Below are 72,089 nucleotides of genomic sequence, written 5' to 3' on the forward strand. Positions count from 1 at the left end.
AAATGGGATTATATGGAATTAACAGATATGTACAACCATTATTTGTAAATTTGTTCACATCCCGGGTGCCCCAGGTGACACTGAGGCCCCAGGAGAGGATCTTCTGTGTACAGGTGGAAAACCAAGCCTTACTAGACTCAATGGATGAGCTTTGGGTGGAAAACTCTGCCCTTTGGGAACAGATCACAGAACTTCAAATGGACATGCCTTCCCAGGTCCTGTGTCCCACATCACCTTATGAGCCCAAACCCATGGTACTTCTACTAGAGCACTATGAAGGGACCTGTAGCAAGCTTCAAGGTTTCATGAACCAGTGCAGGCTTTATTTCCTGCTATGGCCCAATGGCTATAGGCCAGCAAAACATGACCTGCATATCTTGGGGGTGGCAGGACAATGTGACATTTTAACTCTGATTTCTGCCAGGACATCTGCCTCCAGACTTCCAAACTCAAATCCCTGGAAACTCAGGTTGGACGCCTTGCCTGGGGTCCAGAAACAGGGAGAGGTGCTCAAGCAATAAGGGGGCTTTTCTGATGCTAGGTTTGACATCGCTGTCCCTGAAAAGTATCAAGAATTTTCAGAGGTATTCAGAGAACAAAATGTATTCACATGTCCCCTCCCCCCACCCCCCCTTCCCTCCCCCACTCCCTTCGCCACCAGGAATATGACTGCCCAATCGATTTAAAACCTGGAGCTGAGATTCTGTTTGGGTGAATATACTCCATGTCATAGCCCAAATTATCCTGCCTTAATGTGCACCCTGTATTCCATGTCTCCCTCCTTAAACCTTTCTCTGACAATCCCTTTTCCAAGTGAAAACAACTTCCCCCTCTGCCAGTCCAAGTCCAAGAAGAGAGTACCTTGTCCATGAAAACCTAGACTCCCAGACATGAAGTGGGAAGATATTGGGCAGAGGAGTGGTCCTGGGAACCAGTCCATTACATGCACATTCCCCAAAAGATCAGGGCCTTTCACAGAGCCCATCCAGATAAGCCTGGTTCCTGGGTATCCCAGGAGTGCTGGGTGATGTCAGGACCACAGTATTGAACCCAGGCTTGGTGAGTCCCTAGACAGTATTCCTAGCTTTCACACCACTGTAATGCACTGAGCCATCACTACTGACCACTGGCCTTAGTGCTAAAGACCTACAGCCCCACAGCATTAAATGTCTGGTGATGTTATGCATTTTATCAATACTGCCAATGTATTTCAACTCTCAGTTTATAGATTGCTCTGATGACAGTTTGTAAATGTTTATTATGACAGTTATTCAGAATGGGCATATAACATTCATAACTGTTTGTGCCACTTTTAACATTACAGATAATAAAACTTCCTACTGTAGCATTATGTCCAGATTCAACACTTTATTTTACACAGTATTTACATGCCAGTGTAAGAAGCAGAAAGGCAGACCAACTATCATCAAAACATACAGCACAGTAAACAAACTCAGTGACAAAACAGTGAAAGATGAATGTTCCTAAATTACATGCCCAGCTATTCTTGGGTTTCCCTGTCCTTCTGTTCTCCTTGGCCTTTCTGGTGCATTTTGCATGTGTGGGCCTTGATTGGATTGGAGCGGATGAATGCACAGGGTACATTTGTCAGTTCCATGTGCTACTGTTCATTGCCCGGGACATGGTCCAGCCAACCTCTGAAATGTGCAAAGGATGTATAGTCTGCAGGGCATGATAGCATAGAGGGGAGTCGGGGTAGGAGCAGGAGCTGGAGGCTGCAGTCTGGTAGCCATGAGTGCAAGTAATAGCTCAAACATCAACTTGTGCTGCGCTGTCTTCGTCCCTCAACCTGTGGATATGCTCCATTAATCTGTCCTCCAATCTCTCGTCATGCTGTGCAACCTCTGTCTCTTTCCACATTGCAGAAATACTTATCCTTTTGGTACTCAATTTGGTCTTTCTGAAACTCCATCTGCTGATTTGTTTTATCTAAAAGCTCTCCCATTAGCTCTTCTCAGACTCTCATTATCCTTGCCTGCTGGAGGTGGGTCTTCCTACCTCCCCCCTTGCTTCTGATTACATGCATTTCCCCTGCAGATGTGCAAGTGCCTTGAAAGGAGAAAGAAAGAGCACATTATGATCTGACCTTGTAAAAAAAAAATTCTGCTTTATCAGAGGGCTTCTTTAATTCAAAATCAGAAAAAACACTGGCCACTTCAGACGTCCTTTGGAGCAGTGCTGAAAGCCATCACCCATCGTTGTAAGATAAACATACAAAATTCAATTGAAATGATTTCTGCCTTATCAGTGGTCTAGTCACTACTTGTGGTTTTTCAGTACTGTCAGGCAGTGCAAGTTCTGGAGAACATTAATATTCTAGAGATCCCGAGTAAGAAGCATGAACTTCTGTTCCAGACCAGCAGAGGACTGCCATCTGTGTGTGGGTTCAACCCTGACCAGTGAGAGATTGTGTCACCACTTGTCCTGTAACCCTGATTGTCTTAAAATGCTTTGATGCTGTAGCTCTCTCTGGATGCTCTCAGCCTGTAGACAAGCATGCCCTGAGTGTCTCTGTGTTGAGCAGCTCTGGTTCAGCAACTCCAGAAGTCTGCTTGTTACATAACAACCACACTCTGGTCTCTAGTCATGGTTATTACTAGCCAAGTGACTCCAAATTCCCACAAACTGTCTGCCCTGAAATGTCTAGCCATCTCCTGGACCATTTGGGGGAGTAATAAGGTCATTGCTCCTTTAAAGATACTAAAGCACAGCTTATTACTGTAACTGGAGTTAACAATCACTTCAGTTCAAACACAGCACTGGCTTGGGTTCCCTAGAACAACAGTGGGATCAATGGCTCCATTTATAGCAGTATAATTCAGTGGGAATAATGTCCAGCTTGTCCTTGAAGGTAAAGTTACAATCTCTGGAACACCCTAGCATCATTCATCCTGTCAGTGCATTCCATGTTTGTGTCTATGAATCTGCCCCTGTGGTCAACCAGGGACTGCATAACAATGGAGTAGTACACTTTGTGGTTCACATACTCATGTGATCCTTGCAGCAGGCAACAATCCCATCAATGTAGTTTGCAAAGCCCATTCCCTCAAAGCCAGCAATTGTTTCAGGAACATTTCTAGTGCCCGTCACCTTTGGGTACCTCACAGTCCTAATTGCCTCACAATCCTCCACCACAACAACCTCAACAATTGATTTACCAACTCCAAATTGCCTAGCTACAGACCTGTAGCAATCTGGGGTAGCCAGGTTCCAGATGTCTGTAGCGACCCATTTCTGGACTAGCATAGCCTCCCTCACGTAGGTGGCCTGAGGCAGGAGGGTAGGAGCAAGCTGATCACAAACCTCCAGGAATGTCTGCTGCTTCATGAGAAAGATTTAGATTCTCTGTTGGTCATCCCAGGTCCACATGATGATGTGGTCCCAGCAGTCTGTGCTTGTGGCCCTGCTCCAGAAGTGCTAGCCTACATAGGGAGGGGGAGGAGCCTGAGGCTAAGCCATCAAGCAAGAGCAACATCAACTTGGTCACAGCTGGCACATCAGTATGCCCCTCTTAGAGGTTCCTTTTGCAGCTCAAAAACTGCTTCAGAAATATCCACTAGCATCTTGCAGATGCTCTGCTTATGTCCCAAAATAGGACTGAGAGCATAAGGTGAAGAAATTATTCCACTTGTTGGGATCCATGTTGATGGTGCCAAGTGTTGGGAGTGTGCAGACACAAAATGACTCAGCTGGATGTGGTATTGGACTAAAACCACCCAAAGCCTTTCTGATCAATTCCTGCAGCATGGACGGACAAGTTCGCCCACAACCCACCACGAGCCAAACCCTACAGTGGTTTCAGCTGGTGAGGGTGCTAGGAATCCTGGGATACAATGGTGCATGCCCACAGAGGTTGATGTGCTGTCTCAGATCTGCACAGTGCAGTATTGCTGTGCCCACACAGTTATGAGGCCTGGGTTCTCATGCAGTGTGGATGCTCAACAGCAGGCCTGCAAACACCTAGTCTGCAAACACTTGTCACACAGAGCTGGGCTTAGTGTATTGTGTAGACATACTCTTAGAGCTTTCCCCCTTCCTCCTACCCTCTTCCGCACAGTTTAACACAGCTCAACCATAGCTGGGGAGCTGGCTTTCTGTACTTTACTTTTTCCTCACTGCATTAAACCTTTCTGGAATCATTATTTCTAATTAAAAAGCAGATCTTTCAAAATACAGTGATATAGAAGACAGTTGGTTAACATACTCACTCATGTACCCTCTTTTCTTAAAGAAAGAATGCATTTCTGAAGTTTATCTAAAAGTAAACCTAACTGCATCATGCTTTCTGCCAGCTGGCACTGCACTTTATCTTCACAATGATGGTACTTTGGATGATGTAGTTAATGTAACACATTATCAAAGTACTGTCTCCCTGGTGACAGATTGCTGTAATGTATCATCAAAACCCCATCACTTTGATGATGTAGTATACCACCAATGTGTTTTTGCTAACAAAAGAACAATGAACATTCATTAGAGTAGATATAACTGCTGTTTATGAACCACTCACAAATGCAGATGATGAACAGTTATTGCTTATCTAGTTTTTATTTGGAAAGCTCACCAAAATACATTGGATCATCTACAGCTTTTTAAATTTACTATTCTATTTACTATTCAATGTACTATTCAAGCTTGATCACATGATAATTCAAATACCTTCTCCTCCCACACCTTTTAAAATGGAATAGGCCTCTGTAAATTTTTCTTAGTCCTAGAGCCAGCCTAAACATACTGTATCTTACAGCATCATTCAGCCTTTTCAATACCATGGTCTGTTTTGTATGCTAATGAGAAAGTTGTCTCTCTCACCTTTACTTTCCTTTAAAGTTAATATATTTCATCTTTTATATTTTCTCCTGGGTTCTTATAGGAGTTATGGCTGGATAATTGCTGCTTTTTAGGGATAATGTGGTAGAAGATGTAATCAGATGAATGAGTTATGTTTCATTTATTGTCTACACTGAGGCACAGTATGAATATGGATAGTTTCACTTTCCTTGATGAGCAGTTTGACCAATGTTGTTTTGTAGTCAATAGTTAAAATAAGAAGAATTAGGGTATTTGTAAAACACAATGGACCATGTGTTCTTCTCTTGGACACTAATATTTCTGTAGGGAAGAAAAGGAAAACAGTTTTGAAAAATTTTAACGAGTGGCTAGACCATGCAGCATAATGATTAAATAAAGTGTTGTGTGGGCGGGAAACTATAGAACAAACCTGCCAACTTATGACTAGGGATCATGATATGCTCTGTGAAAAAGCTACCTGCATATTGGGTGTGCACTGTTACCTGAGCATTACAGCTGCAAAACCCACTGAAATAATCCAGAAGCGGAAGAAGCTGTCCTACAGCATAACAAATCTGCCTATGGGTTTCTGAGTGAGGTTTAAGGGATTGGTTTTGAGCTAAAAAGCTCTAAATGGCTCATAATTTACCAGATAAGAGAGTGCTTCTCGCCTCATGCTACACTATGAAGTCATTCAAGATGAAGGTGGGATGTTCTCTTTGAGGGTCCCATGGCTTTAGAATTTTTTCTCCATATGGTTTCAAATACTCCATTTCTGATGGTCTTCAGGTCACACTACAAAGCTTGTTTTTTCACCAAGGAATTTGAAAATGGAGAGAGAGAGGCAGGGGACAAGTGTAAGGATGGGGAATTGTTGGAGAAGGAAAAGTTCTTAAATTGCCTGGCTTATTTGGTGGTAGGTTAAAATTAAGTGTACTGCCATGCTTAGATTATTATTTGTGATGCTTTAAAAAGTTATATCAAGGGTGCTTAAACAATATGGGTAGGCGCTGTTTATTAGCATGTATATAATTCTAAATAATCAGGAAATAAAATAAAAGGATACCTATCCATCTTCACATTGAAGCATCAGAAAATTTCTTTTTTTCCCCTCATACAGGTCACACAAAAGTCAATATTTTCCTTTTCTAGCAAGGTTCTTCCATATATTCACTTAATTTAGAAAAGTTTCCTATTTTGCTTTAGATTTTTAGAGTGTAGCTTGAGCAGTTATGGTATATGTGAGTTACTCCAAGCATATGCTTTTAGAGCCAAATCCTTATTCCAGCTATGGGCTGGGACAAGATGAAGCCTGAGGATTTCTACAGAGCTGATAGGGCAAAAAGAATGATCCATCTAGCCCTGGAATGGCAGCAAAGAATGTGCGCTCCTTTCCTGGATAGTTTGTCTAACAACATTAAAGTGATTGTGACTGGTTCTGAAAACCTCATCCATCATCCCTCTGTGATCTATATAAAATTTTCAACAAATAAATTGTGAAACAACTGCCACACTCAGAACTCTGTTTACCTTGAAACATTTGGCTCTGTAGTACTATTATTGGACATTAGACTTTCCGATTTAAGAACCATAGTTAAGTTATATAAGGACCTGGCCTGAGTAATTCTTTGGCTCTGAACTATACACTGTCCCAGATAGTGAGATTATGACCTGTAACTAATTTCTCTATATCTGCTCTCTCCCACCAAGGACTTGTTAAATCTTTTTTATTAGAGCTATTAAATTCTCTGACACCTGAACGATTTAATCTACCCTGAGACCGTGTCAGCCTGTTGTGGTAATAGCAACAGAAAGGTTCCTACTGCTGGTGACTGGTGCTCTCTGTTTTTCAGTCTTTGAAAACTGTGTTCCATTCTTACATTTCACTTGTAATTTTCCTGGTGAATACTGAGGACAAGCACTAAATTAGAAACAAAGACACAAGAAAAACTGTAATTTCACCATCTCTTCATGGTCCCTCAGTGATCTCTTCCACTTTGAGTATTAAAATAATCCTTTAATTGCTTCTATTCACTTCCAGAAGAATCCTCTACTTATTTTCAGTATAACTTTCCCCATGAGATTTTAGAGCATTTGTGATTGGCTTCATCATCTTCTTTGTCTTTTTAATGTTTTGTACTATCATTTCTGTCATAGTTTCTTTTTTGTACTATAAGCATATTCTGAGTCTCAATAGGATTGCAGTAATTCCTATATCTAAGTAGTCGTACATATTTTATTGCTTTTTTAAATAGTACAAAATAGTACATGAATCAGAGCATGTATTTTCCTCTAACTCCTTTAGTTCTCTTCCAGATCCATACCTGTTACTTCATTATCTTAATCAAACCCTTTCTTCAATATCTTGTCCATATTTTCTCTCCCAAACTCTGATGGATCTCAACTTTCCCTTGCAAAAATTGACACAGATATAGTCTATATGCTTGCATATTTCCTCCAACTTACAATTGCTAGAAAATTAAAGATAGTTAATAGACAATATAAATGCACAACTTCAAGTAGTACCACAACAGAGAACATCTCATGGAACAGTAATCTGCAAGCCAGTGAAATACTTGGTTTATGTGTAATAATTAACCAGAATTACATTTGAGAAAATAGTCAATCCTTACAGCTTCTGAGAGGATTATACAATTTAACCTAGACCTCTGGAATAGGAAAACAAATGGTCACTTTGTTTGATCACTATTGTTCTAAGATAGATGCTATGAGGTAGTAGAAGATGAAACATGAATTACTGCAAATAGCTTCATAATAGTGCTGATGGAGTTGAGAAGCGTGTTGAATTTTGAGGGTAAACCTCAAAATTTTATAGGGTCATTTTGGCAAGCATTCAAAAGTTAAGATGCACCCTCAAACCTCAGCAGGCTATTAATTTCATATCAGGATTTATGGTGAAACCTCCAGAATGTGGACAGGATATACTGCAAGAAATGCCTCTGGCAGATAAAGTAGAGTTCCTCTTTTTGATGAAGCCAGGAAGGTCAAGGGAAAAAGCTTGTTGAAACTACACAAAAAGTTTGTGTACAATATTACTTTTTAAGGGCAGATTTTCATTTCACATGAACTTTGTTCACATTCCTCATTTTTGATGCACTATGTTAAATGGAAGGGCCCAATTTTTAAATCAAGATTGGATGTTTTTCTAAAAGATCTGCTCTAGGAATTATTTTGGGGACGTTCTATGGCCTGTGTTATACAGGAGGTCGGACTAGATCATCATAATGGACCCTGCTGGCCTTGGAATCTATGAATTTGAATAGCTGCTTCAACTATATGTCGAGTACCTTCAGAATCAGGGCCCAGGAGAGCAAAGTAGTGACTCTGAATCCACAATGAATTTATCCCTAGTGGGACAAATTGCAAAGATTTTTGCAGCATCCCAAATAGGAAAAAAAAAAAAAAAACGCGGGGGAGGGGGCACAAAGCCATCTTTAAGGTTTTGCTTTCACTTGGGAAAAGTTTGTGAATCGCACTACATAGGAGGATCATTGCTTACACTTAATTAAATCGGCATAATGAGTAATAATTTTTCCCCTCATAATCATCACAATGATGCAACTTCCATTGGCTCTACTCACCAGATACAACTCAATTGTCCAGTTACAGCAAAGTATTAATCCAACAGAACACACAGTTATAGAAAGGCTACCTTAAACAGATAGAACTTCTGAATGATTAAAATTCATCATATCTTTTATCATCGTGCTCTTTCTCCAAAATATAGCAATTGCACTGGAAAAATGCAAGAATTGTAATACTTGTTACAGCTGGTAAGTTATCAATCAAATTAAAAATTAATGCACCTCAGCCATGTTTGCATCAATTTTGTGTTTGATTTCCAAGAACAACTGAATGATTCAGCTTGACAAGGAGCTTGTGGAAAGCAAATTTTAAGGTTGTGTATTTTAGCAAACTTTAAACAGATTCAAGGCCAGAAGAGAACATCGTGATCATCTAGTTTGACCTCCTGTGTAATACAGACCACATAACTTCCCCTAATAATTCCTTTTGAACTAGAGCATATATTTAAAAAAAAATCCAATCTTGATTTAAAAATTGCCAGTGATGGAAAATCCAGCAGGAGCCTCAATAAGTTGTACCAATGATTAATTACCATCACTGTTATTAATGTATGTCTTATGCACATGATTATTCTCCCTAGATGTGGGATGGGAGTTGGGACACAGCTTGACAGAGCAGGGAGGCAGAGATCCCAAATGCCTTGCTAGCACTCTGGCACAGAAGAAATTGACTCAAATAAGTATGTGAGTTCATCCTTCACAAGTAGGACGTATAAGAACAGCACACGATTACTATGAAGAGCAACCTTCTTATTGCAACAGTGGCCTCCCCTAAAGTTGGCAGCAGGCACCCCCGTTTCCCAAAAGAACACCCCAACAGATTTCCATTTCTTTTCCCTCAACCTCTCTCTCTAACCCAATCCACCTGGAACCCAGCTATTGGGGTTGGGGAAGCCCATTACATAATTAATTGCAAATTGAAATATAGTTGGGGATATTGATTGTCCAAAGCTGAACTCTTGACTGGCTCTTTTGGATGATGACCCAACTCTGCACCACCTTGCAGTGGTGCACAGTTGGGACCTCAAACAAATAGTAGACAAATAAGGTATTGGTTTGCACCCTACACAAAATAATGTATTTCACTGAAGAACTGCAGTCCTACACACACCATGTTTAATGGGCAAAGGGATGCAAATTATTAAACCTACTGTGGAATCTAGCTAGGTGGTGAAAGCTACGCCAGTTTGCATTTGTAAATTTGTTTTTAGGTGGTTCCTGTAGTCTTGGATCCGGGATGCTCAGGGGGTGGGGAGAGAGAAGAAAAGGAAGAATCTGAGCTCTGTGAAAAAGTGAATAAATCTCATCTTTGCTTTTATTAAGCTTTCCAAATGTTCCCCAGAGGGGTTCGGGTACAAGACAAACTGGCATTGAGCATAAAAGAACCATAGAGAAACACAAATCTAACTTATCCAAGTGCCTCATGATTCCTGCTACTGTGACCTGCTGTTGCTGCTCCCAGGGAAACTCTGGAGGCCTAGAGCCTCCTGTTATTTGCAACTGCAGCTAGCGGAGACGAGAAATTTAAAGGGGCAGTGTCTATTTTTTCATACTGCTCCTTTTTTCCCCCCCCAATAGGTACATTCCTCTGCAGTTCTGAGTATCTGAACAGTACCACAAACTTAGTTTGACAGGGCCAGTTAGCCATTTCTGTGACCAGCATTTCTTACAGGGTGATTGTTTTCCACCATTCTTGCTTTATTCACCGGATGTCTCCAGCTTGCTTTCATGTTCAAAAGATCTATCTGGCTTTAAGATTAAACTCAATAAGTTTATGGAGGAGATGGTATAACATGGTTTTGGTAATTAAATATTCATGGTAAATAGGCCCAATGGCCTGTGATGGGATATTAGATGGGGTGGGATCTGAGTTACCCAGGAAAGAATTTTCTGTAGTATCTGGCTGATGAATCTTGCCCATATGCTCAGGGTTTAGCTGATCGCCTTATCAGAGGTTAGTAGGTCAGTGGGTGGCAGGTTGGGACTACCTAGTTCTTAAAAGCCCTGTAGACCAGTTTTCAAGATCTGTGGTCCCTGAGAAGGAGAGTATGGCCCACAGCATCTTCCTTATGTAGAGGTTATGGAGCTTGTGTGATAACACAGCTGTTCTCTGAATATCTTTGATCCTCTTTTTTAGTCATATCTTACAAAGACTGGTAAAGTGCCCATTTCCTTTTTATCTAATCAACTAAAGAGAAACATTTGTACCATTTATACATAAAATTAATTTATTGTGACAATGAATTATTGTACTTTAGTCTGGCATCTTGCTGCTAGCAGTACTATCATCAAAGTAGGAGATACTAAAGACATTGATCAACACATTCACATGAGGTCAGACAGACAGATTTTTTCCAAACAATGGAGCTTAACAGAAATTTAGAACTTTATGTTCAAAGGCACCTGGATCTGTTTGGTGGTACAAACATATTTCAGATAGTAACGGGGGGGGGGGGGGGGCTGCCCCAGAGGCCTAAAGACAGCCAGCCATGTTCTCTAATCAGTTGCCGCTGAGATGTTCCCTATAAAGAGCTGCAGGAAAAGGGGGGAGGACCGTCTCCTGCAGCAGTCCCTGGAATAGTGAGATTCCTAGTGAGAAGCCGTGGCAGTTGTGGCTGGATAGAAAGCCCCAGATGGAAGTTTTGTTTTGTTTTCTTTTTGTGAGTTTGTGATCATTTGGACAATAAATGGAACCTAGAGGGAAGGGCTATAACTCATTTAGGTGTGGCTGATAATTCCTCAGGCTGGTGAGGAAGGTTGCCAGCTTACACAGGTAGTCTGACTGCCTAAACTGCCTCCAAACAAGTGCTTTCCACTATCTTGAATTATGTTATTTTAAGTAACCATACACTAAGCTCTCTTTGGGGTGCACAACCCCAACCGTACGGTTTGCAACCATATATACATTTGAGAATTCCACTCTTAATGGCTTGACTTCAGGAGATGGATGCTACTCACAGCAGTGTAACTACTAAAACTTTGTTCTCTCTGTGCAAGCTTCTTGTGCCAGGTCCAGCGCAAAGCAATTAGAAAGCTGCTGTACGAGGCAGCCAGGAATTACTGTGACATAAGGGAAGCCATGGGTAATGTAAAAGCCAGTGTAGCTGACTGTACATTACCTATTCTTCCCCTTCCATGTAGAGGTTTTCTGTGAAATAGATTGTTAGGAGTGGCCCATAGGAAGATCCACTATTTCTCATTACTCCATATACATGTGAGCCAGGTTTGGGGGGAAAAATAAATAGTTTATAACAGCACTGACTCATAATAGTGGTGTGAGAATACTGGAAATGGGAGTTTTCACACACTATCAACTTGAAATTGAGCTCCTCTGAACAAAAATGGGAATGTGACGGGTTTGAAAATTGACCATTTGAAAACTAAACTTTATATGTGAAAAATAAAAATTTAATTGAATTTGCAGAAAAATTAAGTTGGAGGGAGACATGAAATTGTATTTAGTGGTAAAAATGTATTGTGAAATTTCATGGAAACACTTTTCTCACTTTCAGCTTATTCTGTCAAAACACTATGTTAAGGTACAAAGTCAAAATTGTCCAACTCCTAAAGTTTGCAGGGAAAGGGTTCTCTTCTGCAAAAAGAGAGGAGAGTAGCTATCTTATAAGGTGCAGGAAATAGAGAGTAAAAGGGAGTAGACTATCGGTTTTGCAAACATACAGACAGAGCATGGTTTTTCCTAGCTGTACACTTGACATGGTTAGCACGAGAACTTTGCACAAAAATGTGTTAGGATGCAGTTTTCAAATCAAAAATAATTTTCACCAGAGTCGTCCTCAGCAAGACCACATTTCAGTTTTTTACCCACAACCATTTTGGCATTAAGCTGGTCAAAAGAAGCTGCTCAGTTGTTTTTATACAGAGAAAATTTTTTTTTTTTTAAATTCATGTTCCTCATATTAAAAAATGATGGAACCTGTTTTGATTAAACTTTGTTTTGTTTTTTTTTAAAAAAACAAAAACAAACAAACCCTCAGAAATAATTACCTTTGGGCAGAGACTAACCATGGAAAATTTCAGCCTGAAAGGTGTATACATTTCAGAGAATTCTTTACAACTGAAAATACGTTTTACAGTATTGTTTAAATCAAACACTTTCTCATTGTGTATTATAAGGCATGATGGCTACATAAACTTCCTGTTTATGTTTACTATGGAAGTTTAGCATTTTATTTTTAGCTCTGAGCTACTTTGAATTGTTTGTAGTATCTGGATTTTTGTCTAATATATGTCTGATATATTGATTAGATTTAAAAGGTTGCAAGCATATTAGTTTGCGGAAGCAAATAACTAGAGATATGAAATTCATTATAATGTAGCAGTCACTGGTATTAATCAGATCTTCATATTTTAGTCTAGAGTTTCATATAAAGACACCACAAGACAAGATTGCTATCAAGAGCAGCTTTTATCAAAAGCAACTGTACAATCATCTTCAAAATGTTAATGCTTTTTCCTTTATGTTATCTATACTTTTCATTAATGCATTATTGTACTGCTTATTATTCACCTTTGCATTGTTCATATACTTGATAATTTCTTATCTTATTTCTCATAGATTTTCTCCTTATGTTTTCCAGATACCTGGGACTTTTAATATCTGGGATTATTGAAATGCACTGGTGAGCAGTTTTCCCATATTACATATTCAAGTATGTGTGAAACAGTTTTTAGTGATAATCTGTGCACTGTATCTAATTAGTTTTTCCCCCTTATGTCCCTACCAATCCCTTTATCATCTTTTTGCACTATTTCTGTATAGTTTTAATTCTAATATTTTTGTTTCTTTTCAACTTTACTTGTCTAAACTATACTAATTTATATTGGTTTTTCAAAGGTTTTCTATAAACTTTGTGCACTCAACACTTTTGTATAGATTTCCTCACTCCAACATAAAATGAGTGCATCACCCTTTGTAGAAAGAGAGCTTCACTTTGCTTCTAATTTATTTTGAAAAGAAGTGAAAATCACTTTCTCATAGACTTTAAGGCCAGAAGGAACCATCATGATCATCTGGTCTGACCTCTTAGGCCATAAAACCTCCCTCACCCACTCCTGTAGAGATCCATAATCTCTGGCTGAGTTACTGTAGTTTTCAAATCTTGATTTAAAGACTTCAAGTTACGGAGAATCTACCTTTTACTCTCATTCAAATCAGCAGATGACCCATGCCCCATGCTGCTGAGGAAGGCAAAGCCACCCCCGAACCTCTGCCAATCTGACCTGGGCAGAAATTCCTTCCTGGTCCTGAATATGGTGATCAGTTAGACACTTAGCATGTGGGTGAGACTACCAGCCAGACATCTGTGAAAAAAAATTCTCTGTAGTAACTCTGAGCCCTCCCCATCTAGTGTCCCATCTCTGGCTGCTAGAGATATTTGCAAATAGCAGCAGTGGATGGGTTATATGCCATTGTAGATAAGCTCGTCATACCATCCCCTCCATAAATTTATCAAGATCAGTCTTGAAACAAGTTAAGTTTTTTGCTTCCACTGTTCTGCTTGGAAGACTGCTCCAGAACTTTATTCCTCTGCTGGTTAAAAACCTTCATCTAATTTCAAGCCAAAATTTGTTGGACGATTTACATCCATTTGTTCTTGTATCAGCATTGGCCCTTAATTTAAAGAACTCTTCTCCCTCCCTTGTGTTTACCCTATCTTGGGTTTCTAAACTGTTACTGTGTGAATATCAACCTATCTGTCTGAGTTGGGACCACATATGTCCTCCTTTGTGTGCTGTTGGGTCAGCCATGAGCAGGTGTGTAGTGTGGTGGCCAGAGAGGTGCTTTCTATTTGCGCCTTCTGATTTAGTCATTCATGAAGCACACCTATTTCAGAGTGACCTTGTTGTGATGTCCCTCTGAAATCACCCTGAACGCTTTTTAAAAAATCCTGGAAGAGACCCAGCTCCTAATCAAAACCTAGCCCTTTTTTGAGTAGTATACAGCACTCAGGGGCAAGATGAAGGGCTTGTCTACATCACAAGTTGCTGCGCTGCAAGCCAGTGAGTGAATCTACGGCACATCAGCTTGCTGCAAAGTAATGATACTGCTACAGCACAGTGCAAGTCCCAGAGTATGGTTTATTGTACTATTACTTGAAGGCACAGTAAGCCAAGTTGCACATCAGGACTTTCACTGTACCATAGCAGTGTCCATGTGAAATGTTACAACAGAGCAAGCTGGTGTGCGGTAGATTCACACCCTGGCTTTCCATGGACTAACTTGGCATATGGACAACCCCCCCACAGTATTGAAAATGCCTTTAATGCCCAGACAGGCCACCCTACAAACCAACCCTTTTACTCAGACTGTGAATTTAAACACATATACATATCAGAATTTGGCCTGAGTTCCTCTGTGTTGCTATGTTTACTGAATAAGGGATTCCTTTAAAAATGCTTTCTGTAACAATTTCATTTAATCTGCCTAAAGAAAATCTCAACACAAGACCAAACAAAGAGTAAAGTATTAATTAAGGTTTGCAAAAGGCAGCCTTTCAATGCTGCAGTGTTTCCACTAGGTTGGTCCGCATTAATGCAGAGTCGATATGCTCTGCTGATTCAGTGCTATGTCAGAGCACTCCTGTATGTTCTCCCTGGGATCTAATCTGAAGTGAAATTTACAACTATTTTGTGTCTACTAATTTTAGACAGCACGTACATTCCAAAGACCTATAGTAAAATCAGTCTGTTGATGTTTAAATATAACCATCCAGAGTACATGTAGGTGAGGAGAGTTTGGGGGTGAGAAAAAGAAGGGAAAATGAAATAGGAGGGAGGAATGAAGGAAGGAATTAAGAAACAAAAAAACCAAAACACTTAGCCACTATCCAAGAGCAGAAAGTGCAGGCAGGGAGAAGAAGCTACTGGCATTCCAGGGATATAAAAATCAGTGGCTAAAATGGCAATGAGAGACTGTAAGTGAAAAGAAGAACAAATGAACATTCAAAATAATGCAAAACAGCATCCGTAGACATTGACCATTAATTCAAAATTGTAATTAGTGACCAGTCACCACAACTGAATTATTTGAGCATAAGCTTTTGTGAGCTACAGTACACTTCTCCTGTCTAACACAGGTCATAGAACTTCCTCCAAATAAATTCCTAGAACAGATCTTGTAGAAAAACCATTTACTTTTGATTTAAAAATTGTCAGTGATAGAGAATCCACCATTAACATTGGTAAATTGTTCCAATGGTTAATTATTCTGTTAAAAAAGTATGACTTATTCAGCCTGAATTTGTGTAGCTTCAACTTCCAGTAATTGGACTGAGTTATACCTTTTTCTGCTAAACTGAAGAGCTTATTATTAAGTATCTGTTCCCCACATAGATGCTTATAGACTATAGTTAACCTTCTCTTAACCTTCTCTTTGTTAAATTAAATATATTGAGCCCCTTGAGCCTATTGTTACAATGCATGCTTATGGCTCTTCTCTGAATGCTCTCCAATTGACCAACATACTTCTTGAAGTGTGGACACCAGGAATGGGACATAATATCCCAGAAGCAGTTACATCAATGCCAAATACAGGGGTAAAATAACCTTTCCACTTCTACTTGACTCTGTTTATACATCCGAGTATTGTATTTGTATTTTTGGGAATTTATGTCCAGCAGATTATCTACTACAATCCGCTAATCTTTTTCAGAGTCACTGCTTCCAAGTCCCATCCTGTAAGTATGGCGTATGTTCTTTGTTCCTAGATGTACAGGTTTACAGCTAGCCGTATTAAAATTAAAAACTTGCACCCAGTTTACCAAGAAATCCAGATTACTCTGAATCTGATCTGTCCTCTTCATTATTTACTACTCTTCCAGTGTTTGTGTCATCTGCAAACATTATCAGTGATGATTTTAGGTAATTTATCACCACAATCCCTCGGCCACCACATCCCTTGGCCCGCGCCAGTTCCCGCAGCCCCCATTGGCCTGGAGTGGTGAACTGCAGCCAGTGGGAGCCGCAATCAGCCGAAACTGTGGACGCAGCAGGTAAACAAATCAGCCCGGACTGCCGGGGGCTTACCCTGGTGGGCTGCATGCCAAAGGTTACCGATCCCTGGTGTAGTGCCAAGAACCTATCCCTGCCGGACCCCACTAGAAACACATCTGCTCCATGATTATTCTCCATTTACAATTACATTTTGAGACCTATGAGTTAGCCAGCTTTTAATCCATTTAATGTGCACCATGTTAACATTATATCTTTTAGTTTTTTAATCAAAATGTCATGTGGCACCACATCAAATATCTTATAGTAGTCTAAGTATATGACATCAACACTATTGCCTTTACCAATCAAACTTGTAATCTTATCTAAAGAAGTTAAGTTAGTTTGACAGGATCTATTTGCCATAAAACAGTATTGATTTGCATTAATTATTTTACTCTTCTTTAATTCTTGATTAATAAAGTCCCTTATAGGTTGCTCCATTATCTTATCTGGGATCAATGCCAGACTGACAGGCCTGTCACTACCCTGATCATCCCATCCCACAAGCTAAATATGAGTCAACAGTGTAACACTGTTGCAGGAAAAGCAAACATCATTCTGGGATGTATTAGCAGGAGTGTTGTAAGCAACACATGAGAAGTAATTCTTCCGCTCTACTCCACGCTGATTAGATGTCAGCTGGAGTATTGTGTACAGTTCTGGGCGCCACATTTCAGAAAAGATGTGAACAAATTGGAGAAAGTCCAGAGAAGAGCAACAAAAAATGATTAAAGGTCAAGAAAACATGACTTATAAGGGAAGATTGAAACACGTGGTTTGTTTTGTCTGGAAAAGAGAAGACTGAGAGGAGACATAACAGTTTTCAAGTACATAAAAGGTTATTACAAGTAGGAGGGAGAAAAAATGTTGTTCTTAACCTCTGAGGATAGGATAAGAAGCAATGGGCTTAAATTGCAGCAAGAGGGGTTTAGGCTGGACATTAGGAAAAACTTCCTAACTGTCAGGGTGGTTAAGCACTGGAATAAGTTGCCTAGGGAGGTTGCGGAATCTCCATCATTGGAGATTGAAAAGAGCGGGTTAGATAAAAACCTGTCAGGAATGGTCTAGAGAATACTTAGTCCTGCCATGAGTGCACTGGACTAGGTGGACTTCTCAATATCCCTTCTAGTCCTATGATTCTAGACTAGATCGTTTTTCCCCCAAATACAGAACAAAATATTTATTGAACACTTCTGCCTTTTCTGCATTATTATTGATAACGCCACCATTAATGGACCAATACCATTGTTAGGAAACTTTTTGTTCCTAATATGCTTAAAAAACTCACTGTTTGTAGTGAGGTGCAGCTGGGCCCCTCTTACTCTGCCTCTGCTGCCTTCACAAACCAGTCAGGGATGCCTCAAGCTGATGCAATCACCAGTGCACTTTATTTGTAGCTATTTCCCACCACCACCTTACTCTTTATATACAGGTTTGTTTCACAACCAGGCTTTACAAGTAGCAGATCAGAGCCACCTGCCCTTCTCTGCCTCTGGCCTTTCCCTTTCTCCAGCCTCAGCTTCCTTCCTCCCTCCCTCCCAGCCCTTTTATAGCTTCTGGCTAATTAGGCTGGCAGCTGTTGCTAGCTGCAGGCAGGCACAGGCCTATTCAGCTAGCTCCAATCTACTCCCCTTAATTGGGGCTAGTGTGGCGGGGGCTGGTTAAGCACTCCTTACCCTGCACCCTGTCACATTGGCTATAGATAGCCCGGTGTGTCCCTTTCCTTCCCTTATCAATTTTCTAGATTCTAGACTACAACATAGTTGTCCCCCCCAAATACAGAATGGAAATATTTATTGAACACTTCTGCCTTTTCTTCATTATTATTGATTATGCCACCATTAATGGACCAATACCATTGTTAGGAATCTTTTTGTTCCTAATATGCTTAAACTTTCTTGTTGTTTGTAGTGAGGCGCAGCTGAGCCCCTCTTAGCTGAATTCTCAGCTTCTGATTTATATTAATTACTTTCAACTCTTTTCTCCATTTTTACATATTATTTTTGAAATTTGTTTATAGTTGCTATCACTTCCCATCTAAACCAGGTCAATTTTTTAACCTATACAGCCTTCTCCCTCAGTCATGGGATTATGGATTTTTGGCATGTAGTAAAGAGTTTTTAAAACAATTTCCAATTGTTGTTCACATTTTCTGATTCAGTATTTCCTTCTAGCTGATTTGGCTCATAATTGTTTTTAGCTTTGAGAAATTAGCACTTTAAAAGCACCATGTATAAATATCACTGGCCTGGTCTTTATTTTGTTTGCACATTATAAATTGGATCAAGCCATGATCACTTCAAGCTAAATTACCACGAATTTTTAGTTCTGTGATCAGTTCCTGTTTATCTGTCAAGATGAGTTCTAATATAGAATTCTACCACATTGGATGCAACACTTTTGAGTTAGGAAACGGTTATGTATAATATTTAGAAATTCCACGGACGTTTTACTACTGGCAGAATGAGGTTTCCAGCATGTTAGAGAGACAAGCTCTCTTACACACAGAAGTTGGTCCAATAAAATATATTCTCTCACCCACCTTGTCTCTCTAATGTCTGGGGACCAACGCAGCTAAAACACTGCATATTTCCAGCATATGTCACCCCATGATCACGCAGTTTTTCTTCCTACACATTATAAACTGGTGTATATAGAGCTGGTTGTTCTGTTCCCTAGGGTGATTTGGTGATCTGTAGCAGACACCTACTAATACTGCATTTTGGGACTTATCTGTTAAGACATACACTCATAAGCATTCAAGATTATTTTCTTCTGAGTTAATCAGTGACTTAGAAACACAGAATGCCATTTTTGACTAGAGTACCACTCCCACTTGCCTTCTGCTCACTTGACCTTCCTAAATAGGTTATAGCCATTGATTTTAACTTTCCTGTCATTGGAATCATCCCACCAGGTTTCAGTAATACCAACTAGATTGAATTCATGGTCATAAATGAGCAATTCCAGTTCCGCTTGTTTGTTACCCAGGTTCCTAGCATTGTTGTATGAGCAATTAAAGAGTTTATTTTCTTCAAGGCCTTAGGTTTCTTGATTAGTTTTGTACTAAATATCTTGATTGTGGTCAGTGCTCATATCTTCACTTTTTTTACCCTCCCTTTTTGTTGAGCACACTTCTGACTACTCTAGACAGCCTGTCCCTGAGGATATTGGTTCCCCTTCTACTGAGGTGAGGCCACCCAAACTATATAGCCCCCCTTCCCACAGAAGATGGACCAAAGTTACACAAAACCTCCTGTCATAAATATAAAGGGAAGGGTAAACCCCTTTAAAATCCCTCCTGGCCAGAGGAAAACTCCTCTCACCTGTAAAGGGTTAAGAAGCTAAAGGTAACCTCGCTGGCACCCGACCAAAATGACCAATGAGGAGACAAGATACTTTCAAAAGCTGGGAGGAGGGAGAGAAACAAAGGGGCTCTGTCTGTCTATATGCTGCTTTTGCCGGGGATAGACCAGGAATGAAGCCTGAGAACTTTTAGTAAGTAATCTAGCTAGGTATGTGTTAGATTATGATTTCTTTAAATGGCTGAGAAAAGAATTGTGCTGAATAGAATAACTATTTCTGTCTGTGTACCGTTTTTGTAACTTAAGGTTTTGCCTAGAGGGATTCTCTATGTTTTGAATCTAATTACCCTCTAAGGTATCTACCATCCTGATTTTACAGAGGGGATTTCTTTACTTCTATTTCTATTAAAAGTCTTCTTGTAATAAAACTGAATGCTTTTTCATTGTTCTCAGATCCAAGGGTCTGGGTCTGTAGTCACCTAGGCAAATTGGTGAGGCTTTTTACCAAACCTTGTCCAGGAAGTGGGGTGCAAGGTTTTGGGAAGTATTTTTGGGGGAAAGACGTTTCCAAACAGCTCTTCCCCAGTAACCAGTATTTGTTTGGGGGTGGTGGCGGCCAATCCAAGGACAAAGGGTGGAATATTTTGTACCGTGGGGAAGTTTTTGACCTAAGCTGGTAAAGATAAGCTTAGGAGGTTTTCATGCAGGTCCCCACATCTGTACCCTAGCGTTCAGAGTGGGGGAGGAACCTTGACACCTCCACCCAACATCACTTACCCAGCTAGTGGTTCACTTCCAGAATCTTTTGCCTTCTGTCTTCCTTTGCTAGTGGGATTATTTCAGAGACGATCACTTGGACTTTCTTCTTCAGCACACTTTCAAGAAGACAGGAAGAGACAGTAAGTCAAATATTAATGAAGGTATATAGCTGTAGAATAGATGCTCATTATAGCTTGGCTATAATAGTGAAATTGTATTATTATTTGAAGTTTTGAATTTGTATTTGAATATTAATTGCCATATTGTGATCACCCCCCACTTAGTCACAACAACCTGCCAGTGGATTGTGAATAACTGCTCACCAGTTTGACTATAGAGTTCACAATCTGTCTTGGAGTGAAGTACACTTCTTGTTTTGAGCAATGTAGGGCGCTGTACTTGAGGACAAAAGGCTGAACTTAGGTGTGTACCTGTGTCTCTTTTTTCATCCACCACTGTTGTGGCTCCTGCTGCTGATTGTCACACTGCTGTTGTCAGTAGAAGTGGGCACAACAGGGCCTGACTGCTCTTCCCCTCTCTCTCCAGTCCTCCCATAGACCCTGGCTGCTGCTTATTTGCAAGCAATACTAGGTATTGTGACCTATGGTGGGAACAAGAGGCGGGCTCACAAGATGATGAGGACCAACCAACATGATGATCTTAGCAGTGTCACTGAGGGGAGGTGAATGGATGTCAGGAAGGCCATAAAGGAGGAGTTTGCTGTAATCAGGATGCGCGAGGAGGAAGGCTTGGACAAAATTTTTCAGTGTGAATAAGAGGAAAAAATAACTGGGGGAGGAGGCAGACATTAAGTCACATTGAGGTCAATAGGAGTTGCTATTGTCTTCATTAAATGAAGCTAGGATTTCACCTATAGCCTAGAGATGATCTGTAGGAAGGAGTGGTAAGATTTGGATATGGCCTAGAAGTGTGCAACTGAAGAGAGAACAAGTTAAAGACGACACTCTAAAGGCCTATGACACTAGGAGTATGGTTGTGCTGTCTTTGATTTTCACCTTCCTTCTGTTTCATAATTGCATACTTTATTTTTCAATCTTTTCTGTCCCTCCTTCCACCCTATAAAGTAACGTGTTGGTGGGGGGAGAACCAAAACAAAAAGAAAAGCAACTATGTGAGACTGTATCCGCAAAAAGAAAAGGAGTAACTGTGGCACCTTAGAGACTAAGAAATTTATTTGAGCATAGGCTTTCATGAGCTACAGCATCCGATGAAGTGAGCTGTAGCTCACGGAAGCTTATGCTCAAATAAATTTGTTAGTCTCTAAAGTGCCAGAATTACTCCTTTTCTTTTTATGTGAGACTGAGTGCTCAGGTATCAGTGAACACTGAAAATCTTCATGTGCAATATAAGAATATCAATCTTGTAAAATGAACACTAGCAAGCAGTGAAACTTATTTTCTTACAGCTTTCTTTCTTCAAATTTCCCATCAAGTATTTCAGACAGAGTTTTCTAAGTTTCCTTTTTCGCTGTACATTTTTAGACTGTTTTGGCAAGTTTTAAATAATGGATTCACTTTCCAACAGATTAAGTGTTGGAATGATTAAAAAAAAAAATCTGTGAAGCAACACCAGTTGGGAAGCAAGAAAGGAAGAAAAAAGAGAAAGAGATGGCACCTTTGCTTTACTAAAATATAGTTGTGTGATAGAGACAGAGCTGATGGTAGTTATATAATCCTTAATCCTGTACTCCTAGCTAATCATTTCTCAGATTTTAAGAAACCTTTGCTTAATATAAAAGAAAAATAGATACTGTGGTGTGAACTATGAATCATATTTATTAGTTATACTTTTTCTTAATCTTTCAGCTTTGGGACACCAAGTGTATAGTGGCTACAGAAACTTTTACATGTAATAAGAAAATCATTCAGTATAAAAATCCATTAAAAAGAAATGACCTTCTTCAGAACCCGAAACCATACTTCATTCTCACCTCCTACAAGCCCACTGGGCAACATACTTAACTTGAAGCTCCTCAGGTCAATTTCTTTCTTTAATATTAGCCTGCAGCTATGAACATGTGTTATTACAGAAATGAAGTAATGGAAAACCATCTTGATGTGAAAGCATATTAGAAATCACAAGGGAATTTGCCTGGAGCTGTTGCATAACACAGCAGTGCACAACCAGAATACTAGCAATAATTCAGCTCCTTAAGGCTCACAGATTTACCTGATTTTGGTTCAATCAGCAGTATCTATCTAAAACCACTTCAGTTTGTTGCTGCTAAAGACTTATTACCAAATAATGAGCAACAAAGATGACCATGCATTTACAGAATGTAGTATTCAGAGCTAGATAAACAGTAGAACTAAACTAGGACAATTCTATTTAATGCGTTGCCAATTTAATTTGTTATGCCAAGATCAGTTTCAAACTCAGGTGTAACAGAGTTTGAATAACTGATCAAAGCTAATATGCTAATATGCTAATTTGCTTATATCTCTATCTCTATCTCTATATATCTATATATCTATATATATGTACGTACAGAATCAAATGCACTTTAAAAAGTGCTGCTTGTAGTACTTTATAATCCATTTAGAAGTGTAAATGGATTTTTAAGAGGTTGCAAAACTCTCAACGTGTATTGTATCCAAGATGCTTCAGAAAGTCATTGCATCTTCCTGGATGTACATGCTCAACCTAAATCTTTGTATTTGTTTCTTCCAACTCTGAAAAGAAATCTATTTTAATTGAGATGTTATGGCAAGACACATAAGGGCTAATTTTGTGTCATGGTAAATTGTATAGAAAGTCAATTTGGTCAGAGGAAAAAGGTAAAAGTGGTGATCTTAGCATTTAAAAAAACAAACAAACAAAGTCCACAGTCCCAGGTCACATATTTTTAATCAAAATGTCATTTAAGAGCTATAAAACGGAATTTAAAATAAGTAACTAACTAATAGTTTACAAGAAGATTACATTTCATTCATTTGTTGGCAAATTAATTTTTTTGATATATTTGTTATAATTAATAGAATCCTGGGAAATTAAACATGCCGATGATTGGAGCTCCTAGGTGCCATGATAATGTACATGAATAATAACGTTGTATATTTCATATACAAGACAACTCCACAGGATTATAGGTAATTATTTTACACTGTGTATTCTCATCCAGTGCACTTGCCATGCCTAGAAGAATTCCATGTCGAATTAGATATATGAAAATACTATACATAATTTGATTTATTCTGAGAAAATGACATTTTAGTTGTATATAGAATGGAAAACATAAGTACAGTTAGACATGCTTAACAAACTTGTCAGAGAAGACACAGTGAAACCAGCCATGCACTGATAACTCATTGGAAAGCCAATGTTTCTCATGACGTCCTTGACATGACAAGCATGACAGACTAAGCCAAGGCAAGGTCCTTCATAGGTTACAGCAATGACTGCTAAAATCATTCGATAAAGGAAGTTGTGCTAACCTCTTATGGATTTTGTCAAGCTATGACAATAGATGTATGTTCTCTGCCAAAATAGTATCAACCCTCAGATCTAATATTAAACAAATACATGCAACATTAAAATTGCACAGTTTAAACCAGACAATGTCAGGAAATTCAAAAATTAAGGGCCAAACTAATCTTGGTGTAATTCCACTGAAGTGAACAGGGTTATACCATGGATATATATGGCACATTCTTTCAACAATAGCAAACATTTGGCCATCCCATTCCTGCTCATCCTTTGACCTAGCACTCTCGCATGCACCCAACATTCCAAATCTGCAGTATGTAGTATCAAGCCCCTAACAGATTAAGGGTCTAATCTTGAACCATTGATATCAATGGGATTTTTAACATTTACTTCAGTGGGCACAGGATCCAGCCCAAGTGATTACAGAAATTACACCAATGTCTCCAAGAAGTCAGCCAATGACTATACATAGAAAAACAAATCATGCATGAGGGAGAAAACATGGGTGATGCAGATAGGAGGGTCCAGATTAAGAGGTGGCATTTGGGCAAACCTAAAACTAGATAAGCAGAGAGATGGCACATGAGATTCCTCTTCAAAATCAGTTTATGGAACTGATCTACTGCAACTATGAAAAAAGTCTGACCTGTGAAGACTGAGCCTGACAGAAGATATCACAGATTTTTAAAGCTATAGTATGTAAATTAAGAGTTGGAAGTTGTGACTAGAGATCTGTGAATATTTCATACTCAAGCAAACTCTTGGCCTTTATCCAGTTCTAATTCTGTATGAATCATTTTGCAATAGCAAAATGTAATTGTTGGTGAACCATTGCAGTCTGTGAATTGAAATAGTCAGTTTCCCCCTAATTAGAACTCTGAGTCCTGGTCCCAGGGGCAGGCAGGGAGAAAAAAAAAACATTAGGAGGCCAAGGGATCTTGGGTCTGTGGTCCTATTTTAAGTATCCTGTAGTTTCCCAGCTTCTTGGAAGACAACACTCCTTAAAACCATAAATCCCAAATATGCTTCACTTACATTAATAGCAAAAATCCTATTGACTTCAATGGGAGCAGGTCTGAAAAATAAATTCTCCTAATCAGTAAAGCACTTAAGCAGATACTTAACTTTAAGCACATGCTTTACTCTATATTTATTGAGCACTGTCAAGGTTCCTTCCCCACTCTGAACTCTAGGGTACAAATGTGGGGACCTGCATGAAAACCTCCTAAGCTTACTTTCACCAGCTTAGGTTAAAACTTCCCCAAGGTACAAATTAATTTTATCCTTTGCCCCTGGATCCACTGCCACCACCAAACTTTAACTGAGTTTACTGGGAAACGTAGTTTGGACACATCTTTCCCCCCAAAATCCTCCCAACCCTTGCACCCCACTTCCTGGGGAAGGTTTGGTAAAAATCCTCACCAATTTGCATAGGTGACCACAGATCCAAACCCTTGGATCTGAGAACAATGAAAAAGCATTCAGTTTTATTACAAGAAGACTTTTAATAGAAGTAAAGGAATCACCTCTGTAAAATTAGGATGGTAGATACCTTACAGGGTAATTAGATTCAAAACATAGAGAATCCCTCTAGGCAAAACCTTAAGTTACAAAAAAGACACACAGAGAGGAATAGTCATTCTATTCAGCACAGTTCTTTTCTCAGCCATTTAAAGAAATCATAATCTAACACATACTTAACTAGATTACTTACTAAAAGTTCTAAGACTCCATTCCTCTTCTATCCCCGGCAAAAGCAGCATACAGACAGACACAGACCCTTTGTTTCTCTCCCTCCTCCCAGCTTTTGAAAGTATCTTGTCTCCTCATTGGTCATTTTGGTCAGGTGCCAGCGAGGTTACCTTTAGCTTCTTAACCCTTTAAGGTAAGAGGATTTTTCCTCTGGCCAGGAGGGATTTTAAAGGGATTTACCCTTCCCTTTATATTTATGACAAGCACATACTAAGTTATTTAAACATTTTGTTTAAGGATATTCATTTATACCATGACAATCGCTTGATCCTCTTATATTCCTAATAAAGTGCCTTATACATATAGAGTCAATGTTTCTACTGACTTCACTGGGCTTTGGGTCAGATTTGAAATCACTTGTCACTATGCACTGTTTTCTGTTTCTTACTCTCCTAGTTTCCAGCCTTACCCTCTGGCATTGACATACATAATGGTTTGCTAGCCAGTCAACCACAGGAAGTTTGGGGTGTACAGAAGAGGGATTCTCATAAGAACAGCCATACTGGGTTAGACCAAAGGTCCATCTAGCCCAGTATCCTGTCTTCTGACAGTGGCCAATGCCAGGTGCCCAAGAGGGAATGAACAGAACAGGTAATCATCAAGTGATCTATCCCCTGTCACCTGTTCCCAGCTTCTTGCAAACAGAGGCTAGGCATACCATCCCTGCCCATCCTGATTAATAGCCATTGATGGACCTATCCTCCATGAACTTATGTAGTTCTTTTTTGAACCCTGTTATAGTCTGGCCTTCACAACATCCTCTGGCAAGGAATTCCACAGGTTGACTGTACGTTTTGTAAAAAAAATACTTCCTTTTGTTTGTTTTAAACCTGCTGCCTATTAATTTCATTTGGTGACCTCTAGTTCTTGTGTTATGAGAAGGAATAAATAGCACTTCCTTATTTACTTTCTCCACACCAGTCTGATTTTATGGACCTCTGTTATATCCCCCCCCTTAGTTGTCTCTTTTCGAAGCTGAAAAGTCCCCCTCCTATTAATTACTCCTCATATTGAAGCTGTTCCTTACCCCTAATAATTTTTGTTGCCCTTTTCTGAACCTTTTCCAATATATATTTTTTGAGATGGGGCGACCACATCTGCATGCATACCATGGGTGTGGGCATACCATGGATTTATATAGCAGCAATATGCTATTTTCTCTCTTCTTAGCTATCCCTTTCTTAATGGATTCCCAACATTCTGTTCGCTTTTTTGACTGCCGCTGCACATTGAGTGGATGTTTTCAGAGAATTGTCTATAATGACTCCAAGATCCCTTTCTTGACTAGTAACAGCTAATTTAAACCCCATCATTTTATTGTATAGTTGGGATTATATTTTCCAATGTGCATTACTTTGCATTTATCAACATTGTATTTCATCAGCCATTTTGTTGCCCTGTGACCCAGTTTTGTGAGATCCTTTTATAGCGCTTCACAGTCTGTTTAGAACTTAACTATCATGAGCAGTTTTGTATCATCTGCAAATTTTACCACAGTGTATCCCTGTCAAGGTTCCTTCCCCACTCTGAACTTTAGGGTACAGATGTGGGGACCTGCATGAAAACCTCCTAAGCTTACTTTTAGCAGCTTAGGTTAAATCTTCCCCAAGGTACAAACTATTTTACCTTTTGCCCTTGGACTTTCGCTGCTACCACCAAACGTCTAACCAGTATATTACTAGGAAAGAGTCCGTCTGGAAACGTCTTTCCCCGCAAAATCCTCCCAAACGTTACACCCCCTTTCCTGGGGAAGGTTTGATAAAAATCCTCACCAGTTTGCAGAGGTGACCAGACCCAAACCCTTGGATCTTAAGAACAATGGAAAAAAAAACAGTTTCTTAAAAGAAGCATTTTAATAGAAGAAAAAGTAAAAAGGATCACCTCTGTAAAATCAGGATGGTAAATACCTTACAGGATATTTAGATTCAAAACATAGAGAATCCCTCTAGGCAAAACCTTAAGTTACAAAAAAGACACAGAGGAATAGTTATTCTATTCAGCACAGTTCTTTTCTCAGCCATTTAAAGAAATCATAATCTAACACATACCTAGCTAGATTACTTACTAAAAGTTCTAAGACTCCATTCCTGTTCTATCCCCGGCAAAAGCAGCATACAGACAGACACAGACCCTTTGTTTCTCTCCCTCTTCCCAGCTTTTGAAAGTATCTTGTCTCCTCATTGGTCATTTTGGTCAGGTGCCAGCAAGGTTACCTTTAGCTTCTTAACGCTTTACAGGTGAGAGGATTTTTCCTCTGGCCAGGAGGGATTTTAATGGTGTTTACCCTTCCCTTTATATTTATGTCAATCCCTTTTCCAGATCATTTATGAATATGTTGAATAGGACTGGTCCCAGTAGAGACCCATGGTGGAAACCGCTATTTACATCTCTCCATTCTGAAAACTGCCCATTTATCCCTACCCTTTGTTTCCTATATTTTAACCATTTACCAATCCATGAGAGGACATTCTCTTATCCCATGACAGTTTACTGTGCTTAAGAGCCTTTGGTGAGGGACCTTGTCAAAGGCTTTCTGAAAATCTAAGTACACTATGTCCACTGGTCCCCCTTGTCCACATGCTTGTTGACCCCCTCAAAGAATTCTAGTAGATTGGCGAGGCATACTTTCCCTTTACAAAAACCATGTTGACTCTTCCCCAACAAACTATGTTAATCTGTGTGTCTGACAATTTTGTTCTTTAATAGTTTCAACCAGTGATGAGCTGCCAAAATCTTAACGGGTTCCCTCCTCACACCACGAGGGGGTCGTTGCCCACCCTGCCCCCCGGGACTTCTGCCCCATCCAACCCCCCTGCATTCCTTGATGCCCCCTCACAGGACCCCTGCCCCATCCATCCCCCTCCCCTGTCCCCTGACTGCCCCCAGAACCGGGCAGGAGGGTCTCGTGGGCCACCGTAGTGAGTGCCCACCCCACCCCACCCCTAAGAGCCAGAGGCACCTGCCGGGGGGCGAGGTGGGGAGCCCCGGCAGTGCTTACCTGGGGCAGCTCCCAGGAAGCATCCGACAGGTCCCTCTGGCTCCTAGGCGCAGGGGAGCAGCTGCTCCCCCACTGATCACATCAAAAGTGGCGCCTTAGGTGCCGACTCCCTCGGTGCTCCGGGGCTGGAGCACCCACAGGGAAAATTGGTGGGTGCAGAGAATCCATAGGCAGCTCCCCTCGCCCTGCCCCAGCTCACCTCTGCTCCACCTCCTCCCCTGAACCCACTGCCCCGCTCTGCTTCTCTGCGCCCTGCCCCTCCCCCAGCTTCCCGCGAATCAGCTGTCCAGTGGGAAGCCGGGGAGGGCAGAGAAGCAGGCCGCGGCTTCCCGCTCAGGCCAAGGGTGGCGGAGGTGAGCTGGGGTGGGGATTCCCCTGCATGCCCCCCCCCCCCGGGTTACCTGCTGCAGCGCGGGTGGCCCTCCTCGCGCCCCCCCGCCCCGGCTCACCTCTGCCTCCCTGGGCCTGAGCAGGAAGCCACCACTTGCTTCTCAGCCTGCCCTGGCTTCCTGCGTGAACAGCTGATTCATGGGAAGCCTGGGGTGCGGTGGAGAAGCAGAGCCGGGCGGCGCATTCAGGGGACGAGGCGGAGGTGAGCTGGGGGTGGGGTGGGGAGCTGCCGGTGGGGGCTCTGCACCCACCAAATTTTCCCCTTAGGTGCTTCAGGGCTGGAGCACCCGTGGAGCCGGCTCCTAAGGCACCACTTTTGGCCGGTTAAATTTAGAAGCCCTTTTAGAACCGGTTGTCCCTCGTGGAACAACCGGTTCTAAAAGGGCTTCTAAATTTAAAAACCAGTTCTAGCGAACTGCACAAGCTGGGTGTCTATTTACCTAGGGTCTTGGTCTTCTAACCAGCCACAGCACTTCTCCAAACTCTCCTCTACTTCAACTCCTCCAAACTGCACTCTGCTCCAACTCCTTTTCCTGGCTGATTGAAGCAGGGGGGTTTTATCAGGTGACTAGTTTCAGGTGCTCTAATTGGCTTCAGGTGCTTTTAATTAATCTATAGAAACCTTTCTTCCCTCTACAGGGAATAAGGCTTCTCCTCATCCTGGGACTTACATATCTCTCCTATATCACTCTCCTGCTGCCTTCTGGCCATGTGTATCACAAAGGTCATTTTGTTTAACCTACAATATTATATGTTTTCTTGGACTAAAGAAGAAAAGCTATTTTCTCTCAGCGTGAACCCCAAACTGATTTGGGTGGGGGTGAAGAAATGGATTGTTTTTCTATGAACTGTAATCCCTTGTTTCAGTGTTATTCAGGAATTTATATATAGAAAAGAATGCTATGGCATGCCATGAAATTATTATGACAAGTGAAATTGCAATACCAATAGGTTTTGGAAAATATATTTATTTTCCATTTCAGAGCTATGTGAATATGGTGTATAGAATTTTACATTATTTTTTTACTATGTAATCAATGAACTATTTTAATTCAGGGATTTGATACTTCCCTTCTTGTTCACAGCAAGATTACCTCTAATTAGTCAGTCTAATTTGCCTAAAGGTTTAAGCAAAGACTTTACAGTTTTTATTGTGTACTTCTTTTTGCCAAGTCACAGATGTTGTATTCTTCTTCCCTTATCTTAATGTTTTATGAGTATGAGTAGGAACACTGAAAAATTACAAGAAGATAGTGAAATTTCAGGGAATTTTCAACTTGTGATGAAAACATGAAAAGGGCTAGAGGTCTGAGTCACAAAGTGGGAAAAAAAGATTGGGATTGAGAAAGTGCAGGAGGTGGGTTTTTTTGGGGTGCGCTTTGCTTTAGACTCATAGTCATCTCTAGATTAGATCTCTCTCACAGGGTGGATAATGGATTTCCTACCAAACTGTCTTTTTGGGCCCCGTTCTTCATTTCTTATGCACATAGAGCTCCTGTTGACTTATAAATGAGTTCTAATGCCTTGTTGTGTCAGATGAACCATTTAGGTTCTTGGGTTTTTTTGTACACTATACAAAATTTAAAAAAGCATCTTTGCAGTGGTTTCTACAAATAAACATTTCTAAATACACTGTCAGATCTTATTACACAAATAACCCTACCCCCACAATGCTCTCGCTAACCAGTCTCCTCTTCCATCTGGCTCCCCTTCCTGTAGTTGTTTTCTTGGAGAAGACTTAACAGCCTGATTTACCTGCCCTCAAGGTGGTGTCACAGGATTTCTGTGACATATGGTTTCTTCAGGATATGTCTACCACCCTGTCAAGGTTCCTTCCCCACTCTGAACTCTAGGGTACAGATGTGGGGACCTGCATGAAAACCTCCTAAGCTTACTTTTAGCAGCTTAGGTTAACACTTCCCCAAGGTACAAACTATTTTACCTTTTGCCCTTGGACTTTATTGCTGCCACCCTCAAATGTCTAACTGGTATATTACTAGGAAAGAGTCCGTTTGGAAACATCTTTACCCCCAAAATCCTCCCAAATGTTACACCCCCCTTTCTGGAAGGTTTGGTAAAAATCCTCACCAATTTGCATAGGTGACCACAGACCCAAACCCTTGGATCTTAAGAAAAAACATTGCTTCTTAAAAGAAGAATTTTAATAGAAGAAAAAGTAAAAAGGATCACTTCTGTAAAATCAGGATGGTAAATACCTTACAGGGTAATTAGATTCAAAACATAGAGAATCCCTCTAGGCAAAACCTTAAGTTACAAAAAGACACAAAAAGCAGGCCAGACAGAGTGAAACGCTCTAGGGGAAAACAGAGTTAATAAGACACATGCACCTCTAAATATGCTACCAAGTATATAAAGACTAACAATATTTTCAACATCTCAAGGATGATTTTAACCAGTTGATTCTGCGAACTTTCACGGGAGAGTGCATCAGCTACTTTGTTAGAAGCTCCTGAGATGTGTTGGATGTTGAAATAAAAATCTTGGAGAGCTAAACTCCACCGAATAAGTTCTTTGTTATTTCCTGTGGTGGTCTGAAGCTGCTGTAGCGCAGCATGGTCGGTTTGCAGGTGGAAACGCCGTCCCCAAACATATGGGCGTAGCTTTTCCAGAGCATAGACAATGGCGTAACATTCTTTTTCACTGACTGACCAGTTGCTTTCCCTCTCAGACAGCTTCTTGCTGAGAAACACTACAGGGTGGAATTCTTGATCCGGTCCTTCCTGCATTAAAACTGCTCCCACACCATGCTCGGACGCAGGGTCAGACATGAGTGTCGCTTTAAGCTGGTTAAAGGCCTTCCGACACTCTTCGGTCCATTGAACGCCATTTGGCTGTTTCTTTTTGGTTAGGTCTGTCAGTGGGGCGGCGATTTGGCTGTATTGCGGTACAAATAGTCTGTAGTAACTGGCCAAGCCTAAGAAGGATTGAACTTGTTTCTTTGACTTTGGGACAGGCCACTTTTGGATAGTATCCACTTTGGCCTGTAGGGGGTTGATAGTTCCTTGACCCACCTGGTGTCCAAGGTAAGTCACTCTGTTGAGGCCTATTTGACACTTCTTAGCCTTAACAGTTAGTCCTGCTTCCCTTATGCGCTTGAAGACTTTTTGCAGATGTTCCACCCAGGAACCGAAAATATGGCCACATTGTCAAGGTAGGGGACTGCATATTCTCCTAATCCCACTAGGAGACCATCGACAAGTCTTTGGAAGGTGACGGGTGCATTCCGCAGCCCGAAAGGAAGTACATTAAATTCATACAGCCCGAGATGTGTGGTGAAGGCTGACCTTTCCTTGGTGGATTCATCTAGCGGTACCTGCCAGTACCCCTTGGTTAAGTCCAAGGTAGAGATGAACTGGGCCCATCCCAGTTTCTCCAATAGTTCATCCATGCATGGTGTTGGATAGTTGTCGGGGCGAGTTACAGCATTTAGCTTACTGTAGTCCATGCAAAAACGTATCTCTCCATCTGGTTTGGGAACTAGAACCACTGGAGATGCCCATGCACTGCCAGAGGGGCAGATTACACCCATCTGTAACATATTCTGGATCTCCCATTTTATAGCAGTTTTAGCTTGAGGAGAAACACGGTAAGGTTGGACTTTAATTGGGTGAGCATTATCTGTGTCAATGGAGTGGTATGCCTGTTCAGTCAGTCCTGGGGTGGCTGAGAACGTCGGCGCGTAGCTAGTGCACAGCTCCTGGATCTGCTGTCACTGTATATGCCCAAGGGTCATGGAGAGGTTCACCTCTTCCACGCCACCAGCACTTTTCCCTTCGTAGTAGACACCTTCAGGCCACTCAGCGTCGTCTCCTCCCTGGGCTGTAAACTGACAAACCTTTAATTCTCTGGAATAAAATGGCTTTAGAGAATTAATATGGTATACCTTAGGCTTTCGTCAGAGGTGGGGAATGCTATGAGATAATTAACAGTTCCCAGGTGCTCCTGGACCGCGAATGGCCCTTCCCATGATGCTTCCATTCTATGGGCCTGGAGTGCCTTTAAGACCATGACCTGGTCCCCTACTTTGAAGGAACGCTCTCTTGCATGTTTATCATACCAGGCTTTTTGCTCTTTTTGAGCATCCTGTAGGTTTTCTTTAGCAAAGACTAGAGAGGTTCGGAGGGTGTTTTGTAGGTTGCTTATAGAGTCCAGAATGTTAGTTCCTGGAGAAGATGTAAATCCCTCCCATTGCTGCTTCACCAACTGTAACAGCCCCTTAACCTCGCGGCCATATACAAGTTCAATGGTGAAAACCCAAAACTGGGATGTGGTTCAGCTCTGTAGGCAAAGAGCAACTGCTGCAACACTAGGTCCCAATCATTGGGCTGCTCATTTACGAATTTACGTATCATGGCCCCCAAAGTTCCATTAAACTTCTCCACCATGCCATTTGTTTGATGGTGGTAAGGAGTGGCAACCAAGTGATTTACCCCATGAGTTTCCCAAAGGCTTTCCATTGTTCCTGCCAGGAAATTAGTTCCTGCATCTGTGAGGATGTCGGAGGGCCAACCTACCCCTGCAAAAATGTCTGCTAGTGCCAGCACACACTTTTAGCCCTGGTGTTGCTTAGAGCTACTCCTTCCGGCCATCGGGTGGCAAAATCCATGAAAGTCAGTATGTACTGCTTTCCTCTGGAATAGGGGACCCAGAATATCCACAGCTACTTGCTGAAATGGAACTTCAATGATGGGGAGTGGCTGGAGAAGGGCTTTGACCTGGTCTTGGGGTTTTCCCACTTTTTGGCATACCTCACAAGACTGGACATAGGTAGAGACGTCCTTGCCCATTCCCTCTCAGTGGAACGACCTCCCCAACCGGTCTTTGGTCCTGTTCACCCCAGCATGGCCACTAGGATGATCATGGGCTAAGCTCAAGAGCTTGACCCCGTACTTAGTTGGAACTACTAACTGTCTCTGAGGATGCCAGTCTTCCTGGTGTCCACCAGAAAGAGTTTCCTTGTATAAAAGTCCCCTTTCTACAACAAACCTGGATCGATTAGAAGAGTTGAGAGGCGGTGGGTTGCTCCGGGCTGCCGTCCAAGCTCTCTGGAGGCTTTCATCTGCTTCCTATTCGGTCTGGAACTGTTCCCTTGATGCTGGAGACATCAGTTCCTCATTGGATTGTGGACCTATGCTTGGTCCCTCTGGAAGCAATGTAGAGGATGGGGGTGTTTCCATTGACTGCGAACCGCTCTCCGCTGGGGCACTATGTTAGGGTTCAGGCTCCAGCTGAGCCTCTTGTGTAGGGTTATTGGCTGCTGCCAGTTCAGGTTCAGTGGGGCCCTCTGGTGTTGGGGTTGCAAGTACTGGATTCAGTGCTGGCACTGGTTCTGGTGCTAGTTGTTCCGCCGGTTCCGGTTCTGGCTTTGTCTGGGTCTCTGGGACTGGATCCACTACTGCTGTTGCAGATATTGTCCTGGTGTCCGGGTCCATCACCTCTGACTGGGACCTGGTAGAAGTTTCCGGAACAGAGCTAGGCGTGACGGCTTGTTTAGCCTGGCTGTGGGTGACCATTCCCACCCTCTTGGCTGGCTTCACACGATTGGCCAAGTCTTCCCCCAACAGCACGGGGATGGGATAATCATCATAGACTGCAAAAGTCCACGTTCCTGACCAGCCCTTGTACTGGACAGGCAACTTGGCTGTAGGCAAATTGAAAGAGTTGGACTTGAAGGGTTGCATTGTCACTTGGATCTCTGGGTCGATTAAATTGGGGTCCACTAAGGAAGCATGGATAGCCGACACTTGTGCTCCGGTGTCCCTCCATGCGGTGACCTTCTTCCTGCCCACACTCACAGTTTCCCTCCGCTCCAAGGGTATCTGGGAGGTATCTGGGCCTGAGGACCTCAGTTGTGATTCCGGTGCAATGAACTGTAATCTGTTGGGGTTCTTGGGGCAGTTGGCCTTTACATGCCCCGGCTCGTTACATTTAAAATGTCGTCCAGCTGACAGGTCACTGGGGTGGGGGTGGTTGCTGGAGAACGGTGTGGTGGAACGATAAGGTGGCTGGAGGGTTCCTTGGGGGGGGGGGTAGGTGCGGCCTTGGGCTGCCCCCGGTAGTAGGGTGTGGTCTAAGATTGTCCCTTCTGGTATCCGCTCTAACTGCGACCAGTTTTTTTCTTTTCTGCCACCTCCACCCATTTGGCTTCAATCTCCCCCACCTCGATTACATTTTTGGGCTTCCCATCAAGAATGTATCTTTGTTTCCTCCGGAACACCCTCTAAGAACTACTCCATTTGCATTAGGAAGGGCAAATCTTCTGGAGATTCAACACTTGCTCCTGATATCCAGGCATCCCAATGTTTCACAATGTGGTAGGCATGTCAGGCAAATGACGCGTCTCGTTTCCAAGTTAGGGCTCTGAACTGCCCATGGGAATGCTCGGGTGTTAGCCCCATTCTGACTCTCGCCTTGGCATTTCAGCCGCCATCTCAGCTAAGGGTACACTGAGCTGCGGTCTCAGCTCTACCATGTATTGGTCTGTAGAGATGCTGTACCCAAGGCAGGCCCTTTCCAAGTTTTCTAAGAAGGCCTCGGTATCATCGCCTACCTTGTAGGTGGGGAACTTTCTGGGATGGGAAGTGGTACCTGGAGAAGGATTGCTAGGGTTTGTTGGTATTTTCTGCTAAGCCCTTGCCTTCTCCATCTCCAGTGCATGCTTTCTCTTTTTCCTTCTCCTCCTCCACATGCTTTCTCTCTTTTTCCTTCTCCTCCAGTTCTTTGGCCCTTGCCTCCATAGCTCTCCTGTGGGCAGCCTCTTGGTTTTGTTCTGCCTCTTCCGCTGCCTCCATTTCTCTCCTGTGGGCAGCTTCTAGGGCTTTTTCTGCCTCTTTCGCTGCCTCCAGTCTGGCTAACTCCAATTTGTATTGTGTCTTGGTTTCTGTCATCTTTGCATCTCTCTTTTTAACTAACTTTACACAGAGTTAGAAATAAAAAACAAACAAACAAACAGAAAAAACTTGGCTTGTAAAATTTTGCTGTGCTGTAATATGATACCTATATTCTCTGATAGGGATTGTCAGCCTACAGAAAAATCCTACCCCCCCCCCCCAAAACAAACAAAACAAACAAACAAACAAACAAAAACAAACCCAACCCTCCCCCCCCCCCAACACCTTTGTCTCCACGCAAATAGGCAGAAAACCTCTCTAGTTGCTCTTAGGTAAAAAACAACTTCAGGTCTGTGAAGACTTGTGAATTTCCCTGCAGGAGGTTAAGTACCCTGCCTTTAGGTACAGAAAACTCCAGCTCACAAAAGACAATTCACTTTTGTCTTTGCTCTCGCCCCAAAGCAGAGAAAAAAGAACTCTAACTGCTTTCGGCCAAAAGGAAAAAAAATCCTTTTTAAATCTGTGCTTCTGGTTCAAAAAATCTCAAATTGATCTCAAAATGATTTCAAGTTAACCCCACCGCTCTGCCACCATGTCAAGGTTCCTTCCCCACTCTGAACTCTACAGTACAGATGTGGGGACTTGTATGAAAACCTCCTAAGCCTACTTTCACCAGCTTAGGTTAAAACTTCCCCAAGGTACAAACTATTTTACCTTTTGCCCTTGGACTTTCGCTGCCACCACCAAATGTCTAACCGGTATTATTATTAGGAAAGAGTCCATTTGGAAAGGTCTCTCCCCCTCCCAAACATTACTCCCCCCCTTTCTGGGAAGGTTTGGTAATTAGATTCAAAACATAGAGAATCCCTCTAGGCAAAACCTTAAGTTACAAAAAGACACAAAAAGCAGGAATATCTATTCCATTCAGCACAGCTTATTTTCTCAGCCATTCAAAGGAATCAGAATCTAACGCATATCTAGCTAGATTACTTACTAAATTCTAAGACTCCATTCCTGTTCTGTCCCCAGCAAAAGCATCACACAGACAAAGAGAGAGGCTTTGTTTCTCTCTCCCCCCAGCTTTTGAAAGTATCTTGTCTCCTCATTGGTCATTTTGGTCAGGTGCCAGTGAGGTTATCCTAGCTTCTTAACTCTTTACAGGTGAAAGGGTTTTTCCTCTGGCCAGGAGGGATTTTAAAGGGGTTTACTCTTCCCTTTATATTTATGACACACCCTCTCACTCTTCTAGGGATAGTTTGTAGCATTTGACCCCTCTTTGTCTCCTTGATTCAGAATATCTCCACTTATGTCCCCCTTTGCCCTTCTTATGACTATCTCCATAAGTCACTCTTAATTACATCTTTATTTGTCCTTGTCCCTTTTGCTGCTGTGTCCTTCTGTATTTTCTTTCCCCCAATGTCTGTGTCTTTTGTGCTCCCTTTCTCACATGATCTTGGGTCACCAGTGCCTCCATCATTCTGCCTTAGTGCAGAGACTGGTACCCTATGGTGCATGAGCCTAACAGGTCACCCCACCTATCTCTCCCTTAGTCACACCTCATTGCTCACACTTAGCAACAGGTCAGCAATGTAATGGCTGGATTCTTTTCACCAGGATAGGTAGGAAGGTGATAACCAGAAGTTGGAGGGAACCTGCTGCTGGAATCCAGATAATGGTGAAAGTGGGAAGCTAATGAAGGGGGGAAGAAGGAGGGATATGACTATAGTTGGCAACCCCTTCGCTATATGGGGAGAGGTGGACAGGAGGACTATGGAAGAGGTTCCTGAAAACAAGGGGAAGCTGGGGAGGAGAAGACCAGTTGAACAGTCAGTGGAAGCTAACAAGACCAGACTAATAGCCATTGTTGGACCTGTGCTCCATGAACTTATCTAGTTCTTTTTTGAACCCTGTTATAGTCTTGGCCTTCACAACATCCTCTGGCAAAGAGTTCCACAGGTTGACTGTGTGTTTTGTGAAAAAATACTTCCTTTCTTTGTTTTAAACCTGCTGGCCATTAATTTCATTTAGTGACCTCTGGTTCTTGTGTTATGAGAAGAAGTTAATAACACTTCCTTATTTACTTTCTCCACACCAGTCATGACTTTATAGACCTCTATCATATCCCGCCTTAGTCATCTCTTTTCCAAGCTAAAAAGTCCCAGTCTTACTAATCTCTCCTCATATGGAAGCCGTTCCATATCCCTAATCATTTTTGTTGCCCTTTTCTCACATGGCAACCACATCTGCATGCAGTATTCAAGCTGTGGGTGTACCATGGATTTAGGTAGAGGCAATATGATATTTTATCTCTTATTATCTATCCCTTTCTTAATGATTCCCAACATTCTGTTTGCTTTTTTTTACTGCAGCTGCACATTGAATGGATGTTTTTAGAGAACTGTCCACAATGATTCCAAGATCTCTTTCCTCAGTGTTAACAGCTAATTTAGATCCCATCATTTTATCTGTATAGTTGGGATTATGTTTTCCAGTGTGCAATACTTGCATTTATCAGCATTGAATTTCATCAGCAATTTTGTTGCCCAGTCACCCAGTTTTGTGAGATCCTTTTGTAGTTCTTCGCAGTTTACTTGAGACTTAGCTATCTTGAGTAATTTTGTGTAATCTGCAAATTTTGCCACCTCACTGTTTTCCAGATCATTTATGAATATGTTGAATAGGACTGGTCCCCATACAGACCTCTGAGGACACCACTATTTACCACTCTCTCCATTTTGAAAACTGACCATTTATTCCTACCCTTTGTTTCCTATATTTTAACCATTTACCAATCCATGAGAGGACTTTCTCTCTTATCCCATGGCAGCTTATTTGCTTAAGAACCTTTGTTGAGGGACCTTGTCAAAGGCTTTCTGAAAATCCAAGTATACTATATCCACTGGATGACCCTTGTCCACATACTTGTTGACCCCCTCAAAGAATTTTAGTAGATTGGTGAGGCATGCTTTCCCTTTACAAAAACCATGTTGACTTTTCCCCAACAAATTATGTTCATCTATGTGTCTGACAATTTTGTTCTTTACTATAATTTCAACCAGTTTGCCCAGTACTGAAGTCAGGCTTACCGGCCTGTAATTGCTGGGATCTCCTCTGGAGCCCTTTTTAAAAATTGGTGTCACATTAGCTATCCTTCAGTCCTTTGGTAGCTTAGAAGGAATGGGAGAGCTGGTGTGTCAAGGTTCCTCCCCCACTCTGAACTCTAGGGTACAGATGTGGGGACCTGCATGAAAAACCTCCTAAGCTTATCTTTACCAGCTTAGGTCAAAACTTCCCCAAGGTACAAAATATTCCACCCTTTTGTCCTTGGATTGGCCGCTACCACCACCAAACAAATACTGGTTACTGGGGAAGAGCTGTTTGGACACGTCTTTCCCCCCAAAATACTTCCCAAAAACCTTGCACCCTACTTCCTGGACAAGGTTTGGTAAAAAGCCTCACCAATTTGCATAGGTGACCACAGACCCAAACCCCTGGATCTGAGAACAATGAAAAAGCATTCAGTTTTCTTACAAGAAGACTTTTAATAAAAATAGAATTAGAAATAAGAAATCCCCCCTGTAAAATCAGGATGGTAAATACCTTACAGGGTAATTAGATTCAAAACATAGAGAACCCCTCTAGGCAAAAACCTTAAGTTACAAAAAAGATACACAGACAGAAATAGTTATTCTATTCAGCACAATTCTTTTCTCAGCCATTTAAAGAAATCATAATCTAACACATACCTAGCTAGATTACTTACTAAAAGTTCTAAGGCTTCATTCCTGGTCTATCCCTGGCAAAGACAAAATGTAGACAGACACACAAACCCTTTGTTTCTCTCCCTCCTACCAGCTTTTGAAAGTATCTAGTCTCCTCATTGGTCATTTTGGTCAGGTGCCAGCGAGGCTACCTTTAGCTTCTTAACCCTTTACAGGTGAGAGGAGATTTCCTCTGGCCAGGAGGGATTTTAAAGGGGTTTACCCTTCCCTTTCTATTTATGACACGCCCCCCAAATCTCAGCTAGGGTGAAACACTGGCTGGGATTTCTTCCTGGAGCTCTAGGAAAACAGAGTTAATAAGACACATGCATCTCTAAATATGCTACCAAGTACATAAAGACTAACAATATTTTCCACATCTCAAGGACGATTTTAACCAGTTGAGTCTGGGAAACTTTCACGTGAGAGTGCATCAGCCACTTTGTTAGAAGCTCCTGAGATGTGTTGGATGTCGAAATCAAAATCTTGGAGAGCTAAACTCCACCGAAGAAGTTTTTTGTTATTTTCTTTGACGGTGTGAAGCCACTTCAGTGCAGCATGGTCGGTTTGCAGGTGGAAACGCCGTCCCCAAACATATGGGCGTAGCTTTTCCAGAGCGTAGACAATGGCGTAACATTCTTTTTCAGTGATTGACCAGTTGCTTTCCCTCTCAGACAGTTTTTTGCTGAGGAACACTACAGGGTGGAATTCTTGATCAGGTCCTTTCTGCATTAAAACTGCTCCCACACCACGCTCGGACGCATCTGTGGTTACTAGGAACGGTTTGTCAAAGTCTGGGGCCCTTAGTACAGGGTCAGACATGAAGGTCGCTTTTAGCTTGTTAAAGGCCTTCTGACACTTTTCGGTCCACTGAACAGCATTTGGCTGTTTCTTTTTGGTTAGGTCTGTCAGTGGGGCGGCGATTTGGCTGTAGTGCGGTACAAATCGTCTGTAATAACCGGCCAAGCCTAAAAAGGATTGAACCTGTTTCTTTGACTTTGGGACAGGCCACTTTTGGATAGCATCCACTTTGGCCTGTAGGGGGCTGATAGTTCCTTGACCCACCTGGTGTCCAAGGTAAGTCACTCTGTTTAGGCCTATTTGACACTTCTTAGCCTTAACAGTTAGTCCTGCCTCCCTTATGCGCTCAAGGACTTTTTGTAGATGTTCCAGGTGGTCTGCCCAGGAATCCGAAAATATGGCCACATCGTCAAGGTAGGCGACTGCATATTCTCCTAATCCCGCTAGGAGACCATCTACAAGTCTTTGGAAGGTGGCGGGTGCATTTTGCAGCCCGAAAGGGAGTACATTAAATTCATACAGCCCGAGATGTGTGGTGAAGGCTGACCTTTCCTTGGCAGATTCATCTAGCGGTACCTGCCAGTACCCCTTGGTTAAGTCCAAGGTAGAGATGAACTGGGCCTGTCCCAGTTTCTCTAATAGTTCATCTGTGCATGGCATTGGATAGTTGTCTGGGCGAGTTACAGCATTTAGCTTACGGTAGTCCACGCAAAAACGTATTTCCCCATCTGGTTTGGGAACTAGAACCACTGGAGATGCCCATGCACTTTCAGAGGGGCGGATTACACCCATCTGTAACATATCCCGGATCTCCCGTTCTATAGCAGTTCTAGCTTGAGGAGACACCCGGTAAGGTTGGACTCTAATTGGGCGAGCATTACCTGTGTCAATGGAGTGATATGCCCGTTCAGTCAGTCCTGGGGTGGCTGAGAACGTTGGCACGTAGCTAGTGCACAGCTCCTGGATCTGCTGTCGCTGCATACGCCCAAGGGTCATGGAGAGGTTCACCTCTTCCACACCACCAGCACATTTCCCTTCATAGTAGACACCTTCAGGCCACTCAGCGTCGTCTCCTCCCTGGGCTGTAAACTGACAAACCTTTAATTCTCTGGAATAAAAGGGCTTTAGAGAATTAATATGGTACACCTTAGGCTTTCGGTTGGAGGTGGGGAATGCTATGAGATAATTAACAGCTCCCAGGCGCTCCTGGACCGTGAATGGCCCTTCCCACGATGCTTCCATTTTATGGGCCTGGAGCGCCTTTAAGACCATGACCTGGTCCCCTACTTTGAAGGAACGCTCTCTGGCATGTTTATCATACCAGGCTTTTTGCTCTTTTTGAGCATCCTGTAAGTTTTCTTTAGCAAGGGCTAAAGAGGTTCGGAGGGTGTTTTGTAGGTTGGTTACAAAGTCCAGAATGTTAGTTCCTGGAGAAGGTGTAAATCCCTCCCATTGCTGCTTCACCAACTGCAATGGCCCCTTAACCTCACGGCCATATACAAGTTCAAATGGGGAAAACCCTAAACTGGGGTGTGGTACAGCTCTGTAGGCAAAGAGCAACTGCTGCAACACTAGGTCCCAATCATTGGAGTGCTCATTTACGAATTTACGTATCATGGCCCCCAAAGTTCCATTAAACTTCTCCACCATGCCATTTGTTTGATGGTGGTAAGGAGTGGCAACCAAGTGATTTACCCCATGAGCTTCCCAAAGGTTTTTCATAGTTCCTGCCAGGAAATTAGTCCCTGCATCTGTGAGGATGTCGGAGGGCCAACCTACCCTGGCAAAAATGTCTGCTAGTGCCTGGCACACACTTTTAGCCCTGGTGTTGCTTAGAGCTACTGCTTCCGGCCATCGGGTGGCAAAATCCATGAAAGTCAGTATGTACTGCTTTCCTCTGGGTGTCTTTTTCGGAAAAGGACCCAGAATATCCACAGCTACTCGCTGAAATGGAACTTCAATGAGGGGGAGTGGCTGGAGAGGGGCTTTGACCTGGTCTTGGGGCTTTCCCACTCTTTGGCACACCTCACAAGACTGGACATAGGTAGAAACATCCTTGCCCATTCCCTCCCAGTGGAATGACCTCCCCAAACGGTCTTTGGTATTGTTCACCCCAGCATGACCACTAGGGTGATCGTGGGCTAAGCTCAAGAGCTTGGCCCGGTATTTAGTTGGAACTACCAACTGTCTCTGAGGATGCCAGTCTTCCTGGTGTCCACCAGAAAGAGTTTCCTTGTATAAAAGTCCTCTTTCTACAACAAACCTGGATCGATTAGAAGAGCTGAGAGGCGGTGGGTTGCTCCGTGCCGCCGTCCAAGCTCTCTGGAGGCTTTCATCTGCTTCCTGTTCGGTCTGGAACTGTTCCCTTGATGCTGGAAACATCAGTTCCTCATTGGATTGTGGACCTAGGCTTGGTCCCTCTGGAAGCGATATAGGGGATGGAGCTGTTTCTGTTGACTGTGAACCGCTCTCCGCTGGTGCACTATGTTGGGATTCAGGCTCCGGCTGAGCCTCTTGTGTAGGGTTATCGGTTGCTGCCAGTTCCGGTTCGGTGGGGCCCTCTGGTGTTGAGGTTGCAAGTACTGGATTCAGTGCTGACAATGGGTCTGGTGTTGGTTGCTCGGCTGGTTCCGGTTCTGGGACTGGTTCCGTCTGGGTCTCTGGGACTGGATCCACTACTGCTGTTGCAGACATTGGCCTGGGGTCCGGGTCCATCACCTCTGACCGGGTCCTGATAGAAGTTTCTGGAACAGAGCTAGGCCTCACGGCTTGTTTAGCCTGGCTGCGGGTGACCGTTCCCACCCTCTTGGCCTGCTTCACATGATTGGCCAAGTCTTCCCCCAACAGCATGGGGATGTGATAATCATCATAGACTGCAAAAGTCCACGTTCCTGACCAGCCCTTGTACTGGACAGGCAACTTGGCTGTAGGCAAATCGAAAGAGTTGGACTTGAAGGGTTGAATTGTCACTTGGATCTCTGGGTTGATTAACTTGGGGTCCACTAAGGAAGCATGGATAGCTGACACTTGTGCTCCGGTGTCCCTCCACGCGGTGACCTTCTTCCCGCCCACACTCACAGTTTCCCTCCGCTCCAAGGGTATCTGGGAGGTATCTGGGCCTGTGGACCTCAGTTGTGATTCCGGTGCAATGAACTGTAATCTGTTGGGGTTCTTGGGGCAGTTGGCCTTTACATGCCCCAGCTCGTTACATTTAAAACATCGTCCAGCTGACGGGTCACTGGGGCGAGGAGGGTTGCTGGAGAACGGGGGGGTGGGACGATAAGGGGTCTGGAGGGTTCTTTGGGAGGTAGGTGGGGCTTTGGGCGGCCCCCGGTAATAGGGTGTGGCCTGGGGTTGTCCCTTCTGGTCTCCGCTCCAACTGCGACCAGTTTTTTTCTTCTCTGCCACCTCCACCCATCTGGCTCCAATCTCTCCTGCCTCGATTACAGTTTTGGGCTTCCCATCTAGGATGTACCTTTCTATTTCTTCAGGAACACCCTCTAAGAATTGTTTCATTTGCATTAGGAAGGGCAAATTTACTGGAGATTCAACACTTGCTCCGGATATCCAGGCATCCCAATGTTTCACAATGTGGTAGGCATGTCGGGTAAATGACACGTCTGGTTTCCACCTTAGGGCTCTGAACCTCCGACGAGACTGCTCGGGTGTTATCCCCATTCTGACTCTTGCCTTGGATTTAAACAGTTCATACTTGTTCATGTGTTCTTTAGGCATTTCAGCTGCCACCTCAGCTAAGGGTCCACTGAGCTGTGGCCTCAGCTCTACCATGTATTGGTCAGTAGAGATGTTGTACCCAAGGCAGGCCCTTTCGAAGTTTTCTAGGAAGGCCTCAGTATCATCGCCTGCCTTGTAGGTGGGGAACTTTCTGGGATGGGAAGTGGTACTTGGAGAAGGATTGCTAGGGTTTGTTGGGATATTCTGCTGAGCCTTTATCTTCTCTATCTCCTCCACATACTTCCTCTCTTTTTCCTTCTCCTCCAGTTCTTTGTCCCTTGCTTCCATAGCTCTCCTGTGAGCAGCCGCTTGGTGTTGTTCTGCCTCTTTTGCTGCCTCTTTCGCTGCCTCCCTTTCTTGTTCCTTCTCCTCCTTCTTCAGCCGCATGAGTTCTATCTGTCTTTCATGTTCCCTTTGTCTTTCCTCAGCCTGAAATCTGGCTAATTCCAGCTGTAGTCGAGCCGCGGATTTGGTCATTCTAACCTCTCTGTTTTTAACTAACTTTACACCCAAAGTTTAGAAATAAACAAACAAAACTTGGCTGTAAAATTTTGCTGTGCTGGAATAGAATACCTATTCTCTGATAGTGATTGTCAGCCTACAGAAAAAGACAATTCCCTTGTCTCTGCTCTGGGCCCAAATCAAAGCAAAAAACTTCCAACTACTTGGAAACCTGTTTACCCAGCCCAAAGAAAAAACAAGTTTCCTTTTTAAACTTGTGCTCCTTGTAAAAACTCAAAATCCAAAAAAAAAACCCCTGCCACTTTTGTCTCCAGGCAAATGGGTAGAACACCCCCCCTTCTATTTACTTTTAGGGAAAAAAAAACTCTGGGTTGGAAGACTGTGAATTTCCCTGCAGGAGTTAAGTACCCTGCCTCCAGGCAAAGAAAACCTGCAATTCACAAAGATAATCCCCTTTTGTCTCTGCTTGGCCACAAAGCAGAGAAAAAAACAAGCTGCTTTCAGTTTCAGCTGCTTCTGGACTTCCTTTCCAAAGGAAAGAGAAAAAAATCTCCTTTTTAAAAATCTGTATTTCTAGTTCAAAAAAATCTCAACTGGATCTCAAAATGATTTCAGGTTAATCCCACCGCTATGCCACCATGTCAAGGTTCCTCCCCCACTCTGAACTCTAGGGTACAGATGTGGGGACCTGCATGAAAAACCTCCTAAACTTATCTTTACCAGCTTAGGTCAAAACTTCCCCAAGGTACAAAATATTCCACCCTTTTGTCCTTGGATTGGCCGCTACCACCACCAAACAAATACTGGTTACTGGGGAAGAGCTGTTTGGACACGTCTTTCCCCCCAAAATACTTCCCAAAAACCTTGCACCCTACTTCCTGGACAAGGTTTGGTAAAAAGCCTCACCAATTTGCATAGGTGACCACAGACCCAAACCCCTGGATCTGAGAACAATGAAAAAGCATTCAGTTTTCTTACAAGAAGACTTTTAATAAAAATAGAATTAGAAATAAGAAATCCCCCCTGTAAAATCAGGATGGTAAATACCTTACAGGGTAATTAGATTCAAAACATAGAGAACCCCTCTAGGCAAAAACCTTAAGTTACAAAAAAGATACACAGACAGAAATAGTTATTCTATTCAGCACAATTCTTTTCTCAGCCATTTAAAGAAATCATAATCTAACACATACCTAGCTAGATTACTTACTAAAAGTTCTAAGGCTTCATTCCTGGTCTATCCCTGGCAAAGACAAAATGTAGACAGACACACAAACCCTTTGTTTCTCTCCCTCCTACCAGCTTTTGAAAGTATCTTGTCTCCTCATTGGTCATTTTGGTCAGGTGCCAGCGAGGCTACCTTTAGCTTCTTAACCCTTTACAGGTGAGAGGAGATTTCCTCTGGCCAGGAGGGATTTTAAAGGGGTTTACCCTTCCCTTTCTATTTATGACATGGTGGGTGAACTGGAGCCAGAAGGGCAGCAGTGGGGAGGAAGGGAACAAGCCTGCACCTGGTTTAGGTGAAGGAAGATGTCCTCCCTCCCTTCCTTTTCCTGTCTTCACACAGCAGCCCTTCTGGTCTCAACATCAACCAATCTCCCACTGAGCACTTTCCCTTCCTCACACTGCTGAGCCACTGCTCCCTGCTTAGCTGCTTTACCATGCTTCAGGACAGGCAAGATTAGCTGTTTTGTATCTCTCCCAGTCTTTGGATTACTCCTCAGATTCTCCCATTCCCAGCAGCTGAGGCAGCTGTAATCCTCCCTTTTGTGCTACACGGAAGCTTCTAATGTCCAGAGGCCAATTTTTATATTTTGTTATTGGGTTGTCTCAGCTGCCTGGCACTCTGGCTGGAGTTGCAAATACTTGGGGCTGTTTTTAAATACCATGGACAATCCTTGCCCTGACAGACTAGTTGGCAGGTATGGAAACCTAGCGGTCAACAGCGAGTGTGTGTATCTTGCAAGGTATTGTAACAATGTCACTGTGTTGGCTGGATGAGTGAGGGTTCCTGTGTTCACACCCACAGACAGCCCCAAAGGGTTTGAAACCTCCCAGAAGGAAAGGACCCCTGACTCAGGAGGTTCAGAGCAGTATCTGTACTTCCTGCCTCTGGGAGTGTGGGAAGAGACTCAGGAAAACTAACTCTAGCAGCTGGAAGGGGCACTGCATCTAGTCTTTACCCTCTCCCTGCTGTAAATGGATGTGGTTCATGTGCTTACTGAATTTGTGTCTGTCATTATTCTGGGGATCGTGCCTGTTGTGATATCCCACCAATACGTGGCCTGCAAGGTCACATAATGAGTGAATGTGAAGGCAATGTCAAGTTCTAATGTCAAAGTCACGTGTAAGTGGTGGTGTTGGAACAGTTTGTACAGTGGGGGTGCTGAAGGCCATTGAACAAAACTGTAAACCGTGTATATGATGGAAACCACTTCTAGCCGCACTCCCAGCACCCCTAGTCCCTGCAGCCCTGTGTGTAAGCTATCACTCAGTACATTAATCACTGCCATTTTCCAATGTAGTGATTAGATATCCAGGGTGAAATCCTGCTCCCATTGTGGTCAGTAAGAGTTTTGCTATTGATTTTAATTGGTCCAAGATTTCACTCCCAGTATTTAACTCACTTAAAGCACGTTGAGATACTGTTACTTAAGCGGTGCAATATAAAAGTAAATTCTGTTTTATTCTACTTGCAGGCTTCCAGACAGCAATACACTCTGAGATACAATGCCTGACATTTTTTCAAACCAACGTGGCTCAATAATGAAAGGAGATCTGATTAATCACTGCCTAAACAACACTAGTCTTGAATGTACTGATTTGTAAAATAACTAATAGACCTATAGTACTTTTCCTAACCAAAATCAAGTGTACCACAGCAATCTGATTTGTTTGTTTAATGCTATTTACTTTTTGAACTAAATGGTGGTGGTTGTTGCTAATGTTGAGAACCTTGCATGCAATTGCTTTGGCATAGTGATGAGAAGAATGAGTTCTATGAAGGACACAGCTTCTAATTTATGTTGGAATACAGCATAAGATCCTATGATTTAAGCATAAAGGGTACAGATGTACAAATGTTTACCTTGGAGCCATGTATAATTTTAATTAAAACACAAAGTCCTGCCTTTGAAACCTCTATTGAGTTCTTCCTCAGAGTCATAGAAAATGAAATCTCAAACTTAGAAATTCTTTGAACAGTAGTTTGTTTTGCTCTACTGCTAATCTTAATAGACTGCAGGTTAGTCCCATTTATACTTTTATACTGATCTTCTTAAAACTCATTCTATGATCACTTTTGTTCATGTTTTAGCACCTAGCTAATTCTGATTAGCATTACAATCCATTACAATAAATGCAGTTTAATCAGAACTTGCAAATGAGCCTCAACCAAATCTGCAAATGTGCAAACTATAATCAGCTATTTTGCTGACATTGCATTAGCAGCAGTATTGTCAAGCACAGCATGAATTAGCTGTATGTATGAATGGCTTTAGGACATGTTTGATACTGATTTAGAGGAGAATTTCCATAAACAGCAGTTAAAACTTAATTAAAAGTAAAAACCCTGTAGTATGCTTTTAAGGGTGAGCAATCTTTGCTAAATTAGTGATGAGAAAATCTGTCCAACTAATCCTTCTCATTTTCTAAGTGAATGTCATAAGCCAACAGCCCCTTGCATTTGCTATGTAGACATTTGTTATAGATTCTATCATGATAATACATGTATAATAAGTGTAATCTCTGAATGCCCCATGTGCAGCAATTTATTCAGCCTTTTTGTGAAAAGTTGACATGTGTTTAGTTTTGGCATTGAGCATCTTGTGCTAATTAAAAATGACTTAGCACTGATGACCGTTAAAATAATCAAGATCTGGCTGAGGAACAGTTGGGGAGAATTTTAGTTTGCTTAAAATAGCTGGTTTAAAAGAATATTCAAAGCTTTAAAAAAAAACCAACAACTTTAAGTTGAAAGGCTTGTTTAAATAAAATTTTGAATTTTTATATAAAATGGATAGAAAAACAGTAGTGGCAATGATATAAAAGCCTCATTTGTGCTTATGATGGAGAACAAATTCATTTAGACCAAAGACCACAGAAATAAAATAAAACTAAGAGGCTAAAAGGAAAACCATCAAGGATCCTGAGATCTAAAAGTAAGTGGGGGAAAAAAAAACCCGTTGTCAGTGAATAATAGGAACAAAAGTTTGGCTCAGCCAGAGATTGGCCTGTTCAAAATGTTTGCCTTTTTTCCTGTGGGTCCTTTTGCCAAATTTTCAGTAGAAAGAGGCAGATTTAAATTCCTTAGGAATATTAAAGTTTTATTTAGTTATATTAAAAATGTACCCATCTGGGATCTGAACTGGAGACCTCCAGAATTAAATGTCTGAGAGTAAAATTTTGGCCCACTGAAGTCAATGTCAACGCTCCTCTTGATGTTAATAGGGAAAGGACCATCGATGTTAACAGGGAGAGGATTTCACCAGATGTCCCCACAGCTTGAGCTAAACAGCCACTCGAGGTCCCTGGGGGCTGAAATAGGCTCACATTCTTGGTAGGCTGGGCACAAAGATTGTAGCATAATACTCATTGAGCAATGGGTATACATACATATCCAAAACATTAATAGAAATCAATACAAGTTGGACCAATGTCCAGAAACACAGTTCAGTGCCCCATCCCCACACATGCACACACTGATATTCTCTTAACAAACCCTCATCAACATTCAGCATACCTCCCTAGCAGAGCCCCTACAGGAAAATATTAATATTGACAATGTTTAAGTCAGGCAAAGAATAACATTTTAAATTGAAGAACATATTTTGCCTACAGGTTGTAATGTTGATAAATGATGATTTTAATCAAAATTCCAAAATAAAGTAACATTCAGGAAGCAACCTATTTAAATGAGAGACGGTTTAATATTATTTATAGAGCACAATCTGGGTGCGAGGTAATTTACCCACAATTGGAAGAAGAGGTCCCCACCACAAAAATGTATTTCAAAGATGTTTTGACTTTTTACATGAGGACAAATCCAGAATGGGTTTACTTGCGTGTAGCAGAGCTAAAAGTCAGAGAAATACAGCTCGACTGCACTCGTGGTCTTACTGAATCAATTTGCAATTACATAACTTAAGGTTAAAAAAAAAAAAAGACCTCATCCTAACTTACAAATAGGTAATGCCCCATATTGGCCTATGCTTCAACTAGTTTGTCTTAATTTATGGAGCATTTTTTTAAAATGACCTCCATCACTGCATCAGTGCTGATTTATACTGCCAGTAAAATATTTTTATCAGTTGCTTATTTCTGCTGATGCACCAATGTTGCTGACACAACTCTGTATTTTGGGGATTGCTTTCAAAATTTAATTCACCCATTTGTGCCCATTTTAGCTTTGCAAGCCAAGAGCATTACATGGGTTGATGATGACTCAGACAGGTGGATGTGGGGGACACATATAGCTTTACACCTTCTTTATGCCTCCCTGCATTCTGGGAGCAGCCCCATCATTAGGCTGAGTGGTTTATGATGGCCTAATAGGCTTATACAATGTACATTTAGCTGCAACCATCCCATGGGATTGTTCTGGGAACTTCGAATAGCTGCAGGGCAGTGGTGATAGTCCAGCCAGGCATCTTTTCTCCCAGCTACATACATTATAGGCAAAGTATACTAGAGATACAGAGATCCTGCAAAAAACCCTTTAGGAACAGCCAAGCTTGGGAGAAAACTTTGTTTTTATGTTGTCAAGGCTGGGATATGGGCAGAAAGACCTGGTGGTCAGAGTCCATAGTCAGGAATTGACAGTCAGCTGAGTCAGGATACTGGGAGATCAGAGGCAGGAAACAAACTTGGGATCAGTAACCAGAGTCAAGCCAGGTCAGGGTACCAGGGGGTCCGTGGTAGGACACAAACTGGAGACCAGAACCCAAGTCAGAGGTCGTGAGCCAAGCCAGGGCAACGGGAGTAGGGGGCACATGGTATGCTGTCCAGAGTAGGGTGGATCCCAGTTGTTCAGACAGCTTCCTGTTGCTGGCGTAAGTAGGGTCAGTGGGCAAATAGGCAGCTCTGGGACTCCATCAATAGGATGCCGGGGTGGAGCTTCAAACTATGGCTTGGGGTCATGGATGCTGGGTCAGCAGTTGTCAGCAGGTTGCCAGCTGGGAGGTTGAAGTGTAGCTGTTCCTGTAAACCTTGGTTTGAGGCCCAAGGGCCATGACACACATTGCTATTAAGTTTGCATTAAAAGCAAAACCTAGGCTCGGAGGAAATTTGTACCATTTCCAGTGTCTGCTGTTTTAGGAGTAAGGTTGGAACTGTACTGCTTCAGATTTTTGCCTGACTTGCAAAACTTCTTGTACAGCTCTCTTAGTAGCTATTGCCTTTCATCTTACTTTTCTCAGTATTTAGTCATGCTGTTTATGTATGCTGTGTCTTCAGGTTCTAATGTAAGAAACTTCTGACTCCATTAAATTAAACATTCTGTAGTTTTAAAAATAAAACTAACTGTAGGAGTTCAGCACTCAAGGCATGACAAGAAAAACAGAGGCATTCATTTTACAACTAGAAAATAGGCCAACCTGCATATATAGCCTTCCCTAACAGCTCTTGGTAACACTTACATTTTTTTTTATTCTAACCTATAAACAAAAGTTTATGTAAATACCCAGATAGAGGCAGATATAGAAGCTAGCAACCAGTACCTGCTTTCTATCACTAGATAGTCATCCAGCAAAATAAGAGAAACAGCACCTGTACCAAACTGCAGCAATCCATTCAGAATCAATGTAATATTAATCACTATGTTAGAAACAAAAAGCAGAGTAAGGTTCATAGTGATGGGATGTAGCTGATAAAGGCAAGAAAGTATTTAGGATACTGATTCACTTGTCTGTTTAAGCTGTTTACATTTTTGTGATTCTCCCCACCCCCATCTTTTAATTTCATTCTACTAGATCATGGAGTTTAGACTTTGTTCCTTTTCCCTTATATACTTCAGGTAAGTCTATTGGGGGGTTAAAGCACTTTCTGCTAGTAACAATGAATAGATAACTTTCCTTTTTATGTCAGCAATCTCTGTTGCTGAATGTTTTCATCTTAGCTAGAATCTTTCTGTCATGCCTGTTCCAAAGCAGAAGAAAAGCCAATCGCTTTTCAGAAAACATACCATACTTCCTTTCATTTACTGCATGATTCCTAAAGGAAAATTAGAACGTTAGAATTATTTTACTGATTTAAAGCATAAACAATTTGATTTAAGAACTGACTTCTCAAAACACTGTTATTCAATAACAGTTACCTCAGAGACGAGAAATGACCATATATTACCCTTTGGTCATAGAGAACAGTAGTGTTACATTAATCATCACTGTGAAAATCTTTACTTCAATGAGGTATTCATGCAAACATGAATTTCACCTTGAAATATTCTCAAACTCTTACAGAGTTTCAGCAGCTGTTGGTTTAGTTAAAAATCCATGAGGTCTGGTATGAAGTGACTTCTATGAGTTTCTCGGGACATTAGGAAGAGGCTCTCATTTAAATAGGAAAGGGTGTGGTAGAAAGACACTACTCTACTCTTTAATGAACGTTATGCCAGTGATTTATGTAATATCATTGGGAGTCATCAGATGGTGGTATTATAGTTAGTTTTAGAAGTTCTTTTCAACTGAATGTATAGGCAGTTAGAGAGAAAATGGGAGAAAATGCTATGTTGTTACCTAAGATGCAATTCTTTTTAGAAGATGTGCAAACTTCAGAAAAGGTTTCTTCAAATGTTTAAGTCTCTGGAAGGATTCATACGTAGCTCAGAACTGCTTCTGTCACTCACAGAGACCAACCAAAACAGTATGTAATGTCAAAAATATTACAATTCAGCAGACAACAATTGGTATCAATGTGTAGTAATCCACCTATCTATGTATCAGTTCATCTAACCATCCTATCTAAATATTTATACTGTGCTTGTCACTCTAGTGTCTGAATGTCAGCAGGCTAAGTTGTTACCATATAGGCTTAGGGTTCCCAGCATCCCTTATGATTATGTCAAGGAAATCAAAAGGTATATTTGGTTTTGAGTATATTAAGCTTATGTAGGAAGCCTAAAAGAAATGGAAATAATGTCAGGGTCATTACCTATTTTTACAGCTGCAAGGGTTGTTTTTAAGAGGATACATGCTTGTTGGGTAAATATTACTGAACATGCTATTTGAATAATAAGTAATGAAATGTCCCTACCACAGAGGGCAAAATGAAATGATTGGTAAAGACATGTTATATGACAAAAACACAAAAGAAGTAATCCTAGAATCATAGATGATTAGGCTTGGAAGAGATCTCAGGAGGTCATCTAGTTCAACCCCCTGCTCAAAGCTTTGTAATAGCAGGTGATGATAAATTACCACAGAAACTAACTGATAACCAGACTTTTTCTAAGTTGGAAACTTGGAGTGTATTCAGGGCATAATGGAGACTATCCTGTCGAGACTATTGACCATAAGGTTGACATTAGCCATTGGTTGGACATCTCTAATTATGCAACTAACCATAAAGTATAGAAAAAAGTAAAGAAATTATCTATAAAACCTACAGAATTGTAAACCAATTCAGACCAGTGCAGGCTGCAGTCTGGATGCCAGGCTGTATTTGTGCTGATTAATCCTAAATGTCCAATCTTTGATTATAAAAGCCCAATTGAGTTGGCTATTTCATAACTCATTAATTATCTAAAATATCCCATCTGTCACTGTAAATAAACAAAACAAATGGATGCAAAGTGTCAGATTCTGATCTCAGTTTCATTATTATGAATCTTAAGGAACAACACTTGTTAGGGGGCTTATTCCTTCACCCATTTACTTCCCTGGTCCTTCTCACATGAACAGAGAGCAACAATACCCGAAGTCCAAAGGTGCAAACAATTCAATGTTTATTGGGGTGAACTTCCAGCAAGCATGATTCCAGTCTCCTTCCTTAGTGTCCCCCTTGCCAGCTCTGACACCACAGAGGCTTCCCATTTCCCCCTTTAGCTAAACATGATTTCAATTTCCCCGCCCCCATTCCCTGTTCCCATTTCCCCCCACACACACCCACTCACTTCCTGATTGACTGCAGACTATATAGTAAAACTTGAGTTCTGCTTAGCTATACCTAAACCAATCATTTTCCTGAAATTTAACTAACCAATCCTAACATATTGTAACAGGATTATTTAACCAATTATATCCCCCCACCACCTTAATTAGTTTACTCCCAGCAAAATTAATTATTTTGCAGCAGACAGGAACAATCACAGAACCACACAGAGATTATACAGACAAACAATAGCAAAGTGGGAACTATAATGACAAAACAAGTGAGGATTTCACATCCCAGCTATTGATAAGTGAGTTCTTGCCAGACAGGATGCTATCAAACTAAGTTTCCTTTTACATCTTCTAGGCACTTCCCTTTCTCTGGAGGTGATAGGCATTATCAGGACAGGATTTGTGCTGGAAATGGCCCACTTTGATTTTCATGCAGGTTGTAAGGAGAGTGGTCACTTTGGATAGGCTATTACCAGCAGGAGAGTGAGTTTGTGTGTGTGGTTTTTGGAGGGGGTGAGAGAACCTGGATTTCTGCAGGAAATGGCCCACCTTGATTATCATACACATTGTGAAGACAGTGGTCACTTTTGATGGGCTATTACCAGCAAGAGAGTGAGTTTGTCTGTGGGGGGGGGGGGGGGCGGAGGGTGAGAAAACCTGGATTTGTGCTGGAAATGGCCCAACTTGATGATCACTTTAGACAAGCTATTACCAGCAGGAGAGTGGGGTGGGAGGAGGTATTGTTTCATGGTGTCTGTGTATATAATGGCTTCTGCAATTTCCACAGTATGCATCCGATGAAGTGAGCTGCAGCTCACGAAAGCTCATGCTCAAATAAATTGGTTAGTCTCTAAGGTGCCACAAGTCCTCCTTTTCTTTTTGCGAATACAGACTAACACGGCTGTTACTCTGAAACAGGACAGGATTGTATTCCTAACAGCCCCAAAGCACCTTATTTCAATGTGACTAGTTTGGAATGTGAGGATGTGACAGGTTTATTCCCAGTTTATGGCTGCCTCTGTTGCTCAGCCAAAGGCCTTAGCCTAAGAACAGGGCCTCAGACTGTCACAGTAAGAGAAGGCCCTTACAGTGGCAGACAGTGGTTCTGATTCTTTCTGTTATACTTCTATAACTAGCTAAGTGATAAGAATACACCTAAATTCTTAGAGTATAGGTCTTTACAGACAGGCCTGAATATCTATATCCTAACAACACTGATTTCCATGATGTTACTTTAGATCTACATTGGTGTTATGCAGATCAGAATTGGAATCTATTTGGCTACTGAATGCAATATAGTTACATCAGGAAAGAATCTGGCCAAATGTCTTATGGCTACATCAGCTGACATGGCCCAAAACATCACACAGAGTTCTTCCAACATCACTGGTGTGTTATGGTACTTGCCATTAAAAGGTTTACAATTTTGCCGTTGCGAGCAGATAACTGTACCACATTTTAAAAAATGTTGTTATAGAATATATCTAAGGAATGTGAAGAATACCTTGGTGGCATCAATTATTTCCAGAAATATTCGGAAGTGTGATCATTCTAGGCACTGGACTCTTCAGTGACCTTAGCAGGAATGCAAGGCTCTTCCATATGGAGCTCATTGCAATATCAGGCCAAACAGTTCATAGTGGTGTTCTGAAACTTAATAGATCTCCCTTTTTTCTAATTTATTTTAGAGAATATTTATTTGAATGTGAATATGATCTGCTTCACCACTGCCAAATCCTTGTTTCTGGGGTTGTTAAGGAGCAGCCTCAAGATGAACAGATCAGGCTTTCACTACTTTGATTTTGAAGCAAAGAGAGTATGACTTTTCTAGATATCATTAAGAGATATCAAGCATGACTTTGCTTATAATTTTGCCTGTGCCCTTTTGGATATCACCAGCCTCCACTTGTTGCCAGTACTACTAGTTGAAAAAACAGGTAAAGACAGTCTGTCAGATCTGGCTTAAAATGCAGCCATCAGGCTTTGCATCCTTAACTGCTATTTTTCTCTTACTTAAGTGTTGTTAAAATTAAATTATATCCACACATTGAGGTTGGCAGAGAGCCCTCATTAACTAGATCTGGATAAATAGTGAGAAAATGCATTTGTTGAGTAATGTATTCTGAAAATATTATGGAGTTTGTTTAATAAATTATTCAATTAATATTATTTGAGCAGTTCTTCTGTTAACTATGTCCTGCAATTGACATTGGTGGTGGGGGCTAAGAGATTGTCCTAGTGCAATGGTTCCCAAACTTTTTTTTTCCTTGGGCCACTTGCAAATTGCTGAGGGTCTCGGCGGACCACGGAATGATCTTTCCAAACGTTGTTTGTACCATTAGCTAACTATTGTAAAGCGGTTTGGATAAAAGCACTATATAAAAAAACCTTAATAATAATTAACGGTTTTTTATTCTACAAATAAAAACACACAACTCACATTTTAATATCAGTAGTCTTACCTTTCTAATGCTATAAACTTGCCTTCCCTTTCTCCCGGTCTGGCCCCCTTCTATTGCAATTGTAAAATGGAAACATTTTTGAATGCCTTCTTGATATTTTAATTATTAATTAAATATGAAGTCACCTTTCTGCTTTTACTTTTTTCTATTAGGAATATTAAGAATCAGGAATATGTCAGCCTGGCAGTAATTAATTTGATGTAATTTTATAGATAGTAGATGTTGCTGAAATCCATTTGTGTGAGTGAAATTGTGCCATTTTTGTGCTCTATGAGAAGTCATTATGTTTTTTTTTTTAAAGAATAGAAAATGTGCTACCAATTTCCTTACTAATTTCCTTGCTAATTGTTACGAGAGCCACCTTTATAGCTAAATGATAGAAAGGCCAGTGTATGGGAAGACAGCTTTTGAAACTTGCATAAAGTTACTTACATGCCACTTTGAAGCTATTGCAATGACCAGTAACTGTGTCTGGCGCAGGAAGTTTTATCATCGCTAGCAATAAATGAACAAATCCAATTAAGAAAATGCAAGACTGCACAAATTTGACAAGACAATCCAGTCAGCTTTCAGTTTTATAGAATCAGCAACTTTGGGCAGGTACACATAAAACAAGTATAAATAAATTATTCCAGAAATAAGTCATAAAATGCCATTGTTTAATCAATGACAAAGATTTGTCTAAGGAGCTAAATTATTGTACAAATTCCACAGCTTTTATTCAAAGCACAGCTCTAAGTACCTGCATTGCTTAGTAAGAGGCCTGTATAAATACTATACTTTATTGTCAGTGAGGCAAACATATTAAAAGGCTTCCCTATATTTTCCTATATTTCCTACAAATTTTGTTCTCATAATACATTTATGAAGTCATGAATCTCAAATGGGAGATGTGAGGGTGATTTGTATCCACCTACAAGCACCCCCACTTGCTTATCATGGGTTTTAGGGGAAAACACAAAATATTTAAGTTGCTTTAAACAAAAATTTGTCTGTAACTTGTTAGTGTTAACATAGAGATTCTGAAATAATATGGTTACATAAAGTCCACTGATGGGGAGACAATTTAAGGACTGTAAACTGTGCAAAACCCATGACTAATTTGTGATACTGTACTCCTATTGTGTAAATCCTGTGAAAAACACAAGTGGTAAATAATTTCCATTTCTTTAATGGAATAAGGGCCCTTGACATTAGTTTTGTTTATAAAATAATTCCATATGGATGCAGTGAACTGAGTACTAAAATATTGTAAAGCAGTAAGAGTTGTTCACTGGGACATATATTGTAAACTCTTATTTTTGCTGGAAAAAATATATTTTTTCCTTAAACGAAATAATCACTCATGACAGCAAAAATTGTTTGATTTGATAATTTCTGAAGATTTTAATTTGATTTAATAATTTTAAAAGTAATATTTTACCACTCAGAATAATAATTCTGGGGGATTAGTTACTACTTATTCTAGTCAGGAGGGTTGTGATCATCCTTTTACCTGATCTATGGATTGTGATCAATTATATTGATTACTTAAGCATTCCTAGTTAATACCCTGAGGTTTGATGGTTCTTGTCCCAATATCAGGCCTTGTAAAATTACTGTTCAGTTGGGAACCCCAATGTGCACGGTTGCGACATTCACATTTGGGAAAACCCTTCTATTTTTCTAATAGTTGTATTAATACAGTTCTCACAGTCACCACCACTCTGCCCCAGCATGGTAGGCAGAGATGATATAGAATGCACATCTGAACATCTGCATCTCATTCCTTGCAGAACAACCTGAAATATTAGTCATTAAGTTCCTCATCACCATCTCCTTCCTCATCACTATTGCCAGTGGTCATCATCCTGGCTACAGCTCTCACTCCCAAAGCGCACAGGCTGGGATACAACTTTTATAATGTGTTAGGCTGATGCCACTATGTCTAATGCCATATTCAGTAGGGGTTTCTCCTCTTTTCCTTATTTGTATTCCCTCACTGTACTAATGTTAGGGTGCCCTTCTCTCATAAGTTACTAGGCCCTTTACCTCAAGCTTATTAGAATAAACGTCAGCTAGTTACCATGGCACTCTTATGGTCAGACATCTGCGGATGTTTCTAACTTAAAATATCCCAAGCCGGTATAAACTAGAATCCTGTGGCAACCTGTTAGCAGTTTAGTCATTACTGCATTCTCTTAGGATGTGGGGTTACTCCTGGTTAAATGTGTATGCTAAGGCTGTATGGCCATCTGCCTTGTTTAGCTAAGCTACTGTTTTACATGCCTGAAGTCTGTAGGCTCACTGTTCTACTGCCTTAACTTATGCCTATGCCTAAGACTTACCTAGAAAATACCTATACCATAGAATCATAGAATATCAGGGTTGGAAGGGACCTCAGGAGGTCATCTAGTCCAACCCCCTGCTCAAAGCAGGACCAATCCCCAATTAAATCATCCCAGCCAGGGCTTTGTCAAGCCTGACCTTAAAAACTTCTAAGGAAGGAGATTCTACCACCTCCCTAGGTAACGCATTCCAGTGTTTCACCACCCTCCTAGTGAAAACGTTTTTCCTAATATCCAACCTAAACCTCCCCCACTGCAACTTGAGACCATTACTCCTTGTCCTGTCATCTTCTACCACTGAGAATAGTCTAGAACCATCCTCTTTGGAACCACCTCTCAGGTAGTTGAAAGCAGCTATCAAATCCCCCCTCATTCTTCTCTTCTGCAGACTAAACAATCCCAGTTCCCTCAGCCTCTCCTCATAAGTCATGTGTTCCAGACCCCTAATCATTTTTGTTGCCCTTCGCTGGACTCTCTCCAATTTATCCACATTCTTCTTGTAGTGTGGGGCCCAAAACTGGACACAGTACTCCAGATGAGGCCTCACCAATGTCGAATAGAGGGGAACGATCACGTCCCTCGATCTGCTCGCTATGCCCCTACTTATACATCCCAAAATGCCATTGGCCTTCTTGGCAACAAGGGCACACTGCTGACTCATATCCAGCTTCTCGTCCACTGTAACCCCTAGGTCCTTTTCCGCAGAACTGCTGCCTAGCCATTCGGTCCCTAGTCTGTAGTTGTGCATTGGGTTCTTCCGTCCTAAGTGCAGGACCCTGCACTTATCCTTATTGAACCTCATCAGGTTTCTTTTGGCCCAATCCTCCAATTTGTCTAGGTCCCTCTGTATCCTATCTCTGCCCTCCAACGTATCTACCACTCCTCCCAGTTTAGTATCATCCGCAAATTTGCTGAGAGTGCAATCCACACCATCCTCCAGATCATTTATGAAGATATTCAACAAAACCGGCCCCAGGACCGACCCCTGGGGCACTCCACTTGACACCGGCTGCCATCTAGACATGGAGCCATTGATCACTACCCGTTGAGCCCGACAATCTAGCCAACTTTCTACCCACCTTATAGTACATTCATCCAGCCCATACTTCTTTAACTTGCTGACAAGAATACTGTGGGAGACCGTGTCAAAAGCTTTGCTAAAGTCAAGAAACAATACATCCACTGCTTTCCCTTCACCCACAGAATCAGTAATCTCATCATAGAAAGCGATTAGATTAGTCAGGCATGACCTTCCCTTGGTGAATCCATGCTGACTGTTCCTGATCACTTTACTCTCGTGTAAGTGCTTCAGGATTGATTCCTTGAGGACCTGTTCCATGATTTTTTTCCGGGGACTGAGGTGAGGCTGACTGGCCTGTAGTTCCCAGGATCCTCCTTCTTCCCTTTTTTAAAGATTGGCACTACATTAGCCTATATATTAACCCATAGGTTATGACCCAGATTTAATAAATCGCCTGGAAAAGCTGTTTATTATTACAACAGTTTGAATTATATCCATTTTCTCTACTTGCAAGTTGATCCTAGTTTCTACAAATGTACTTATTATTTTCAAGTATCCATTGAACAGATTAAGGCCTCAGTTCAGCAGTTATTTAAGCAGGTGCCCATCTTTAAGCATGTGAATAATCCAGGGGGAATACTCTTGTAGTTAAAATAAGGCATGAGATTAACTGCCTTGTTGAAGGGGGACCTTGCTGAATAGAAATGTGACAATTGTCATTCTTAGAGTTAAGCATGTGCTTATGTGCTTGGCTTAACTGAAATTTAAGAGAAAAATTTCCAAAAGCATCTAAATGATGTAAAAGCCGGAGTCCCATTTTTAAAAGTGACTCATGCCCTTAGGAGCCTAAGTTTGATAGGATGTCACTGGATTTAGGTTCCCATGTCACTTTTGAAAATGGGACAGAGCCTCCTAAGTCATTGAAGCACTTCTGAAAATTTTGCCTGTGGTTCTTTAGGACTTGACACAAAGCCCACTGAAGTCATGGAAAGACTCCCAAAGAAGTCAATAAGATGCTGTGTGGTTTGAGGGGTTCTCTTGCAGGATTATGGCCTTATGTCTGTATTTTAAACAGTATTTAGGTGCCTAAAGATACAGATAGCCCCCACTGGGATTTTCAAAAGTGTCTATGCACCTAACTTCCATCGATCTGAATGTGAGTTAGAGCCTAGATATTTTGAAAACTCCATCAGAACACTATCTGCTCCTTTAGGCATCTAAATTCTTTTAAAAATCTGTCCTTGAGTGCCTAGCTCCCATTGATTAGAACCAACTCAAATGAAAGATTTTGGCATTTCTGAATTGAAAGTTTTTGCAACTTTTCATTCAGTGAAAACAATTGATATTTTGATGTCTTCTTTCTTGGACAAAAATGAATGTCAAAATATCCTTCAGGATGGAAATCTCTGTTGTGACCAGCTCGATAACTGAATATGTACATTAAGTTCAAATTTGTACATGAAGTTTTGCACTTGTGATTGTGCACCTGTGAATTTTTTCAAAAACCTGACTCTTAAGGTTTAGCTCATTGAGAACAACATTGGCTTTCTACTGACTCCATTTGTGAAATTTGCAGTGTATTTGTGCCAAAAGTTTAAAATATTGACATTTTGCAAGGGTCTGAATATAGATTCAGACCAGCATGTAGCAAATGAAAATATTAATGCTATCTATAAACAAATGTTATTTTGGAGCACATTAAATTGTGTTTGGCACAAGTTTGGTGTTAGGATATAGATATTCAGGCCTGTCTGTAAAGGCCTATACTCTAAGAATTTAGGTGTATTCTTATCAGTTGGCTAGTTATAGAGGTATAAAAGAAAGAATCAAAATCACTGTCTGCCAGTGTAAGGTCCTTCTCTTACTGTGACAGTCTGAGGCCCTGTTCTTAGGCTAAGGCCTTTGGCTAAGCAGCAGAGGCAGCCATAAGCTGGGAAGCGACCGGTCACCTCCTCACATTCCAAACGAGTCACATTGAAATAAGGTGCTATTGGGCTGTTAGGAATACAATCCTGTCCTGATAATGCCTATTGCCTCCAGAGAAAGGGAAGTGCCTAGAAGATGTAAAAGGAAACTTAGTTTGATAGCATCCTGTCTAACAAGAACTCACTTATCAATAGCTGGGATGTGAAATCCCCATTTCTGTGTTATTCATAGAATCATAGAATATCAAGGTTGGAAGGGACCTCAGGAGGTCATCTAGTCCAACCCCATGCTCAAAGCAGGATCAATCCCAAACTAAATCATCCCAGCCTGACCTTAAAAACTTCTAAGGAAGGAGATTCCACCACCTCCCTAGGTAACGCATTCCAGTGTTTCACCACCCTCCTAGTGAAAATGTTTTTCCTAATATCCAACCTAAACCTCCCCCACTGCAATTTGTTCTATCACTGTAGTCCCCATTTCCCTATTGTTTGTCTGCATAATCTCTCTCTGGTTCTGTAATTGTTTCTGTCTGCTGTATAATTAATTTTGCTGGGTGTAAACTAATTAAGGTGGTGGGATATAATTGGTTAAACATGTTACAATATGTTAGGATTGGTTAGTTAAATTTCAGGAAAAAGATTGGTTACGGTATAGCTAAGCAGAACTCAAGTTTTACTATATAGTCTGCAGTCAATCAGGAAGTGGGTGGGTGTGTGGGTGGTGGAAATGGGAACAGGGAATGGGGGTGGAGAAATTGTAATCATGTTTGGCTAAGGGCAGGAATGGGAAGAGGGACACAGGTGTAAGGCTCTGTGGTGTCAGAGCTGGGAAGGGGGACACTAAGGAAGGAAACTGGAATCATGCTTGCTGGAAGTTCACCCCAATAAACATCGAACTGTTTTCACATTTGGACTTCGGGTATTGTTGCTCTCTGTTCATGCGAGAAGGACCAGGGAAGTAAGTGGGTGAAGGAATAAGCCCCCTAACATTTGCAGAGACAAAAAAGTGTTTATCATCAGATTATTTTTTTGTGGCCTCTGTAAATAAATTGGTGTCTGCAGTCAAAGTCACAGAGTGCAGGTCTCAAAATGAGATATCCACCAATAAAATTACTGCTATTTCGAATTTATGAGTAGTCTTAGCAGGGGGCAAAAACCTGATTGTATATGGAAAATGAATTTTTCTCTTTTCCCCACAGATTAACCCCGGTATCAGGCTCATTGGCAGGGTAGTGATGTGAAGTTTGCACTGCCAAAGCCAGAAATGTACCTATTCTGTGCTAAAGAGAGGACTTCATTCTTTAGTTGAGTTGTCAATATCAATTTATATTCATTTTCTATTTATAAATAGTTTGCCAAAGATTATTAAATGATCGATTGGTGTTTTAAGCACCTTACAGACAAGAGATGGTTATAAACACATTGGTAGAAGGGATTATAACTGAGTATAATAAGCCATTTTTAAAACCAACCCATTGATCTGTGGGGCTCTAACGGGTTAACTATTTATTAAAGCATCTATTAATAATTTATTAACCCTTTAAGTATATTTGTTTTTAAATGGAATCTGAATATAAAGTCTGATGAGTTGCTAATCTGACACCTTTCACGAGCATTAAATTAACGTCTAGAACAACAAAACCACTCTTGGTTATAACTTCAAAGTCTTCCTTCAAAGCAGTTGAGCAGAGAGATGATGATAAATGTGGCACTTGTTTGGTGCTAACAGAATTAACAGCAGTAGAGATCTCTGGAACAATTTGGCTCTCACTTATTCTTAAACAAAAATCATTGAAATGAATTGTTTTACTCCAGTTTAAATGCTTCCTTATGTTTTTTTAAGCATATGCATTTTTCTCATGACCCTACAGAAGAATGATAACACTTATCTTTGCTCCGACCCCTTTTTTCTGTACGGCTCCATTTGCACTACAAGTATCATTTTGTTTCTGTAATTCAGGGTACTTCTAAATTTGAGCTGGGAGGTGTGATTCCGAGCTTGCACAGATGTACCTGCTTGAGCTAGCACCTAAAAATAGCAGAGCATCCACAGCAGCAAGGCCTGCCACCCGGGCTAATTGTCCTGAATATAATCCCACCCACCCAGGCACATATTCGGGTGGCTAGCTTGAGCAGACCTAGTGCAGGTACATCTATGTGGGCTGGGAATCAGACCTCCAGCTCCGTTCTCCAAATGACCTGAAGGTTAGTGGTGGGTGGGTGGAGTTTTATTTATTTATTTATTTTTGGCAATAGCTTGAATTTATGTAATTTACTTTACAAAGTTTTCATTTCAAAAAGATCTTTTGAAAGACTCGCCTCCTTTTCCATTGACATTGGCACTTTAGTGCAACAAGAGAAAAGGAATGTGGGACAGACCACTTTACTAAATAAAGGTCAAGTACAGCTTGCAGCTGTAGCCTTTCTTTATTCTCTGTGTATAGACTAGAGTTATATATACAAGGTTCTAGGTGGAGGGATGTCAAAACAAAAACAAACAAAAACTAACCTCGCAGCAGGCTTTTAGACTTAGCAAAAACAAAGATGCTGTGTGGGGACAGACTGTGGAACCTAGAGGAAGTATGAATTCAAATGCAAGTGAATCAACACTGCTGCTTCCATGCAAGCTTTCCTTGTGTTCTGCAGACAGTTGTCTTCATGCTTATAAAGGTGCCTAAACTATAGTTATACTTAGCACATACACAGCACTTTCCACCCGTAGATCTGTTTTATGCAAAGGTGGCAAAGCTCATTTTATAAATGAGGAAACTGAAGCACAATCACACAGCAAGTCAGTGATACAGAAGAGAGAGCGAGACTCAAGTTCTGTTGATTTTTTTTTTTTTAATTTGCAATAGCTGTGGCATATGTGTACTTGAACACAGAAGCTGCATGTGTATGTTTTGTGTAATATAGTGTGGCTGGATGATCAGTATTGACCAACAGATAGTTAGACTGAATGCATCAATTCTGAGCATAGATGTCATGGAAAAACATTAATTTGGGAAAACAAGATCTGATAATTAACAAACCAGGGTGAAATCCTTGCCCCATTGAAGCTAATAGAATAATTGAGTTAAATGTGGCCAGGATTTCACCCTGGATCATTTTCATTGGTAGCTGGCTTGAATATAGACTAAGATGGTAAAAGTTGCCTGGTTGGTAGAAATGAGACCAAGATGGCCCCACCAACTTGTGAACATATTGACTCCCCAGCCTATCTCAGTCCTGACTAGCATTGGCTCTTGTTTACATTCCTGTTGCAGGACTGTCAATATTGCTTTGAAGCTTGTGTGATGTGGACCAGTGTCTATAATAAACTAAGAGTTTGGAACCATGACACTTACTAGTTGCAATCAATGTAAAGATTTGAATCTGAGTTTTAGAGGTGAAAGGCTAGTTCAGTTAAAACTCTGCATCACTTTAGTCTTTAGAATAATGTTTCTTTGACTCCTTCCTGATAGAGCGGGGCAGGTCAGCCAGACCCCTAGTCTTACAAATAACCTCTCCACAGTAAGTTAAAAACTTAAACTTACAAATACTTTTTTTGTGTTGTTTTTGGCTAATCATTATTGTTATTATTATTATTTTTTCTGAAGCATAAGGGGAACCCATGAAGTAGCAGTCTTTGTTTAGTTCCTGCCAGTATCAATTACTTAAATTTGCATCCTTTCATTTGGTCTGGTTGAAAAACTATGGAAAGTCAATAGTTTATAAAATTGTATAATGGTATCCATTAATGCAGTATATTTCAGGATGGAGGAGAAAAGTTACTTGTCTTAGTTCTAAATTGACTTTCTGTAGATATTTCATATTTGTATTATTTGTACTGGGTTTTGACTACATAGCACTTTATTTGCAACAGTGTGTGAACCTGCATGTATCCAGACCTACAATACTGCCTGACTGTATTTACATTCATCCATTCTCGGAAGATCTGAACACTTATCCCAGTGTGCCACAGAGCAGCAGTAACCATATAAGGCAATGAATTCTGAGATGTCATACTTCACAGTCTGCTGGGAAGAAGGAAGACCAATAAACACAAGTTTACACAGTCATGTTTAGGGAGATTTTGCCATCTACCCAGCAAAATAACAGTGGATCTAATTCCTCTACTCCCTTACTGTAGGCAAACTTACAGAATATATCTAGAGAAGAGGACATTTCTGTGAGGTTTTACTCAGTGGGATTTTTTTTTTTAAGAATTGGTGCTTTTAGGAAATGGGTTTTTCCACTGTCCCTTAGAAATAGGATGCACATTGCATATTCCCCTCTCTGTGTCTGGGAAAACACTCCCTGCTCCCCACTTCCATTCTTTCAATAGAATTATGTCTTGAATGCTCACTAAAATCAGTGAGAGTAAGATCATTCAGCATGAAGTGCCTCCCATGACTGGAGTCACAATGATTTTCGTTATTTAATTGTTCTGCCAAAACCAGACATTTATGACTTAAAGTAAGGAAGAAGGCACACTTGAGGAGGCTTATGTCACAAGGAATCCCACTTTTCCATTGCTGCACCATAACAATGGGCAATTCTGTCTGCACACATATGAACATAAAATTCCTGTTGTAGAGAGACATGGTAAATAAAAGGTTAACAAATATTTTAAGGATTTTTACAAGGGAAACACTTTTATAAAGCCTTTGATATTAAAACTTTAATATACTTTTGAAACTAGCTGGCATAGGCAACATTTAGGTTTTAAATGCAATGGAATTACTTGTTTTGAAGGAGACTAAAACGTAAATTAGAATAAGTCAAAGTCTTCTTTTAGTGAGGAAAACATTATGATAGCAGAACAGACAAATCATCTTTGTATATTGTCTTTAGACTTGAACTTCTTTGAATTTTCATTGCTAGCTTTATCTTTCTGAGTTAATGAAAACAATTCAGTGAATTTCATTTAAACATAGCCTCTGACTAGTATTATTCACTATCTTTATTAATATTGAACCAAAATTACTATTATGATGCTAGCATTGATTTACATAGCATAAATCTTCTCTGTGACCGTGCTTTTAGCTTAGGCATCTTAAAACATTTAAGATGTCAAGAGGAGGAAAGGACAGGTATACCTATCTGTTTTTTGTGGTTTATTTTAATATCAGTCAGTTTTCACATTAACTTCCTTCTTATGTTCATCATCTTTATGTAAAAGAAATTCTGACAAAATTCTGGTACTCCTAATTTTAGACATTTAAATTTCAGTGTCCTGTATCAGGGTGCACCAGCTTTGTCAATCCTTTGTATAATTTAGAAAATATTACATCACCTTGATGTTGTCTTTCCAATGAGAAGAAATCCAGTTCCCTAAGGGGTAGATTCTGACATACTTACCTTGAATAGAACCTTTACTTCAATGGAACTACTTATTGAGTAAGAGTGTCAGAATCTGGGCCTAAAGTGACCAACTGAACTCAGGGTATTGGCATTTGTCCCTTAAACTTCTTTCAGAGCTTAAATACTTGACAAGGAATCCTTCCCTAACCTTCACCACATTCTTGAAGTAATATGGTACCATGAAGTGATTGTCACTGACACGTAATACCCTCTTGCTTACCCTCTTGTCCTCTTCAAGAGATTGTGTTTTTCCTGTGATAGTGTGACCAGTATGGCACATATTCCATATGTGGTCTAATAAGAAATATGTATAGCAACAATCATACCTTTTCTATATTATATTCCATCCATCTGCATATTCAAGTTAGTGTTTTGTTTGTCTCCTTTACTGTTGCTGTGCTCTGTGCTTTTAGTTAAAATTATTTTCCATAATAACCTTCAAATTGTTTTCCTGTTCATTGTGCTGGATGATCGGTCAATTTACCATACATTGTATAGTTTATTTCCTTGATCCCAGACTAATTACTTTACATTTTTCTCTACAATGAAACACCTTTGCCATCTATTGGCCCATTCATCTAAAAGATCAAAATCTGGCTGTTTGTACAGTTCATTCTTATTTGCTCTACCTTCAAATTTCTGTATCATTTGCAATCTTGAACATCATGACCTTTGTCCCAGTCATTTATATGATATATATGTATTGATCAACAGAGATCCTAAAACCAACCTCCAGATTGCTGCTGTCACAAGCCATTCCCACCATTAAGAATGAGCCATCCATATCAGCTATAATTTCTCTAGTACTCTTGGAACTAGTTTTCCTATCCATGCCTTAATTATTCATTCTGGTTTGGATCTTTATCAAAGACATTTTGTACATCTGAATGTGCAATATTCATTGAATTTTACCTATTTATCATGGCAATAATATCTGCAAGGACCCTCACAGGTAAGCTGTGAATGACCTACCCCTCCTTTAATCTGGGCTGGCTATCCTTCCTTAAAATATGCTCTTCTAGGCATTGTATCATTCTAGGAGAGCATTAAGATTTAAGGAGCTCCACTCCCTTTCCCATGAAGGGGCTATGTGTAGACATAATTCTAATCTAGTCCAGTGACTAGTAGTTCATATTTAACTGGCACTCATTTAAGATGACCTGCATAACTCACTCATGGCTTCACCACTCATGAGGATGAGGCTGTCCCAAACTCACAATGATAGAACCTTTGTATCATGCTTCACCATTATGTATTTTATATAGTGTCTAATCTGTCTTAATTTTTTTTTATTCTACCTCACCCATGCATTGTATATGCATTAGATATGGTGATGTTTTTAAAATATTAATCTTCAAAACCAGTAAAAATATAAATAAAAATTAAATCTTATGCTGGCCTTCATTGTTCAAATACTGCAGTACAGCAAAGTACTTTTAGTAATGTACAATTTTTAGTAGAATATAGTACTTTTTAGCACCACATTTGAAAGAACAGAATATTATAGAAATAGTTTATCCTGATGTGTGTGTGTGTGTGTGTGTGTGTGTGTGTGTGTGTGTGTGGGGATTGTAGTATTTATTTTGTGATATGTATATATGAAAAAGTGAAAGCTATATCACACACTTGCATTTTGACATACTTTCTTGCTGTGCAAATCATGGGCAAAAAGTAGCTGTATGTGATGCTTTTCACTTCATTTACATGTGTATATACCATGCATGTCCCACTGAAAGTTTGTGTGGAAGGGGTTCTTGATGACAGAAGTTGTACAGTAGGTCTGGGTAATGCCTGGTCCTGCTATACATAAGTCAATTTTCTTTTCCCTCCCTGAATTATGGGGCTTCCCACTTTATACCCCAGAGTGAGAAATCATGTGAATAATTTCACATTCAACAGTGGAAATCATTACCGTAAATAATTATTTAATTTTGGTAAAGTTATACGTACAGTTGACATTTAGAAATGTCAGTACCTGTGGGAAGTAAACATCCATTGCTTATTTTTTCTTTTACTTCTATGAAAACTGATGCATCTCCAACATATTTATTAATGGGGAATAGGATTAATGTATTTAATGCATTGCCGCTGACCTATTTGATTCCCCCTCCAATTTGTTTCTTTCTTCTCTCTTCTATCATCTAGATTATGTGTTTACTTTATGTGGAGGATTGATTTAGTTTGAGATTTTTACATTCATTGTTAAAGAAATGGGAAAATGGTACTTAAATGTGCCACTGGGAGACCCAAAAGTTGATACACCGTGAAGGATGACAAGTTCAAGGGAGAAGATGAGTAGTTACCATTTCAAATGTAATGACTCTAATAAAAAAAAAAAAGTAGTCAGTGACTACCAGAGAACTGCCACTCTGGAGCATAATCCCTCCCCCACCAACCATTACAGTTACTCAATATAAAGAAGATCTCACTAAAATTTGCTGATGGGATTAAAATATTGCTGCTGGTTACATTAGTTATCATCATTGTGTGATGTCAGGTAATCCCATCCCTTCTCTTCCCTCCGCTCCACTCCAGTATTTAAACTGAGCAATTTGCAAAGGGTATCAAAAAGCCCTTGCAGGGGATTCATAGGACTATCCACCCACAGAAAAGTGCCTTTTGACAAATACCAAAGACAGAAATTAGTTCTGCAGAAGTGTTTTGAATTTATCCTTCTTGCCCACACATGCAGAGGTTTTGCCTCATTCCACTGCATCCACTAACACTCCATATTGCAGAAAGTCTCTCTTGACTCTTTCAATATTTCTCTATTTTTCAGCACTTTTTGGCCTGGGCTGAGCTGGAATTACCAGGAGAACAGTCTCACATTATTCCATTGCTTTTCCTTCTGTTTCCTGGCCAAACCAGTAAAATATAACAACAGTGAGTGAAAATGTGTAGAAGAAAAAGGTATCTGGGCTGCAGCAACTTCCCATGCAGTAGCCCCAAGAGGAGACAGACCCCCTGGTACTGGAGTCCCTTCACCTACACCAACAAACAAAAATAAAAACATCACAGAGGCACTGATCCAAGGAACAGGTGGCTGTTAGATGCCAACGCTCAGGTCAATGGGACTTAGTTGCTCATGGTCATTTGTGCATTTGAAAATTTCCCTCAGTACTTCCAAGGGGTTTCAGGTTCTATCAAGGGAGTGGCATTCAGCACTTTCAATGATGGGGTCATTAGTTTTTTGAAGCCTTTTTCTCTCCTGACTATGACTCCATTTTGGAGCTGTCGTGCTGATTGAGGGATACAAACAGTCTCTTTAACCCTCTCCGAGTTTGTCAGTCAGAGAGAACCCATCCCTTCCTGTTGGCTCTGCATTAGCCCCCTGGAGAAGCTCAGGGTTGAGTAGCTAAGTGTTTGCTACACTGCTGCCTCTGGAAGTCTGTCTTTCAGGGTTTGCATAAGCCTCAGGAGGATGGATGAAGGCCCTGATTCAGATAGGCAAATGCTTATGTGTTTTGCTCAGTAGGGATAGACTTGCATGCATAAGTTTAAGAACATGCTTAAGTGCTTTGCTGAACTGGGGTCTAAATGTGCAATTCTAAAATATTGTTAAGGAGTTGTAATTTGCCTTGCAAAGTGATCTGAAATTATACCACAACATCTAGATGTATTTAGATAAACCTTCTGGGTCAAGAAGAAGTCTAAGATTTTATTTCTTGGTGTTATGTCTAAGAAGCATGAAGACGTATATTTAGCTGTAAAAATCTAGTTAAATATTAGGCAATGTTTATAGTACATAAAACTTCTACAGGGTGAACATGCACAAAAAATTCTAAGCCACATATATACAAAGCAAAAGGCCAAGCAATATAAAACACTGTATAACAGAGAAGGTCACATTATTGCTATAAAACACAAAAATAAATTTCATGCACAGAAATATTTCAGACAAAGATATCTGTGCATTTGTCTTTTGAAACCAGACAGGGACAAAAAAGAGATTGCCTTCTAACCATTAGTAGCATATCACATCATTTGGAACAGAAAAATCACAACGTTGATTTACCAAAATTGTTCGATATCCTGAGTAATAAGCAGCTAAGGCCACTCCTACTTCAGATCTCTTAAGCGTGAACAGATTTACAGAAAAGTGAGCCTGTTTCAGAAATTTTGAGAAAATTCTGAAAGTATTGAAAACACAGAATAGCAACCCTTCATGCTTGCTGGTCCAAAGAAGTCACTTTAACAAATCACACAGTGTTCAAGTGATATATGCTGGAATTGCATTTTGATAATACTGTAGAATCAAAATAAAATACAACAGCAGAGAAGAGCTGAAGTAGAAATGCCACCTGCATGCACTAGGAAATTACCTGGAGTTTTCAGGATATATGACCTGTCAATTTCTAGCAAAACTTCAGGCTGAATGTTCAGTTCCATAAATTACTTGAGTGACTGCAAAATATTTTGTCCTTCCTCTTTTCCTTCATTGAACTTGGCTGAATAAACCCTTTCCATTTTAAATGCATTCTGCTCCTTGCCTGGTCTGCTCACATAAAAATCCTCCCACAAGAAAATAATCAATCAGCCTACAGTTGATTTTCTCCTGGTGGCTCCAGGCTTCTTTATTCTTTCAATCTCCTGCTCTGAGTTTCTTCTAGCCCAGGCTCATCTGCACATATTCCTACTGTGGACCTCTGCAATATTCCTCCATTCCCAAACACAGATACACTTTAGGCCCTAGTCTTGGCCAACACTCAATATTCTGCCTCACTGATTTCTTTATAGCTATTGGAGTTTTTTCTTACTTCTCCTCCTGCAATTCATTTATCATTAACCATCTGACTATTGGTGCAACTATTTGATCTTTCCTTAGTCTGCTCACGCCCAGCCCTGCACAAAGGATAAGGATTGTCATTTCCTACAGGCATTTCCTAGTTTTACTTTCCGTTTTAACAAATGAATAGGTTCTCATGCTTTTTACAAAATAGATGTGCTTGCTTAGCTTACCAAGTGTGGGGGTTTATTTTTGTTTTTTTCTTGAAATTATCTTAGATAAAGAGATGAAAATAGACTAGGTAGTCCTCACTATGTCTTTAGATTTTCTCTGTAATGGCTCTTTTCTCCAAGCTAGTTTAAGATAGACATACTGCATGTATGTTAGAGTTTCCAAGATGGAGGGAGATAAGTACCAATATACAAATACAAATCCAACTCCAAACCGTAGGAGATTAATCTAAAAAAGGACTTTGGGATTCAGTCCAATGAGT

General features: G+C 41.0%; 1 long non-coding RNA gene across 1 annotated transcript; it reads right to left on the reverse strand.

Annotated features, from left to right (window-relative positions):
• Positions 1 to 1,806: 1,806 nt before the first annotated feature.
• On the reverse strand, positions 1,807 to 40,934 carry LOC141985907 (uncharacterized). The gene is made up of 3 exons (XR_012639059.1): positions 39,696 to 40,934; positions 20,513 to 20,610; positions 1,807 to 2,070 (listed from the first exon to the last, which is right to left on the reverse strand). It is a non-coding gene; the product is annotated as an uncharacterized LOC141985907 (long non-coding RNA).
• Between the last annotated feature and the right edge of the window lie 31,155 nt (positions 40,935 to 72,089).

This window comes from Natator depressus, chromosome 4 (genome assembly GCF_965152275.1).
Source record: "Natator depressus isolate rNatDep1 chromosome 4, rNatDep2.hap1, whole genome shotgun sequence".
In the NCBI taxonomy this organism is placed as follows: domain Eukaryota; kingdom Metazoa; phylum Chordata; order Testudines; family Cheloniidae; genus Natator; species Natator depressus.